Source organism: Phoxinus phoxinus (assembly GCF_949152265.1).
Source record: "Phoxinus phoxinus genome assembly, chromosome: 10".
NCBI lineage: Eukaryota > Metazoa > Chordata > Actinopteri > Cypriniformes > Leuciscidae > Phoxinus > Phoxinus phoxinus.
Genome location: NC_136885.1, coordinates 5,778,916 through 5,851,004, shown reverse-complemented (window position 1 = coordinate 5,851,004; position 72,089 = coordinate 5,778,916). Strand labels below are relative to the sequence as shown.

General features: G+C 38.0%; 1 protein-coding gene across 3 annotated transcripts; it reads right to left on the bottom strand.

Annotated features, from left to right (window-relative positions):
* Positions 1-34,588: 34,588 nt before the first annotated feature.
* ube3d (ubiquitin protein ligase E3D) lies at positions 34,589-64,200 on the bottom strand. 3 transcript variants are annotated; one of them, XM_079626178.1, is made up of 10 exons: positions 64,012-64,200; positions 59,171-59,373; positions 57,378-57,468; positions 57,029-57,242; positions 53,641-53,713; positions 52,068-52,170; positions 51,878-51,986; positions 50,166-50,320; positions 44,456-44,594; positions 34,589-35,821 (listed from the first exon to the last, which is right to left on the bottom strand). In XM_079626178.1, the coding sequence occupies exons 1-10, from the start codon at positions 64,086-64,088 to the stop codon at positions 35,801-35,803; spliced, it is 1,185 nt and encodes a 394-aa protein (XP_079482304.1). In that variant the 5' UTR covers positions 64,089-64,200; the 3' UTR covers positions 34,589-35,800. The 3 variants fall into 3 exon arrangements, with proteins under 3 accessions (XP_079482304.1, XP_079482302.1, XP_079482303.1); XM_079626176.1 differs by having other exon boundaries at positions 34,597-35,821; positions 53,641-53,734; positions 64,012-64,189; XM_079626177.1 differs by having other exon boundaries at positions 34,597-35,821; positions 53,641-53,716; positions 64,012-64,188.
* Positions 64,201-72,089: the final 7,889 nt, after the last annotated feature.

Sequence of the window (72,089 nt, the reverse complement as noted above, 5' to 3'; positions counted from 1 at the left end):
ATAACGTCGCGCTAGGTGGGCGTGGTTTCAGATAGCCAGGCTCCTCAGCTCCGCCTCTTTGCCCATATTCTGTTATCCGGGAGTGACGAGCGGTGACGCGAGGCCAAGATGGCGACGGCCGGCTCCGCCCACTTTAGGCTTCAAAAATGCTCTTCAGAAACCTACGGGTGACGTCACGGACACTACGTCCATATTTTTTTACAGTCTATGGTAAAAACGCACAGTTTTGAGGCCCCGGAAACTAACCAGGACTACTTTCTTGAAAAACTTCCAGCGGCCAGAACTCCAGACCAGGGAGGTGACCACAGAGTGGGTCAGTGTGTATGCACTATAGTGCTGGTAAGGATTGCATACAACTTCATGTCTTAAATGGGCGAACTAACCCATTAAAAACAGTTTTACCCACTCCACAGTACACCAAAATCAAATGTTGATGTAAATGTCTGTCGAGAGAATAATGTTAGAAATCAAACTACCCTTTCATCGCATTGCAATAGTTATACTTTGTTCCCTGTATTTATTAGCACAGTCTTCAGCAGCGGCGGAGTGATATTAAGTTACCTAGGCAACCGAGAGAGCCGGTCCACATGACAATCACGCAAGTGTATTTACCTGCCGCTGACACTCATCACCACAGAAGCAGAGTACTAAGTTAGATAAGCCACGTCTTGACCTTGGCTGAATAAATAAAAAAAGCTATTTTTTTTTGCAGTAAAGTCGAGTAGATTTAATATTTTTACTTTTTGGATATATTATTATTTGTTATATTTTGAATTTATGTTTATAAAAAAGGCTTTGCAGAGTGTGACTTGATCACGACCGTTGCAGTGTCCGTAGAAATTTTGCGTCCTCAAAGTCTATGTGGCTCGGCATTATAAGATGAGGTTCTGGAACCTTAAAGCATTCTGTCAGGCGCTTCATATATGTAGAACCTTTTAGGGGTTTTCCATCATGGGATCATTTTATGGATTTAGTTTGAATTCATATCTTATTTTAATTACATTTTAGGAATTAAATGTTTGCCTTTTAACCTATTTTATCAAAACCTGTTACACAAAGTATTATGCTGACATTTCTCCTTATATGTAACCTTTTTTGTTATAAAGCGTTCTTTAATATAGAGTCAGGAACCCTAGGTGTGCTGTATTAAACCACATTGAACCTTTGCCGTCACCTTCGAAGATCTCATAAACTGAAATTACATTTTGAACATTGCAATGGCGTCATGCTAATAGCAGTCCTCATGTGAAGTGTACTCGACTCAATTGATTTTAAGAGCATGTTGCTAAGCTAATGATGCAGGACTCTAATAAGCATAGAAATACACAAATATAAGGAAAACATGCTGTTTTAATTAGTTGCATTCTGGTATCGCCTTCTGTAAATTATATACATTTGCTGCCTAATGTCCATTGACACACACCGCTTAAAAAAAAATTAATCTTGATGCTTGTCTTTTAACTTGTTACAGAAATTTCTGCTATAATTTTAACTTTTCTATCAGTAAGAAATTTTAAGTAAAGGTTTCAGTATTACTGGGCTAAAATATTTTACACTGTAGACTTTTCTTTGTGTTTGTTTTTTTTTGTTCAAGCTGCTATTCCTTTGGGAACATGTTGGCAGGGGACAGGTCAGGAAAGGAAAGTCTATTTCATGCCTCATTATGCTACAGCATAAACGGCTGATAAACACTGAATATTGCTTTTACCATAAAAGTGGAAATAATTGTACTGAGGAACAGCTCTGTGTGACAGTCCTAAGCCCACACACACACACACACACACACACACACACATTGGGTTTTCATGTTATCTGGAGACATTCTATAGACATAATGGTTTTTATACTGTAACTGTATATTCTCTCCCCTTACACTAAACCTACCCCTAAACACAACCCTCACAGAAAACCTTCTGCATTTTTAGATAAAAAACAACAACAACATCCCATCATATGATTTATAAGCTGGACAAGGACAAGGATTTCTGATATTGCCATCTTTGTTGGGACATTTTGTCCCCATAACGTAGAGTATACCTGCACCTGATTGCTGACAGCCACAGAGAACAGATAAGTCCACAAATAAGTCCATATTTTCCTTTCATGTCCAAACAAGAGCAGGCTCATATTATGTTCTGAAAGTCATAGAAAGCCAAAAGTATCTTTAAGGGCCGTTAAACCTAGTCAAAGTAAACAAATAATGTCAAAACACTACAATATAACTATTCACCAGAAAGCAAATGGTCTCATAGTTATTCATGTACCGTAATTAGTCTTAGTAATTAATAGTATATTTTTATTTTTATTTGTGAATACATAGTGAATTAAGAACATTTACTAGATTCTCACTGGCCCGAGAAATGTAAATGATGTATATTGCTTTCCATTAAAAATATATTTGTATACAATATATAAAAATAGTAGCCATGACAAAGTAATGCTAATGGCATTTGCCTCCCTCAGAAGGTTGGCATCTTTGCTCATGGGCTTGGCATTAAGTAAATGCCATGCAGTCGCTTTGGATCCACAGCTAAATGACTTCCTGACATGCTAACACAAGATTGTCTACATAAGAATGATCCTGCTTGGTAGTGTTTTCCCCTTAGGTTCACTTTTAATCTTAGTCAAACACCTCATAATGTAGAATATGACCATATTCCACCCTCTCTTTGAATTAAAGTCAGCATCAAAAATGACCCTGTTTATTTTCCTAATGCATATTGGTACTACCAGTTAAATAAACGTAGCCACTATGTTAAGAAGTCTAATTTGATCGGATTCATATTAGACCAAACTAGTTTTTTTTTTGTAACCAACTATTAAAAACTAGAACCAGAATAGAAGAAGAAAAAAAACGTGACTAATTTATTTTTAAGACTAGTCTTAGCAGTTTATGCAACTGACCACAGCTGCTGGTCTTATACATAATTATTCTATGCATTTACCTGGTTTTATATAATTTGTTTTGTTTTTCTTTGAAATCTTAAAATGAATGAAATAATTCAAGTCTGGTCCTGTTTGTATCTTTTTCATTAGATGTTTTACTCCATCACGAGTAAAACCCATCACAATATAGTAGGAAAGTCGGTTGCAAAATCCATTTCTTGCATTTAACAGACGCCATGATGGGTTTTGCCTGTTTGACAAATGAAACCGATCCATCATCAAGTGTGTAAGAGAGCACCAATGACCAGCAGCCAATCAGTGCAAGAGGAAAGGTTTTGGGAAATGGGAACAACAACAAAAAGAAAACATCGAACTGCACATCTCCCCAAGCACTGTCTCGTCCACATTTTTCGCCTCTTTTTTTTCTTATGTTTTCCTATTCTGTGCAAAAAAAACATCCGCAAGCCTTTCTTTCCTGTTGTCTGTTGGCATGTTGTGAAGAGTCAGCTCTCACGCTGCCGTTTGTGTGAGAGTGTATTCGGAAACAGTCAGGGAGAGGAATGACTATAATTGAATGCACCAAGTCTGTGATTAGTTGTGTAGTGTCTGCACCAACATGACAGATAACAAGAGATTGTGAGTCTGTATATGTGTGCATTGTCACGGTTCAGGGTGTATCAGCGGCTTCCCCTGTTGTCTGCGTCTAGTCCTGTCATGTTCTGCCACCCGTGGCCTGGGAACTCAACGTTGCCTTAAGCTTCTCTAATGCCTGCTACAGACTGTGCAGTTTCAGCAATCGTATAAGATCATTACAAATCACACTGTACGACATAGATCTAGGTAAGTATGTAGACTGTACGATGATGACAGCTATTGAATCGTAGTCTACGGCGCAATTTAGTATAGAAGAATAAAACGTCATCAGCATTCGCCAGTGGTGAACAAATAAAGCAAGATTAATCGCACTTTGGCAGTTGTTTTTATGTGCGCTGAAAAAAAAGAGGAGAAGCGAAAGAGGAGAATATGGACGCGGTCATGGCTAGGGAAAAGAGGCCAACTTGGCATGCAAATCTTGCAAATGGAGCTTGAGGTAAGAAGTTTTAAGTTTTACCGCCATGTCGTGATGATCAATGCGCCATTTCATGTTGTATTTTTATTGACTAGTCAGTAGAAGTAGTTCGTAGAAGCAAACGCACTGTGTGATCATCATGCTAAAGTTCTGGCACTGTCAGAAAACAGGCTAACAGATCGCAGGCTAACTTTGGTCGCAAGACCGTCTTTGAATCTCAAAGACGATTGCCACAATTGGTCATCGTATGGGACAGCTCAAAATCATACCCGCCCACACGCTGTTCTGATTGGCTGTGGGGTTTGATTGATTTGTACTGATTATTACAAAATTATTTGTCGTATTACTTATCGTATCGTGTCTAGTTAGGACACGGTGTCAGGTGTCAGTCAGGGCCCTATCATACACTCGGTGCAATGCAGCGCCAGGCTAAAGTAAGTGGCAAGTGTTTTTTGCTAGTTGCAGCCCGACGCAGTTTTAATTTTCACGTCCTGCTCCACGTTGTTTAAATAGCAAATGCATTTGCGCCTATTTATGCGCCCATGGGCTGCTGGTCTGAAAACGAGGTGTGTTCAGGCGCATTGTTGTTGGCGTGTTGCTATTTTGAGGCAACAGAAATAGACTGAGCCATTGACCAACTGAAACCTGGTCTAAAGTCAATGGCGCAATATTTTTTTGGGTTATTTAAAGAGCATGTTAGTAATGTGTGCCTATAGGCGGGTCCACAAAGCGCGTACACTGTCCTGTAGATGGTCTGGTTGCGCTTTAACCTCGCGCACGAACAGATCCATTTTCTCGCTAGAGAAGTGTTCAGTCTTTCCGCTTGCAAACTCCGTCATGTAAATAGGGAATCTGCCATGGTGCGAGCGCAACTGGCTTTTAAAGGGAATGGGAGATGAGACTCTCTTGCACGTCACGCCCAAAACACACCCATTAATCATTGAGAGAATAGGGACAACCTTTTTAGACCATGCGTCGGGTGCGCCAACCATTTTTCCCGTCTTTTAAATGGCAAAAGATTCGGACACGCTCTCAGTGCACTTGCGTTTGTGCTTTGGCGCTGGTACTGATCCACCAGCAGCACTTGACACTACTGTGCCTCGTGGTCTTTATTAGGCTAATAGAAGGAGAGAAATTGAGCAAGAGATGGGAAATGTAGCTGGAGCTGTGCCACACATATAAAGAAATTGGTCTCCTCCTCGCTCCAAAAGTGCGGTGCTGCGTCTCGCCATATTAACCTCGACTTGTTTACTTCCGCTATATTGCACGCGGGGGGTTTTTATGCGCCGTCTCTACTCAAAAGACCAAGATTCCTTGCGAATAGAACATGCGCAGAACACACATTTTGATGGGGATATGCCGAAACGTGTTTACAAGACCAAATATTCGGGTTAGAAAAGGGCTACCCCAGGTATAATATCCCGGTTTTTAAAAACCGAGATATGAGCATATCCGGGTTTTTGCCGGTGTTTACATGGACGTGCGCGACCGGGTTATTGCTAATATCCCGGTTTTGAACGGGTTATTGGCTGCATGTAAACGTAGTCCATGTGTTAGATCATTAAAATAGGGCCCTCTGTGTTTTTGGACTGATTTGTGTCTTACCTTTTGTTTGCTGCTGTGCCCAGAACATTAGACGAGGAGTTTCTCAGCAGGTTGTTTACTCGCTGCACTCGGTCTTGTCTTCTTCCCCGTCCCGTTGGGCACTGCATCTTGGATGGTCTCCACAAACTGTGTCCACGGGTTGTTGTTCAGATAGCACTGGACCTCCCATACTATCTTTTATATTCTCGATGAGTGTCTATAAGTGGGGCTACTGTTGTCAACTAATGTTAACAAATGAAACCTTATTGTAAAGTGTTATGCAAAAAGTACTTTTTTGAACTGTGAATTATATTTCTGAAATGTGTTGTTTTCAGGTAAATTTGATTTCTTCATGATATGAGCCCTTAAAACAAGCCATTTATTATAATGCAAGAAATGTTACTGACCCAGTCGTTTACTGCATGTGTTAATGTTGGCTCTGCTTTTAATACTCAGTAACTACTGAGTGTAAAGAACAAATGTTCAGCAATTGAGAAATGAGTGGTGGTTCAGTTCATAAAGAAAGGAGGGCTCTGGAGCGTCACGGCACACATTATTAAGCTTCTGGTAATGAGATGTGCATCAGTGGTGCATGCGAGACAGAATGATTATTGCAGGCGGCCCATACAGACACACACACTCTTATATTACCACTTATATTTCAAGATATGCATTTTCTTCTTATTAAAATACTCAGTGGAGCTTAAAGTGGCAGCGTGACCGAGCTTCCCCAAGATGTGAACAGTGTGTCTCTGTCGTCTCCCTCTGCCCCAGGGACACACACACAGGTTTACACACCCTGACCCTGTCGACAGGGAGATAAAGCAGTGTTCTTTGGGATGCACAATATGTGGGAGATACTTAACGAACCACTTTTAATTACTTAAATGTACCGCTTGTGGTCTGTTCTCAGGAGAAATGAACAATCAAGTTCCACTGTGACTCTTTAAAGAGAAGCTTGTACACACACCTATAAAGCCTACATGTTTATACTATAGTTAAAGAGAAGCTTGTACACACACCTCTATACATGTTTATACTATAGTTAAAGAGAAGCTTGTACACACACCTCTATACATGTTTATACTATAGTGAAAGTACAATTAAATTAACTAACCAGGGGTGCGTTTCCCAAAAGCATTGTAAGTCAACTGTGTATACGCCAAATACTGCAACATACTGTTAACATGATTCAAAAATGACCGACTTTCTGTAGTTTTTGTAAATTAACTAATGTTAAATAATTCAGCATAAATTATTACTCCACCACCTTGTTGTCACATGTATGATCTGTTTTGTTTTGCTTCTGTTTTATAGTTCCTTGAACCCTTATGTGCTGTTGGGGCTGTTTTCAGCCACTATGGGGTATTTTTGAGTCTTATTTTGGCCATAACTTTTTCCGTGTTTCAGCAAATGGAATGATTTTTGGTGACAAAGCTTATTTTTACACATATTTTAGGAAAATGCGTGCGTGCGTGCGTGCGTGCGTGCGTGCGTGCGTGCGTGCGGGCGGGCGGGCGGGCGGGCGTGCGTGCGTGCGGGCGGGCGGGCGGGCGGGCGTGCGTGCGTGTGTGTGTGAGAGAGAACTCACCTTGATGCGTCTGAGAAAATCAAAATATGCACATCAGCTCTCAAAACTACATGGAGTAAACAAAAACAAAAAAGGTGTATTTATGCATCTGCCTTTTGATGGTGAGAAATGCAGACTAAACAAAAACTAAGCAAGTGTATTTAAACACTTGCATGCAAGCCTGCTGGTCATTTGATGGTGAGAAGAGCAGCAAGCAACATGAGAAAGGGCTTGACTTGTAGTGAAGTTTTAGAGATGATTCTGCAGCCGGACCCCTCCAGCGAGCTGCAGGATGTATTGTCTTCTCCCTCTGACACCACAGACTCAGGAGAGGCAGATCCTGATTTGGATGTGGCACCCTCATCATCCTCTCTAGCTTCCACTGAAGGCGAGGAGGATTCGGAGGATCCTGGGTCTGGGTGGATTGGGAGAAACGGCGAAGTGTGGTTTTCCACCAACGCGGAGACAACTCCCTTTCTTCAGCCTGCCAGAGGCGTGACTTCATGGCCGACGAGATGATTGACCTCATTGTCAGCATGACCAACCTCCAAAACGCAGAGCTCTGCTGATTTCTTGAATCTTGAGAGGGACATGGTGGCTCTAAAAATCGCACGACCACTGCGATCATCCCACAGGCAACGTGTGGACTCCCCTCTGGACCTGTAGACACCGGCCATAATCAGTAGCCCCATGTAGGCACGGAGATCTGTGGAGTCCACCCCGGTCCAGTTTCTCATTGTGCGGCGCCCGTAAAAAACAGATTGAACACAGAATCAATGTTCTGGACCCTTGCGATGGCATAGCGCGTCGGCCATGAAGTCACGCCTCTGGCAGGCTGAAGAAAGGGAGTTGTCTCCGCGTTGGTGGAAAACCACACTTCGCCGTTTCTCCCAATCCACCCAGACCCAGGATCCTCCGAATCCTCCTCGCCTTCAGTGGAAGCTAGAGAGGATGATGAGGGTGCCACATCCAAATCAGGATCTGCCTCTCCTGAGTCTGTGGTGTCAGAGGGAGAAGACAATACATCCTGCAGCTCGCTGGAGGGGTCCGGCTGCAGAATCATCTCTAAAACTTCACTACAAGTCAAGCCCTTTCTCATGTTGCTTGCTGCTCTTCTCACCATCAAATGACCAGCAGGCTTGCATGCAAGTGTTTAAATACACTTGCTTAGTTTTTGTTTAGTCTGCATTTCTCACCATCAAAAGGCAGATGCATAAATACACTTACTTTGTTTTTGTTTACTCCATGTAGTTTTGAGAGCTGAGGTGCATATTTTGATTTTCTCAGACGCATCAAGGTGAGGTCTCACACACACACACACACACACACACACACACACACACACACACACACTTTATTATGCTATTATACTCCATATAACTCCATGTAAAAGCCAGAAACTAAGCTTTTTTTTGCACAGGCCTACCTAAAGGGTTAATGGTGCCACCTGGTTATCAACAGTAAAAATGACTAATTTTACCTCTTCCCAACAGGGAAAACCACCAACAATCAAAAATGCATGATTTTATGGTGTCATGGCTTTGCAATCAAAAAATGTGGTTATAATGGAAGTCAATGGGGCAAAAACAGCCACGAACAGTAAATGAGGGAGAAAACGTTAAAATCTGATGCTGCACAAAAACTAACAATGCATCAAAACCAATGTTGTTTCTAATCTTTGACATGTCCAAGACTGTGATAAAAGGTAAAAAAAAATCCAGTCCACAATCACATTTTATATTGAAAATAAGTAATTTTGTGTTTTTTTCCCTCCCAAATCAGTGACATAATTTATGAATTTGGCAATTAAAGAGTTAAAATCTTGATTTTTTTTAAAAACATTTAGTAGTTTTGAACAGGACTGATGTTGATTAATAGATTTATGCAAAAAAAATGGCAAAAAAATATTTATCTGATCAATTTTTACAGCAGTTTAAAGTAGTGGCTGTTTTCAGCCACGAACATAACGAAAGGATGGGAATTTGAACAATGCACAAGGGTTAATCTCCTGGGTTCTTAATTAGTAAACACATGTTTAGAGGCAATTATCCTCTTTATCTTCCTTATCCTCTGTATTTAAGCCCTCGGTTTCCTGCGTTTCATTGTCTGGTATCGTCTAGTGTGTCTTTAGTTAAACGTGGCTAAATGTAATTCTCCTGCTCCTGAGTTTTAGTTAGTCAAAGTTAAAGACATAAGCTGTGTACCAATTCAGAGACGTTATTTGAAGGACTCGGACTCGAGGCTGCATTTTTCAATGGCAGAGAAGGTTGGACTGAGCTTTGTTAAATGGGGCGGTTCTAGTACAGAGGATTGTTGTTGCCTAGCAACTGTGACAGCTTCTGTTGATGAGTGACAGTCACGTTTGTACTGGACTTTTTTGAAAGTTATATTAAACTGTCTAAAAACAAAACAGGGTTTACAAACCATCTAAATATGTTCACCATGGTCCATTTCTGTATATAATAAAGCGCATAAACTATATAATCGCATCTTAGTAAGATTTGAACGGCTTAACGTTTTGTTTTATTTATTTTTTACATTTGTATCATTAGATATTTCAGTAAGCTGGAACCCAATACATGTGTTTAAAAGTGTAATGTGTAATTTCTCCCAAAAAAAATCCTGTTGTCACTGGCGCGCAATGAATTCTGGGGTAGGCAAGGCCACAAAGGATCATCTGTTGTATCCTACATTTCAGGGTCAACGAAGGACGCATTTGAAGGAGCCTTCGAATTGGGACAGCCTTTGTTGCCGAAGTGACGTAATTGTCATGAATGCGCCCTTTGTAGGATGCAGCATCTGGATTGGAAGAAATGCAGCTTATTTTTGTTACTCATCTCCTTCATCAGTACAGCCACACCCTAATGGGACGTCATTACCGACTGTCCCATATTGTTGAAATATCGTGTTTCAAACGACAGAGGTGCAACCGGTTCCGGGAGACTAGTTAGACTGTCAGGGATATTCGGTCATTTGCTCGTTTAGTTTAATTTTCATGGACTTTTAGCTTGCTTCTCATTATTTCCTGTTTTCTTTGTTCATGTTTGATTTTCATTTGATCATCACACCTGTTAGTCTTTTAGCTCATTATCTGTGGATATTTAAGTTCCTCGTTTCTCTGCCTTGATTGTCGGTTGTTTGTTTTAGTGTTTGAACTAGAACACACTGTGACACTACTTGTGAACTATCTAAATTTTGTTTTTTATTAAAAGACCTTTATTTTTTAAATCTTCATCATCTGTGGACTTTATACACAGATAATCATGAGACCAACTAGTTAGTTTCAACGATGCATCATACTATGGTTAAGCAGTGAGTTACATAGTTGAATGGGAAAAGCACCCAAGTTTAGTTCAATCACAAGCAGGCTTGCGGAAAGGCATAGATTAAAAAAAGCAAAAAAAGTAGGGTACCACTTTATATTAGGTGTCTGTAACTACTATGTACTAACATTTATATTAATCCTTTGATACAATTAACTCATTGTGTACATGTTTTTACATTGTAATTGTATTTAAAAAAAATACCTGCATGTAATTACAGCTGTAATTAATTTCTGTAAATACATGTATAATTACACTGTTGGCCTTCCCTTACCTTTTAACCCACACTGACAGAACCCATACTATGCAGATGCCAGCTGCAAGGGAAGGAGCGAGACGCATGCAACACTCTTTTCCCACCTTTGTCTTTTTCTTCCCTAATTCTCTTTTCACCTCCTACGTTGTGAAGTACCATTATCACATAGTAGACACATGCACACACATATTGACACACATTCCTGTTACCCAGTGTTCATTCCTGTTATTAAATTGTATTTTTCAAGTACCATTATCACATATTAAACATATGCATGCACCACGCACACACATTAATGTTACCTAGTGTTTATTCCTGTTATTAAATTGTATTTTTCTTCTACAAAATAAAAGTTAAACCACTGTTTTTATCAGTTTTGTTGTTTGGTCCATAATTTTTGCTAAATCACAGTAATATAGACATTCACAGGTAAATACAGTAATTATACAGCAGCCTACTGCTAAATTACAGTAATAAGAGACACTAACTGTAATTTTACAGTTAAATACAGTAATTCTACAGCAGCTTACTGCTAAATCACAGTAATAAGACATAAATACTGTGAAGTCACAGTATGCAGCGGCCATTTCACAATTATTTACTGTAAAAATATTACAATATTTTACTGTGAAAGTCATGCAACTGGTAACCTGCAATTTATTGTAAATTTACAGTCAAATAATTAACAGTGCACCCTTAAACCTACCCAGACCAATAACCCTAATCTTACCCGTATCCCACCTCCGTAGCAGCACAAGTGTTTTGCAATGCAAATATGAACACTAAGTCAATTAATTTTTTTATTCACCTAACATAAAGTGTGGCCAAAAGTAGTCCATACTTTTATGTTGTTTTATATTTATTTATTTAATTACTTTTATTTTTTGTTTTTTTGGAGGCTGACATTTGTGATCACTACGAAATGTCCTTTTTTGGAAAAGAAATGTTTGAAGCATCTTAAAAAAAAAAAAAAAAAATCTAAATTTCAGTTTTAGCAGAGCAAGTCCTTTAAAATGCTCAGTAAATTCCCATGTCACACTGATCTAAGAGCCGATTAAAACAATGGGGTCTAAAATGGTTTGCAATATAATCTTGTTAGAATGCTTTTAAGCAGGACCCACGCTGACACTGAGGCATGGCACTGTACGCCTTAGCTGTGGCATTACCACTAATGACTTCTCTCAGAATAAATCATGAGCTTGACTCATCCATTACTTTGCACTCGTTCAACATTACTGTGCTGAGAAAATGGATTCCGCTCTCTCAAATCATGAGTCTCGTTCACTAACCAGTGTAAGCACTCGTTTGTGTGTGTGATGTTTGCGTAAGAATGTTAATAACTTCAATAAAAATTGGTGTAGGATTTACTTCAAAAGTATTTTAACTCCAAAATGGCGTGTAAATTTCACACACTGCAAGTAACACAATGAATTAAAAGTGAATTTTCAAGTCGAAAGAACATACTCCTATAATCTAAAGTTTGAAAAATATTTTTTTACAGAGTACAATTTATGAAAAATGCACACCCAAAAATTGCATAATCTTGGTGATAAAACCATACACTTAAGATAAACATATTTTACGTATGTATTTAATCTTAATCTTAATTAATCTTAAATAGATTACAAGTGGCTCATATATGATACTCAAAATTCATTAAGAGTACAACAAGGTTAAGAACAAATTCATGTGCGTAACACGTGTTGTGATGAAAATAATTCAATGAACAAATAGAGTACAATATTGTTATCTTAAACCAGTGTTATTTAATTTTTAATTTCGGTTACACTTTATTTTGATAGTCCACTTTAGACATTCTACTAACTATAAGTAACTTTGTAACTGCATGTCACTAACTCGCCTTAGAGTATTAGTAGACTGTGAGTAGACAATAGACTGTTAGGTTGTGGTTAGGTGTTAGGGTTCGGGTTAGGAGAATAAGTTGACTTGTAGTTGCCAAGTTACTTAGTCAGTATAATGTCTACTGGAGCACCATCAAAATAAAGTGTTAGCAAATATTAAGCAGATAGTCTACTAATACTTAGCCTGGGTGCCAGCCCGAACCCCGCCCACAACATTTTTTGGTCGGGAAGTATAGAATATAAATATGAATAGAGTAGAATATGAGTATGACGAAGTCAGGCTAACTAATACTCTAATGAGCAAAGTTACTTATAGTTAGTAGCATGTCTAAAGTGAAATATCTAGTTTTAGTGTTATTCATTTCCAATTAATAATTTTAGTGCTTCAACCTATTTCAGTTTATTACCAAGGCAAAATTTCTGTTTTTCTTTTAGTTTAAGTTTTTCAACTAATGTTTATATTTTATTCTATTTCAGCTTCATTTAAATTAACTTAAATATTTTATGTTTTTTATTTTTAGTTAACGATAATAACCCAGTTAAAAACAACTAGCAAGTTTTGAAATAAATGAGTCTTCATTAAATCAGTCATTGGATGTTTTCTGTTTAGAGCAAGGCAGCTCACTATAGGTTTGAAAAACAGCTCCTGTCTTTTAAAAATAAAAACCTTGACATAACATCTCTTCAGACGATAAATCCCTGTCTGTAGTTCCCCGACCTGTTTGCACTGCTTGACGGTTGCTCTGTCTTGAAGTGTCTGTGCCTGTAAGTCTCACAAACGTTTGGCATGGGTGAGCGGGTGAGCCGCGCCAGACTGCTCCATGCAACTTGATCATGTTTTGATATATTATCAGCCATGATCTGGTTACAATCACACTCCCCTGCTGTAAAGTGGCGAGTGCTTCTCTTCAACAAGTCTTATAATTTACCTTATAATTAATCTTATAATAGGCTACTGCGTTAGATTGAACTGTGAAGGGTCATAGCACTTACAGTACATACTGTTGTCCTACTGTTAGTTTAATTGCTTCTATCGTTCTCATTTGTAAGTCGCTTTGGATAAAAGCATCTGCTAAATGAATAATTGTAAATGTACCTCCATCTGTGTGGCATAAAACTTCAAAATCAGAACTCAAAACTTCTTCGTAAGTACAAAGACAGCCTTTACTGAAATGTCTCTCTCTGTACTTCTGCAGATTTCCAGTGTTAGAAAACCAAATTCATTGACTATTGTTGTCAACAATTCTACTCTCTGAAATTTGGCCTGAACAGTCATGGTGAGGAGAAGGATATTAAAAGAGGAATTCACTGCTAGCAAGATGAGCTTTTAATAAAAGTTCTATGCATAATAAAATTGGTGCTACATGGTGTCTAGTCATGAAAAAGGGCTGTTCTCTTTTGGCAAAAACCTCAACGCACATCATTTTGCCGCGGCCACTCTGTAAAGTCTATGGATGACGCAAAATAACACACTTTTGCTGACAAACAAGTGAACCAAAAAACACAGACTTGACAACCAAATGTTATTTTGTCCACATCGGAGTCTGATAGCACCTCCCTTTTGGCTACATAAGGAACACACTAAAAACTCCTGGGTCAAAAATAACCCATAATGTGTTATTTTTTACCCAACTCCTGGGTTAAAAAGGGACCAACTCATTTCTATACCCAACTTCTGGGTTAAATACCTGACCCAAATGTTGGGTTAAAAAACAACAACATTGTAGTTAATATAGCCCAACTTCTGGGTCAAAAGAACAACCCCAATATCTGGGTTTAAATAACCCAGAAATTGGGTCAAAATATTAGCCCTATAACCCAGAAAATGGTTACTCTCTGAAAAAATAACCCATAATTTTAACCCAACACAAATAATACTGAAAAGGGGTTGAAGAAATAACCCAGGAGTTTTAGAGTGAAAGCAGCACAATCGACTTTTTAACAACACTGTATTTTTTGGTGGAAAAGCAAGCTCAGCTAAATTAACTATCATTATTTATAACAAAACTTCACTTACGCTTTTTTACTGCAATATCTTCTAACCCATTTTCATACTTTTGTATTATGACCCGAAGTGAAATTATTCATTATTAATGCCTTTACTATCGCTATTCCAGAATATTACTGCATTAAAGTCAGTCTTTCATGTATTCTGTAGATGAATTTGAACCATCAGTATTGGACGGCGCAAAGATAAACTGCATCTCATCTCTGTGTTTGTTAGAAGCACATTATGTGAATAAAAGGGCTGTTTTCTGTAGTCTTTAACACACTAGGCTGAGATTGAAATGGTTATATAATACATATCTCATTAAAATCTAAAACTCTTTGGTTGTGTTAACAAATGAATATTTTGTCAAATGGCTGATTGACTGATTCCCCCAACCACCCGCAAACAAAAACATCTTGGTTCTGCAAGCTAAATGACACATTTTGGCCTCAAATGGCAAAATTCACCAAAAAGCGATAACTTTTGGGCACTTTTGGTAATTTTTTACCTAAAATAATGGTGAAACTTAACTGTCAAATATAAAAATATTTATTTTTTGTTATTTGAAAGTTGCATTTAAAATCTATTTGACTCAAAAATCTGATGGGACATGTGCTGGTTTGAATGGGCATATGACGCCTCTGCATGGCTGGGTGTACATTAAATGGGTCCTCCTATTATGCCCTTTCATGGGGGTACTAGAATATCCTTTTAATGCTTGATTGTTCAAAAAACACATTACTTTTCATATATTTTACATTATTACAGCTACTCTCTCCCCAGTCTGTCTCGAACACATTGTTTAGTTCCGGTTTCTATGAAGCCCCTCCTTCCGAAATACGAAATGGGCTGTGATTGGTTAGTTGGCCCAGTGTGTTGTGATTGGCAGTCGCTTAGTTCGGAAAATGTCCCGCCCCTCCGTAACCGCAAACTCTGCTCTAGTGGAAATATAAAGGAAGCCGGCAATTTCAAACCCGCGATTCAGACCCTGACAATGTTAACCAACAAGAGGATCATCCAGAACGGATTTCACAGGACGTTTCAGAGTGGTATGTTTTTCTTGTACATTATAGGTATGATTTTATCATATAACATTTAATCATTATATCACCTATATATATTTGTCGGAGAACTATGGTACAAATAGTCAGTAGTATATTCCTGCACAACCGGAGGCTGCAGTTTTAGGACCCCAGTTTTAGGACCCTAGTTTTTTGTGACAGCGCCACCTACCGAACTGGATGATATAGTTTTAGGACCCTAGTTTTTTGTGACAGCGCCACCTACCGAACTGGATGATATAGTTTTAGGACCCTAGTTTTTTGTGACAGCGCCACCTACCGAACTGGATGATATAGTTTTAGGACCCTAGTTTTTTGTGACAGCGCCACCTACCGAACTGGATGATATAGTTTTAGGACCCTAGTTTTTTGTGACAGCGCCACCTACCGAACTGGATGATATAGCGGCGGCTGCTGTTTCAGGACCGCAGTTCTAGGATCCAGGTGGTTTAGTTTGTACATAGTATCAAGATCCACCTTGATCCTAAGTCTCATTAGAAAATATATATATGTTTTAACAAATAAGATTATGGAATAGAAAAGCTCCTGCAGCAGGTGGATTAGAGCAAGTAGCATCAAGCTACACAACACAATTAAAAAAATTAATATTAAACTTTTACTTAAAGCTCACTTTAAACCACCATCGAGTAAGATAGGATATTTGTACCATATTCCGGTCGCGGTTTAAAATGGTTTTAAGTCATAAAAAGATGTTGAAATATGGTATAATAAAGCAATTTATATGCAACTAATGGCTACACCTTGCTTGGCAATACTGTAAACATTCCTAATTCATATGAAAATACCCAAAATTGCACGAAAATCACACACAAACCACATATACTCGAAATCGTGCATTTATTAGCTTCTTGTTTAGGTGAAGAGATGTGTCTTAGCTTTGTTATCACGGATAACAGGACCGTGTCATGCAGAAGGGCAGGATTATTGTCACGTTGAACCACGTGAGATGATTGACAGCTGTACAGCGAATGAGACTTGCGTACATTACTGACGCAAATCAGGAAGAGGAGACCCAGATCTCTCTGTGTTCGCTGTTTGAGTTTTATCATAAACACTATCGAGTCTTAAATCTTTCTAATGATGCTCAGTTTGTCCAGATAAAATAAGTAAGAGTGTGATGTTTTAACGAGTAATGAATGTTGAACAACAATCTGTTGTGATTAACAATGTGATCTGTTATCTTTGCCACGAAAGGGGTTAAATTTGTGTTTTTGGTAATCCAGTTCTGTAGGTGGCGCTGTCACAATAAACTAGGGTCCTAAAACTGGGGTCCTGAAACTGCAGCCTCCCGTTGTGCAGGAATACCCTTCTCCAAATAGTAGCCTAATCGATCTCCAAAACATGGTTAATTTTCCTTAGGGGCGGTGAACATAAAGACATACTCGCAAGTCGTGATCCATAAACAACAGATTGTCCCGACAAAGAGGAAACTGCCTTATTTCAGGAGAAGCTTTTGACTGTAAAATGTGCAGCGCACTGAACATCAGGAATGTTGTATTTTACCTATTCTAAGTTCGTCAGCCTTAGGAAGGTCAAACAAATGAGTTGTGGAAATAACAGCGTCTCTTTGGCATAGCAGCAGATCATCCAGGCCTGGTCCGCTTTTCTGCGTATCCCGTGGGCGGAGACTATTTAAATGAGGAACATTATAACTTCATAAGATCTGGAATTTGTTTTGCTGTAGTCCAAACGAGCCGTTCGTTGTAGTTCTTTAAAAGTGAATTTTGTTAAAATATCTCCCTTTGGAGTGGACTTTGAGCTTTGTAACCTTGCAGATCTTTTTTATGCTCAAACAGCAACATTACACACTAACCAAAGATGAATAGGTGAAAAGCATAATAGGACTCCTTTAAACGTAAAATAGTCGTACAAGTCTTAATTATTACGGGCACAAAAACTTTAGGGGACATTTTTTTAAAATGAGAAATACAGACTTATTTGACTCCATTAAAGTTTATACATGGCCAATGTAATTTGTGATAACAGAGACAGGTCCATTCGAAGCTTGCTATAATTAAACAGTATGCTGGCATGTAACAGGAAATGCAATATTGCTAAAGTGCCGTGAAACCTGAGTGGGCAGTATAGATAGCAGATGTGTGGCGCTCGACTGTAACACTTACCTTCATCACGCCGCTGATAGAGCCAATTACTCGTTCTCTGGTTACGCTGGCTTTCTGAGTGGGGGGGAATTCTGATAAGAGCTTATTGATATGTTTACTTAGTGAGTGATCGGACTCAAATTCAAATACATGAGTTGATTTTTATGTCCAAAAAAGTCAAGAAAACCCAATAAAAGCATAAAAAGTCCATATGTATCTTGCAGCATTTCCAAATCTTCTGAAGTCATGAGTGAAGATCAGACCCAAATCTAAGTCATTATTCACTGATGGTCTTCCTCCCTCTTTCAAAGGTCTCAGATAACGCAATGAAAAATGCAAAATTGTCCAACATCATTTTTGGCCTGGCTGTTATAAAAAGAAATTGTGAACAGATGCATAAACAATGGAATATTAAATAACTGGTCATGTTGTAGTCATTTTTTTTTTAGCTTTTTGTTTTTTCTATGATTTTTTTTTTTTTTTTTTTTTCATGAAAAATAAAACCTCTAGCTAAATTTGTCAGATAAATCCCTTAACCAAGTTAAGTGTTTTGTTCTTCCCTTATTTTTAAAATATATTTAAAAAAATTTATCTAAAACATTCTCCTCATACTTCGATGGTTTAATCGAACTTGTATGGCTATTAAAAACAAATACACCCCGCGGACAGCCCTTGTTGGCCACTACTGTATGCCACCTCTAAATAGACTGAAAATTATGTTTATGTAAATAACTCTTTTCAAAAAAAAATTGGGGGGAATTATGCATCATTTAGCAATGAAAATACATTTATTTTATTGATTTCTTAAAAGCACTAAATGAATAATTCCGGTATTTAACACCTTGAGTCTATATTGTAGTTTGTTTTGGATGAACAAGAGTGGTGGACAACATTTTTTTGACAATGGTTCCTCACTCGAGTTTTTGACTATAATAGAATTGGCCATGGACCCATTTAACATTGGAGTCAATGGGCATGTCAGAAAATGTCATTAAAACAGCCAATAATGTTCGTTTAAAAAACTGTTAAACTCACCGAGTGGTTAGTGGTGTTCGTTGATGATTATAAACAATATATCGTCGCAATATATGATTCCAATCCGTTTATTTTGCTATAGTGGAACTATTTTTTCAGACACTTCACAACCGTGTAACTTCCGCTCAATATTTGAATCTGAAGCGTTAGCACACTCCCGACCACTTGATGGCGATAACCGATGTTTATGTCTCGCGGGACACTCACGGTCACAGTCGAGTTCAACTTCATATTGCACTGGTCAGTGGTCACGTCTTTCAATATGGTTAGAATTTGTGCGGTCAAAAACTGCGGTAAAGTTCCTAAAAAAATTATTGTTTATTTGGCTTACTCTCCCGGAGCACAGTTGCTCTGCTCGCTAGCCTTATGAGAAACGGAAGCGAGCAAAAAGACTACATAGACCAAATGTAAACAGCCCCCTTTCCGTTTCCGGTAGCGCATTTATATTAACGAGCACTCAGTCCTTCAACAGAATTCAATGGGATTTTACAAAATGACGAATAAAACACGACAGAAACTGTATTTCACAACACTTTTTGTTTCTGGAACATCAACTAACATCACTAATCACTCGGTGAGTTGCACAGTTTTGAAAACTAATGTTAAAGGTTGTTTTAATGACATTTTCGGACATGCCCATTGACTCCAATGTTAAATGGGTCCATGGCCAATTCTTTTATAGTCAAAAACTCGAGAGAGAGGAACCATTGTCAAAAAAATGTTGTCCACCACTCTTGTTCATCCAAAACAAACTACAATATAGACTCAAGGTGTTAAATACCGGAATTATCCTTTAAAGAACCAGAATCATTACAATTCAAATATATTTAGATGTGAAGGGAAAAATGGGCTGTGTTTCCCAAAAGTATCGTGAGCCCAAGTTGATCGTGAAGACCATTGCCACCAATGTTCTCTATGATCCAGTTAGCTCATGCTTTTGAGAAACACAGCCCTGATAGTTTTAAATGTGGCCTGTCTTCCCTGTTCATGCATCTCCACTATTCTCCATTGTGCCGATTTGCTCTATTCCTACAGCACTTCACTGTGTTAAATGGATCCGGACCATTTTACACAAAGACGAGAGAAACAAAACCTTCCATTGGCAAATGTGGCAGGTGAATGGTGTAATTAGGGAATGCGGCAGAAAGGAAGAGAGAGAAAAGTGCGAGTTATGGAAGCAGGCATGAGTTACAGAAGAATGGAGAGTGGAGAAAGCCACATCTGGTGTGTTAAATCAGATTACATGTTAATTGAACAACATTCAACAACGGCATGCACTCCTGACAATTTCAGGTTGCGACCAGGGTTATTATAGTTAACTAAAACTAAAAACATTTTAAAAATGTATATCGTGAAATAAAATAAACATTAACTGAAATACAATTATTAATATTATTTCAATAAACATTTTTTGTTTTCATTTAGTTTAACTTGATGTAATAAAATAACTAGAACTAAAAGAAAACGACAAATAGAATTGACAAAAATACAACATTTCTAAAACTTTTAACTAAAATGAAAACCAAAAATTAATTAAATTATAGTAATAAACACTAGTATCTCAACAATACTAAAATAGGTTGTGGCAACTGCATTGACATTAAATCTGTTATTAATGCAGTGATGTAGAAGTGTATATGTAACACTAATAATTATAAACAACTAATCATTTATTAAAAGGAATGAAACGGAAGTTGCAATAGTCTTTTCTTCTATATCGTGACGTATATTCGAGTAAAACGGCTGAAAAATGAGAAAAATGGTAGAGCGGGACTAGATTTTGTCCTCGGGATTTGATTGGATTGTGGGAAGTTGGGCGTTGCTAACTAAATAAAGGCAGATCTGAATTTCAGTTTGCAGTGAGTTGTGGAGGATGTGTAGTCCCACTCTCCGAGACACGCGTCATGAAAAGAACAGATGTCGTTTCAAGAGGGAGGGAGGATTACGTGTTTGATTTAAAGATTACCAGTGCATATGAATATGAAAAATAATGATGCACTGCTAAATCATTTATAATAAATAAAGAATTGATTTCATGGGGACTAAGAAACATTTCAGGTGTTTCTTAATTTTTTTCTTTCTCTGATAAAAAAAGAAAAAAAAGTTCAACATTTGAAAATACACTGCGAAAAGCATAATCTCTCAGTAAAGGCTCGGACTGTTAGTGACCAAAGTCAAAGTGAAGCCGAGGAGAAGCAAAGACGACACTTTCGGTGTTCATTCATTCATGACTTTAAATGTGTTGGCCACAGAATCCACGTACAGCCACAGATGCATAAACATTGGGAGAATACGACCCCACGGCCACATCCGCTCGATCTTATTTGATTTCATGCGGAGCTCTCATGAAATAATCAAATGAGTGAGATATTGCTGCTGTGTCCTCAGGCTCTGTGTTCTACACACAAAACAACACTCGTTCATTTCTATAAGAGAAAGAGGAGGGACGATAGAGATAATTCAGTGGTGAACTTATGAGGACGTACTCATTTTTCTGAAGATATTAAATCACACACCGCCGCTCGCAGAAAGCATTCGGGCCCTTAACCATCTCTCTCATTTACTGAATTACAGATCTGCAAGTGAAGCGCTGTGTTCGTGATGTTCGTGTTTCGAAGCAATATAATAAGGCTCATCATTGATTTGTATCTTTTATTTTCTGCTAGAGAACATTTTTAATAACCTCGAATAACTGAAAGACATGGTTGTCATAAGTGCCATTCATTTGATGTTTTGTAGCACCAGAAACTGCGGAAATTACTGCATTTGCTGGCTTTGCAAGCTGTTCAAGTGTGGTTTGCTCAAGGTTGTTTGAATGGACCATTGAGGTATAATGTGTTTGAGAGTCTTAAGAGATGGTGTTTGATTGTGTTATTACTCTCATTTCTTGTCTGCGGTGGTCTTGAGGGCAAAAAGCCACGAGGCAGGAGCACTTGACTGCTTTAAATTGGGCTATTTATCTTGGCCGCGTGGTGGCAAACGGATTGGCTCCTGCCTTACAGTCCATCTATCATTACGAAATTGCAAGTATATTGACCCCTTGAGTTTTGAAGAGAGCAAGATCTTTTTGGAAATTTAGATGCGTATCCTACAGGTTTCCTGTCTTATAGAAAAGACTACATTAATACATGCCCACTAGCAAAGGGTGTACATCTCAAGATAGGTATTTAGTAGGGATGTCAATTAAACGCACACAATTATTTTTTGTATTTTAATATGCTCCTTGAGGTTCACCTATTTTGCGCACAGAAATAAAAAAAATATATATATGTGGAAAAAATAGTTTTTAACCCTCATTCTGGGCCTCGGTCTGAAATGATCAGGTTTTAATATGCGGCTCCTTTAAAGCTTTTTAGTAATAGGTCATATTTACCATTTATTTACTGGTAATGGTTAGCGCGCATAGTCTTTTGCATCGCGTATAAATATGTTTGCCTTGTGTGTGCGAACAGAATCCACATCGGATCACAAACAGAAGCTATTTAAACATGAACTTGAGTTTTGAGCTAAAATGATGTTAAAAGTATTTAATGCTGATCTACGCTGGTACATGGCGCTGGTAAAACGGCGCTGTCGTCTCCGGAAGTCCACCTCTGTTCGTAACCACTCCTCAAGCCCGAGCTGGCCCGCTTTAGACCAAGGTATTTGTCGGGCCAAAAAACCTTGGCCCCGGCGAGGCCCGATCAAGCCCCGGAAGTGACAGTGGAAAGTTGCGACTGGCCCTGGCACGCACTAGCACGCCCGATTTTGGCCCGACAGTGGAAACGCGGCTATTTACTTACAGTTTGTGATGCAGCTGCTGTCAGATTCAATACAGTTGCTGCCTCATCTGTTAACAAATTTTTTTTTTTTTTTTTGTTGCAAACTCTCCATTACACTGTGCCTCGTTTACAAAACAATCTGCAGTCAAATGCTCTGAACAAACATATAATCCTCTGAAGCGATCCAGGACGCCATTAAAACCAAACCATCCACTCGTTCCTGACACTGGGGTTCTTCTGAAGTGTGTACAGAGAGCTGTCAAACGAGCTGTTTTAACAGGACATGTTCCTTTATGCTCCTATTTACTCTTCCACTTGTCCTGTTGCCGTCAGACTCAAGTGTGTGGAGTAAAACAAACGGGCATCTGTAAACTGTATCCAGTGTAGACAGCATCAGTGATTATAATGGGTTCCGTTTGCTTTTGACACGACGCGACGCTCACATCCGCTGTAGGCAAATGTCAGCAGTTAAACGACTGAACGCCAGTGGGCGGGGCCTGTGCTGCGATGATGTGCAACCGTTCCTCAATGTCTTGCTCTAGAGGCAGTCATATGCAAATACATCTGCCCATGTGATGATGACACAGATCCCCCAATATCAAAACAAGTTGTTTTTGGACCTTGATTGACAAGGTCGAAAATAATGAGTAGGATGTTTTTAAGCGATGAAACTTGCAGGATGTTTTAATAGTAAAAATACCTCTTATTTGTCAAAAGATCAACGCAAGAAGTCTCTTCTATTGTACCAAGGCTGACTAATCAAAAATACGGTAAAAACATGATCCTTAAGAAATCATTCTAAAATGCTGATTTGTTGCTCAAGAAATCTTTTGTAACACTATAAATGTATTTACTGTCACTTGTGATTTAGTCCTTGCTGAATAAACGTGTTAATTTCTTTAAAAAAAAAAAAAAAATCTTACTGATCCTAATGTAAATGTTCATTGCAGAATTCATCAAAGGTAAATAAGGCTGGAAATTGACTAAAAATGTGTAAAACGTTGGTCAGATCAATTTGATTGCAAAATGAACTATAGGCTGTGACTGTTTTCAGTGAACATTAAGAATGTACATAAGATTTATGGACTTTTAAATGCAATGTATATTCAATGCATTATGAAATGAATTGTCTTCAGTCTCTATCTAAAGCTAGATCCTTTTTTTAGAATATGTGATTAATTCAATACAATAATTTTAATAATTAATCTGAATAACATTCCAAATAATAATTTTAATCCCGAGTGATGTCCTCAGGAATCATTTTAAAAGCTTAGCTAACTCTTTAAGATCTTAGCTAGGATTTTAAAGCCCTCATGTCATATTCTTTTTCATGAAGTTCATTTGTTTTCTTTTCTTTAATAACATTCAAACAGAGACTGTGAGTCTGCAGGTGGAAATTCATTTGAATTAAGGATGCTATTGGACAGGAATGTTTTATTTTCTACAACAATGTTAACAGCTATGAACATGAATTTTACTGCCACATAATCAAGGTTGCATTTCAATGCAATATAAACTCTTTATACGAGACAGTAATGCGCTACAGAAGTAGGGTGTAGAAATGATCACTTTCAAATAGAGTTTGCCTAAGGACTAATTCTAATGATAGGACTCTTATAATATAACCCGTAATGTAATAATCACTCTTTCTGCAGGACTCTTTTTATACTACTTCAGGGCTAACCGTTTGATGTTTCTTCTTTGACAGCTCTTTCGTTTTCTTTGTTAGCTGGTTTCTCTGGATGCACCGCAGACACCCGAAAGGCCTTTTAGAGACAGTTCATGAAAAATATGAAGCATCCGAGCCAAAAAGTTCTGCAATGCCGATTCGTATTTATTTGCAGAAGTAAGAAAGTGTAAAGTTCTCACTATGTGCTTCTGCGACTCCCCCGATGGCGACACACTGCTTGCACTGCAGGTCTGTTTCATTATGACATCTGTTAAAGAAAAAACTTCCTCAAACCGCTGCATAACAAGGTTGTATTGGCTGGCAGACTTTGCCCGCAGGCTTGGCCTTTCTGTAGGTTCAGAGCTGGCAGTCCTAATGAGACACGAGGGACTCGCGCTTAGAACCAGAAACTTCTCCATCATGAGAGAGAAGGGCTGGAGACATTCGTACAGGATCTGATTGATGAACAGGACAAGATGACAATGCAGCTGGAAAGTGCAATGTAAGAAGTCTAAATCTGAGCTATCTTAACTGGAGAACATTCCCGACTCCAGAAGCACAAACAGGAACACATGAGCTCTGTTCCAAAACCTAGTGAGCTGCCTACAGCATTTAAAGGGCTGGTATAATGCCCCTTTCACAAGATGTAAAATAAGTCTTTGAAGTCCCAGAGTGTGTTTATGAAGTTTTAGCTCAAAATACCCCACAGATATTTTTAGCATGTCAAAATTGTCACTTTTTGAGGGTTTGCAAAAACGCACAGTTTTTGTGTCTGTCCCTTTAAATGCAAATGAGCTGCTGCTCCCTGCACAGGGGGCGGAGCTTCAACAGTTTGTGTCCTTTTACCTCACACAGGCATGCACTGAAAATTTCACAAACGTTCAGCCTTTTATGTTCAAACTGGAGTCAGACAATGATGGAGAGACTCCAGAAGAAGTGACAACATGTAGAATACAACAAGACATTTCTGAATGGTTAGGTGATGAATTTATGTTGCTGATGTGTAGTTATCTTCTAGTCATTGATTAGCATATTAGTCATGATAATCTATAAATCGTGTTCCGGGGGCGGGGTTTATGTAAATATTGGGGTTGGTGATGTCACTAACCCGGGAGGAATGTCGTGTAGTTCCTACCAGCTGTTTGTTGTAGTCCTTAAAAAGCCATTTCTGTACAGGCAAATTTCTCCCTTTGCTTTGAACTTTGAGCTTCATAACTTTGCAGATGTTGTTTATGCTCAAACAGCAACAATACACACTAACTAAAGTTAGAAAAGTGAAATCATAATCAACCACCCCTTTAAAGCATCACAAACAGATCAAACAAAGCTTGTTTAAAGGGTGTGTTCACACTTGTAGTTTGGTTTGCTTGGTTCGCTTGGTCTGGGTTAGGGAAAGAGTTAGGGTTAAGTTATACATTTTTTTTTACATGTCTTTGGTCCGTGTTGTGTTCATATTTCAGTCGAACCGCACCAGAGTTCGTTTGGACTGAGGCCCATCTTTTCAGCGTCTTTTCCGCTTGTTTGGTGGCTCCACGGTTTAAATGGCAGCGTTCACACTTATTCAAATGAACTGCACTAACAGAGCAATCGCACCAGAGTTCGTTTTAATCAAACCAAACATGCCAAGTCTGAACACACTCTAAAAGTTAGATGGAAACCCAGGGACATTCAAAATGTTTACCAATCAAATAGCTTACACTTTATTTCAATGGTCCACTTTATATGTTCTACTAACTATACGTAACTTTGCAACTGCATGTCAACTAACTCTCATTAGAGTATTAATAAACTGTCTGGGTTCAAGTTAGTTACCATGTAGTTGCAAAATTACTTATAGTCAGTAGAATATCTTTTGGGGAGCATCAAAATAAAGTGTTAATAAATAAACAGACAGTCTAATACTCTAATGAGAGTTATTTTACATGCAGTTGCAGAGTTATAGATAGTATAATGTCTAAAGTGGACAAAATAAACTGTAACCCTCACAAAATACCATTCAGAAGTTTTGGGGTCGGTAAGATTGTTTAATGTTTTTCAAAGAAGTCACTGATGCTCCCCAATGCTGCAATTATTTGATAAAAACAAATCAAATATTTTTTTTATTTTTTTTGCAGGATTCTTTGATGAATAGAAAGTTGAAAAGAACAGCATTTCTTTGTTATAGAAATCTTCTATGGCATTATAAATGTCTTTGCTGAATAAAATTATTAATTGTTTCATTTATGCTCTTAAAAGTGCAGTAAGTGATTTTTTTATAAACTGTTGATATTTGAAATCACCGACACAAACACGCCCCTACCCAACAGGATCACAGCCCTATCTTAATAGCTCCGCCCCCAAATTCAAGAACACGCAATACAACACAGGCATCTTCCCCTCATGAGTGAACACGTCCCTTACGCTCGGCCCGGTCACATATTGTAACAGTGCTACAGCTGCGCCCCACTGAGCTCATTGGATGTTTGCATGATTTTCACATCAACCTAATAGGTTAGGGTATCCCCCAAAACAAACTTATTTTGAAAAAACTTATTAATAATCACAACAGGCACAGTTTTTTTTTTCATGATCAACCAAGAACAACAATCTAATCACAACAAAAGTGAAGCAAGACAAGGAAAATCTTCCTACCAAAAAAATCTTCCTCTGAAATCTTTGAAGGAATGTGAACTAGACGATTCAAATGTTCCACGCAGACAGAGGGTGCTGATGTAAATGCATGAGCTGAAAGGAAATATTCAGTGTTACTGTACTCCAATTAGTATAAAAACAGTCATAACACACAAATATTGGATAAAATTGTCATTTTTTAATTATATAAATTATAGGGTATTCATTCATTGCTGGAAAGTATTGATTCAAATATATCAGTATATCAGTCACATACATTTCTCCCTTATTTAACTCATCACTAAACTAAATAAATAAGTCAACACAATCACTTACAATCAGATCACCATCAATATCAATATCAACCCAATGTATCATATTTGATACACTAATTTCTAAGGCCTCTAAATGTTCAACATGATCAAAACTTTTTGTAAAAACGTCCACCTTCAGCGTGTGGCTTTTTCCTGTGAAATATTTACAGATTTTTACCAAGTAAATGGAAGAAGAACTGTTATATTATTAGTAGTATTTCAAGATGAACACTTACTGGACTGAAGCAACTTAGGTTTACACCTAAGAAAAATCATGTCAAAATGTATTGTGCTGGATTTTTATTTATTTATTATTAATCATAATAACTAACATAACTAACCAAAAGTCAACGTGTGTCTGAATCATGTCTGAATATAACAAAAGGGGATATGAAGCTGGACAGATGTCTAAATATATAAAGTAAAGCTTCTACCTAGTAACAGAAGGGTGTGCTGGATTATACCAACGAAGAACCAATCATATTATAGAAAAATGATGTAATGTATCATATTGTGCCTGCTCCTATTCTATAAAAACTGTTTTATTCTGTTTGCTGGTGGGATTCTCTCTGGAATTGGTCTGAGATCTTCCGGCCGGGATTCGCAGGCGTTGTCTGGAGTCCGTCTGGTTATTGCTGTGCAGCAGGTTAGAGGAACACTAGACCTTATTCCCAAGGGAGAGTGTTCAAAAAGCAAGGAGACGTTGTTTGACTCAGTGTGAGACTCTTAGGTGGGGTTAGATACGGTCAGGTAACTATTATTCTTAGGCATTATATGCGGGCAGAGTAGCTAGAGGCGGACAGAGTACACAGCTTCATTACTTGAGTAAAAGTACAGATACCTCTTGCTAAATTTTACTCAAGTAAAAGTACTACAGTCAGATGTCTACTGAAGTACTTGTTTTTAAAAGTACTTAAGTATCAAGAGTACATTTTCAAAATATTGCATTACTACTGCCACAGTGCTTACATATGTACAGAAACGTCCTACATGGAGTTATGAAAAATGTTAATACCTTGGAGAATGTAAAAGGAATTGAAAGTAAAATCAAGTCATTTTCATCTTTTTACCATGTTGCTTTATTTAAAGGGATAGTTCACCCAAAAATTCTGAAAAATTCTGTCATTTTTGTTGATGGACGCCATTGACTTCCACAGTATCTTTTTTTCCTACTATGGAAGTCAATGGGGTCCATCAACTGTCTGGTCACAAACATTCTTCAAAATATCTTCTTTTGTGTTCAACAGAAGAAAGAAACTCATCCAGGTTTGAAACCACTTGAGGGTGAGTAAATGATGACAGAATTTTCATTTTTGGGTGAACTATCCCTTTAACATTAAATAAAGGCAATACAAGGCAATAGCACAATGGCAACGCTCTAACAAACGTCTGCTAGAGTTTTAATGGATTTTTTTTGCACCCACATTTGAACCTGACTGTGTTAAACACATCGCATACTCAAGAACATCACAGCAAATGCTCAGCTTACATTAATGTGTAATATCAGAAAAGAACATTCAGCTAACAATTGTGTGTACATGCGAGTTTCTCTGTTTTGATCAAATCAATAAACCTAAACCAGCAAAGAAGGCAATATAGCAATGTTCTGACACCTCTGAACCACACCTCTGAAAGGTGATTGCTGATAGGCTGTCCCAATCAGTGGCGCCTGCACAATCCAGTCACGCTTGAGAGGGAAACAACAAATTGAGGGTTTCCGAGATTTTTCTTTTTTACTTTTTATTGAAGTAACGGGTACTCAGTCATTACTCACGGTTATGGATAGAAATGTAGTGGAGTAAAGAGTACAATATTTGCCTCTCAAATGTACTTGAGTAAAGTCATGAGTACTCCCCAAAAATGATACTCGAGTAAAGTACAGATACCTCAAAATTGTACTTAAGTACTGTACTCAGTTACTGTCCGGCTCTGAGACGTCATCCAACGGGTCACCTGAGTATAATAGTGTAGGTAACCTGAAGTCTACAGTATCCACAGTATCAAATATGATCATCAGGCTTTTGAGGAAAGTTTATTTGTTCATCTCTCAATCTTCATTTTATTGCATTATATCTTTGAAACTACAGAGCTTTGATGATAAAACTAAGCATTTAAATATCCTCTTACTAAGACATTATTGGGAGATATAGAGTGACAGCTGATATTTATATGATTTTATGTAAAGTAGTTTATAGTGCCGTAAAGATCTCATCTTACATTTTGGTTATATTTTCACTCACTGTGTTTTTATGAGCTCCATATTCTCACTATATCAGATTACATGAGCCATAAAAGGCTGATATATCAAACATGATACTCAATATGCAAACTTTTTTTATTTTTTTATCTAAAGGTTAAATAAACTGTTCCATTTCAAAAAATGTGTTTTGTTTTCTGACTATTATACCACATGTCAGGCTTTCCAGGGTTAATACAGGAGATAAAGGTTTTACACGTCTACATCCATCCTCTTAGAGAGAGAGAGAGAGAGAGAGAGAGAGAGAGAGAGAGACAGATGCACTTCTGAGATCATGTGTGCTGTGTTCACACTGGCTGTCGGATTTTCCTCCAAAAAGTGGTTTTACACATTAAAAAGACACACTTTGTCAGAAGTGTAACATGTGTCGGATGCATGCGAAAACTGGCGGAAACGTGTTTCAGAAGCAAACAAACCTGCTGTAGATGCAGTATTTATAGTTATTTACATTATATTTACATTTATTCATTTAGCAGACGCTTTTATCCAAAGCGACTTACAATAGAAGCAATTAAACTAGCAGTAGACCAAGTGCTATGACCCTTCACAGTACAATCCAACGTACAGTACTTTTTTTTTTTTTTTTTTTTTTTTTTTTTTATAGTTATATTTCCAGTTATATTCAGGAATTTGTGCATTATAGCAACATAAAAGTTTTTAAAGAATCTCATGAAGCTGGTTGACGAGTGATGATGGATTCTAGACCAAGAAGTCAGATTTTGAAATTTGGTCACCACATAATCTCCATACCTCAGACACGTAGAACATATTCACACCAAATGATGGCTATTGTTTAGAGTCGACATTCAGACAATATTCATACTAAACCAGTAGGTGTGTCCAAAGTTTTTTCTGGTATTGAAAAAACAAACAAAACAACATTATGTATAAAATAACACATATGTGACCACAAAACCAGTCACAAGTCGCACGGGTATATTTGTGGCAATAGCCAACAAAACACAGTATGGGTCAAAATTATCGATTTTGCTTTTATGCCAAAAATCATTAGGATATTAAATGAAGATCATGATCCATGAAGATATTTAGTAAATTCCCAACCTTAAAGGAACACTCCACCGTTTTTTTTTTTAAATAGGGCTTATTCACAGTCTTTCCTACATTTAGATAGGTGGGCAAATGCATTTTTGTCTCAGTACATGCATTGTTTTAGTTTGGCAGGGTCGCCGCTAGCTTAGCTTAGCATAATGAATGGAATCCTTTGTTGCCAGCTAGCATGTCCTGAGTAAAAGTGATAAAAAAAACACCTAATTACTTCTTATGGCCTGCGTATTCAAAACGAGTACAAATAGCGATGCAGATTAAGACTAGACGATGTCCTAGGCAGATATTGACTTGGGACTATATAAGGGTGAAGCACAGGCGATGCTATTTGGGCGCAGAGATATCACGCAGCACCTGTTATAGTATATATATAAATTGACGCATAAGACTGGTTTTGTGGTCCACGGTCACATATTGCAAACTAGTTCCCAAAGCATTTTGCAGGCGTCTGTTGGAAGTGCTGTCTTCGTCTCTGGGCTGTTATTTGTCAGAGAAACAGTGCAGTGAGTTTGCTGCCCTAACTCTATTCCTCAGTGGAGCTGAACACCCGTGTGACTGATGAGCTCTCGATGCAGTTCAGCCTGCTGGCAAATTCGGTTTCCTCTAAATTAGTCTCTGAGTGAAGCGGGCGCAGGCATTACAACAGCGCAGAGGTGGCAGTGCTCAACCAAAAATAATGCAAACAGGACTATAAATAAGTTTGAGCATCTTTGTGCCATTCTTCAATTAAAAAGAAACCTTCATAATGTACATTAGAGTGGAAGTCTTTTGGGCATGTTTGAATGATGCACTTAGGAAAGGTTAATTTCCTGTTTTGTGTTAGCTTCATGCTGATTTAGTTATTTGTGGAGCCTGATGTAAATATATGCATCTGTGGTCATTAGATGGAAAAAAGAAGCAGTTCAGACATTCTGGAAAAATATACATCATATAAACCTGTGAAATAAAAATAAACCTGTGAAATTTAGAAAAACATGGCAGCAACGTTTTAAGTTTTATGGATTGAACTTAAATGTAAAAGTACAAAACTGCATATTTTATCTTAAGTAATAACTTCTGTTTTGTACATGTGTAATATACTGATAACCACTATAAGTGGTTAAAGACACATGATGATTTATAGTTTATCACAATTAGCTTTTCCATAAGCTGAAGTTAACACTCGTATATCAATGGTGCACACAGTGACATAAACAAATGCAAAACACTATCATGGTAACGTGTGACGCTAATATAATGCAAAAAAAAACATGAATTTAAAGTGTAAATCCAGCTTTTAATGTTGTTTATATGTCTATAGTGTTTTTAATTTGCTTTAAGACACACCATGTGTAAATTCATAAGTCAACACCATTGCGGAGTATTTTCTCCTTCAAACTGCAGTGAACCAAAGACAGTCTCAAACACACGGTTTGAAATCGGTGGTGTTTCTGACGTCACAAACTACCTTGTAACAACCAGTGGATCTCTGAGCTGAGTGAGTGAGTGGAGGCCGGGCTCATTTGCATATTCATAGAACCACGTATACTAAATGAGGCAAGGGTGTCGAGTTACATTCAAGCTGTTTTAAGGCATGAGTCGCATGACAGTTTTTTTTTAACATGTCATTCTGGTGATCAAAGATGAGTTTTAAGGGATACAATGATTGACAGGGGGACTTTGACAACATCAGATGGAACATTAAAAGAACATAAAAAGATCCTAAATCTGTACTTTTAACAGTATTTTACTGTAATATTACATAAGATCTGATCTATTAATTAGTTTTTCACCATGTAGAAAGGGAACTTGCTGTTAACCAATTAACAGTTTTTTACCATTATTTTTTTTTTTAAATTGACACAATTTCCATTTAAACCCTCTATCTATCTATCTATCCATCCATCCATCCATCCATCCATCCATCCATCCATCCATCCATCCATCCATCCATCCATCCATCCATCTATCTATCTCAGTATCTATCTATCCATCCATCCATCCATCCATCCATCCATCCATCCATCCATCTATCTCAGTATCTATCTATCCATCCATCCATCCATCCATCCATCCATCCATCCATCCATCCATCCATCCATCCATCCATCCATCCATCTATCTATCTATCTATCTATCTATCTATCTATCTATCTATCTATCTATCTATCTATCTATCTATCTATCTATCTCAGTATCTATCTCAGTATCTATCTCAGTATCTATCTCAGTATCTATCTATCTATCTATCTATCTATCTATCTATCTATCTATCTATCTATCTATCTCAGTATCTATCTATCTATCTATCTATCTATCTATCTATCTATCTCAGTATCTATCTATCTATCTATCTATCTATCTATCTATCTATCTATCTATCTATCTATCTATATATCTATCTATCTATCTCAGTATCTATCTATCTATCTATCTATCTATCTATCTATCTCAGTATCTATCTATCTATCTATCATCTATCTATCTATCTATCTATCTATCTATCTATCTATCTATCTCAGTATCTATCTATCTATCTATCTATCTATCTATCTATCTATCTATCTATCTATCTATCTATCTATCTATCTATCTATCTATCTCAGTATCTATCTATCTATCTATCTATCTATCTATCTATCTATCTATCTATCTATCTATCTCAGTATCTATCTATCTATCTCAGTATCTATCTATCTATCTCAGTATCTATCTATCTATCTCAGTATCTATCTATCTATCTATCTATCTATCTATCTATCTATCTATCTATCTCAGTATCTATCTATCTATCTCAGTATCTATCTATCTATCTCAGTATCTATCTATCTATCTATCTATCTATCTATCTATCTCAGTATCTATCTATCTATCTCAGTATCTATCTATCTATCTCAGTATCTATCTATCTATCTCAGTATCTATCTATCTCAGTATCTATCTATCTATCTCAGTATCTATCTATCTATCTCAGTATCTATCTATCTATCTATCTATCTAATCTCAGTATCTATCTATCTATCTATCTATCTATCTATCTATCTATCTATCTATCTATCTCAGTATCTATCTATCTATCTCAGTATCTATCTATCTATCTCAGTATCTATCTATCTCAGTATCTATCTATCTATCTCAGTATCTATCTATCTATCTCAGTATCTATCTATCTATCTATCTATCTAATCTCAGTATCTATCTATCTATCTATCTATCTATCTATCTATCTATCTATCTCAGTATCTATCTATCTCAGTATCTATCTATCTCAGTATCTATCTATCTCAGTATCTATCTATCTATCTATGGTGTTAACTTTGTTCACAGTTATGCTAGCGGTACTAATAAAATGTCAAAGATCAGATAGTGCCATTTTTCCTACAATTAGTGAAGTGTTGCTATTGCTTATTCCCCCTTCAGTGCCCACACCAGCTCTATGCAAAATATCACCTCCACTGTATATACGACACACATACAGTACCTCACACAGCACCCGTTCATCCGGCAGCGTCTTTTATTGGTCCTGGAACAACATTCCCATGAAACACAACAACCTGCACCTCCTCTTATTGAGATGAGGGAGTTCAGATGATCAGAGGGAAATTTATAAATCTTCAACCAGCCAATCAGCAAAAAATGCTGTTTTTAACCTGATTTTGCAATGCAGTAATAAGCTATTTTCTATGAATGTGTATGAACTGCAAAAAATGCATTTCTTAGTGTTTTTTATCTTGTTTCCAGTCCAAATATTTAAACATTCTTACATCAAGATGCATTTACTTAAGTACAATTACATAAGATATTGTTTTTGCTTAAAACAAACAAAATTATCTGCCATTTGGGTAAGAAAAATATTTACCACATTGGCAGTTCATTTAGCTTGTTTTAAGCAAAAACTGAATTTAGATTTTTTTTTTCATTTGATTTAAATGCATCTTGATTAAAGAATTTGTACATATTTGGTATTAGATATTTATTCAGCATCATTCCTCCAGTCTTCAGTGTCACAGTCCTTCAGGAATCATTCTAATATGATGATCTGATGCTCAAGAATAATGTATCATTATTAATGTTGAATACAGTTGCACTGCTTCATATTTTTGTAGATAAATTTTTTCATGATTTTTGATGAATAGAAAGTTGAAAAGAACAGCATTTGAAACTGAAATATTTTGTAAAAATGTAAACTTTTTATTGCCACCTTTAATCAATTTAATATGTTATTACTAAATAAGTAGTATTAATTACAAAATAATAGCATTAATTTATTTAATAAACGAAAAAATCAAAATTGACCATATTTACTTTGTTTGCCTAAATTGATCGTTTTGTGGTGAACAATTTATCCATGCAAGTCAAAAATTTTTGGCTTCGTAATCTTTAATCAAAATCTGAAAATGCCCCCCCAACCCCCCCCCCCCCTTTACTCTTTACTCTTTACTCTTTAAAGTGACCTTCAAACTATTGTAAACTTGGCTTTTTCAATTCAACAGTCAAAGTTTATCCTGTTCAACGTTCCTTTTCTAGACCAGATTACACAATTTGCATTATCCTCACATTTACATGCAACTACATACAGAAAGATTGTGGTCAGATTAACCTTGTCCACATATCTTATGGTTGTTTTTATGGCCTGTGGCAAAACTGTTTTGATTATTAATATGCATATAGTCAATTTGTACCTCTCAGTGAGAGCAACATGAAGGTTTGTGAATTCCAGAGCGTGAGCATTCAGATCAGGGCTCAAGCTCTTCAGACTGCTTTAAAAATAGTCAATAAATTACATTTTCTGTTTGCCAGTACAAAACTCAGTGTTGTGAGAGGTTTCTAGGGTGTTGCTATGCATATGCCAGATAAAGTCATGTGCATTCCACACAAAGCAAAGCACCCTGATGACATTCAGGCGTTTTTAAAGGAAAAGTCACGATGCGATATTAAGCGCAGTGAACTCGAAGCTTATTCAGGACGCTCTATGAATACATTTACTCGGTCACGTCTGGGAACGCAGTGTTTCCAGTCACTCGCTGGACCGCACACTCAAGAACTCTGACACCATTCCTAAGATAGACAGCGAGTCAAAGTACCAGTAACATGTTTTAAGAGTGCATGGAATGATGTTCAATGTCCTTGTAATGAAGCATGATGGGTATTCACACTGGTACAAATTGCAAGATACAATCCCAATTAAAAATACACACAGGCCACTTCCTTCTCATATGCAGAACATTCGACCGTAGAACAAAACAACTTCAAAGGGTTTTATTTATATATAAAAAAAAAAAACACGTTTTAATATTTAGCATTTCCAGACTATAAGACATGACACTGCGCTGATAAACTGGTCCGCTGTGTGTGTGTTTGGAGATGTGAACTGGAGCTCAGTACATCACATCCGCATGTAGGCCACCTGACGAGAGAGGAGGAACAGACGAGCTTTAGAATGGTTACAATACAGAATCCACACAGTGCAAAAATCTAAACTCACAGAGTATTTGGATGTCATACTACATACTAAAATGTGCATTATAACTGGCATACTGTATCCCACAATGCAATGCACTCAACTAGACCTTACAACTGAAATGGAGTAAATATTAGCCATGTTTTTTTTTTTAAATCCTTTTCTTAATTCATTATCTGAATTGACTACAAACTGCACTAAATTTCATTAAAAATGCAAAATGTTCCACTCACTGAAGGTTGCAACGCATTGCATAGTTCCACACAAAGAAACTGGTTCACATTTACAACCATACAAAAGTCTGATGTCGGTACAATGTTTTTTGTAATGTTTTTGAAATAAGGCTGCAAAATGCAGAATACAATAATATAGTGAAATATTATTATGATTTCAAATGACTGTTTAATATATTTTAAAAGTAAAGCTGAATTTTCAGCATCATTACTCCAGTCTTCAGTGTCACATGATCCTTCAGAAATCAGTATAATATGATGTTTTGCAGCTCAAGAAACATTTCTGAATATTATCAATGTTGAAAACAGTTGTGCTGCTTCATATTTATGTAGAAAATGTGATGCATTTTATTTTTCAGTATTATTTGATGAATGTAAAGTGCAAAAGAACAGGATTTATTTGAAATAGAAATCTTTTTTTTTTAGCTTAAATAAAGTATTTACTGTCCCTTTTGATCAATTTAATGTTAAAAGTACTGAATTAAAGTAGATTTCTTAAATAAATAAAAAACTCACTGAGCTGAAACGGTTTTGACCGGTAGGGTATAAGCCAAAAAGTCCTCTATGACTTCTATGACTCATAAGCAGTGATCCACAGCTAGGCTGCTAGTTTAATCACTTCAAAAACGACATGACACAATCTGGGATCTTTCATTTACATAAAAAATATGAAAACTAAATAGGTGACAAAAATGGGCATAATGTAAAACACGTGCCAAACAGAGAGGAGCAGCTTCAGCCGGCCTCGAGTCCTGTGACGGACGATGTTGAACTCTCGCTCATGGCCATCAGTGCTTCACACTGCACATCATAAAACATGCGGTCACTGAGATACATCACAGCTAGAGCTGAGTGGATGACCACACGCTTACGTCATAGTAACTCACACACACTACCATTCATACATTTGTGGTCAGTAAACAGTAAAGACATTCATAATGCAACATAACATTTCTATTTCTAATAAATGTTGTTCTTTTGGACTTTCTATTCATAAAATAATCTTGAAAAAAAAAATGCATTTAGTTTGCACAAAAATATGAAGCAGCACAACTGCATGGATAATAATGAGAAATGTTTCTTGAGCATCAAATCAGAATATTATAGTGATTTCTGAAGGATCATGTGACACTGAAGACTGGAGTAATGATGCTGGAAATTCAGCTTTGATCACAGGAATAAATTACTCTTTAAATTGAAAACAGTTATTTTAAATGGTTTATAAATTATAATATTTCACAATATTACTGTTTTTACGATCAAATAAATTATTAAAAAAACGAACAAAAAAAATGTACCGACCCCAAACTTGTAGTTGGTTTAGTTTGAAATAAAATGACATTAATTTAAATGGGATGCAAATCATAACATAACTCTTTCTGATATTCGCTGGATTAACTTCCCTCTGAACACTGGGAGACATCTCTTCATGCAAACTGGCTCCACTCAGAGCTTTTTTATCTATATAGGTCAGGTGTTGGTGTGTGAGCTGAACTGTACACAGCATTCCCAGAGGCACATATGCTCGACGATGTCTGTCTGCCACTTTATCATCACAGCACTACAGAAATTGGCAAGATGAGTGATAGTTTTCCACTTGATGGAGAAAGTTCAATGTCTCCAACAGCTACAGCAGAGAAAACACGTTTGCTAGCCAGAGAAACAAGTTGATTATCTGAATTCAGATTAAACCATAATCCCACAAAGTAGCTTGTTTAATGTAACGCTAAGCTTTAAATCACTCTGCAAATGATCTGAGCTCAACATGCTGACACTGAGTTTTCCCAAATCTCCACTTATTAGCTACTATTTCAGTCAGAATGAGAAGATGCTGCCTATATAGACAACAGATTCTCACTGCCAACCAGTGTTGGGGAAAGTTACTTTTAAAAGTAATGCATTACAATATTGTGTTACTCCCTTAAAAAGTAACTAATTGCATTACTTAGTTTACTTTTTTAGAAAAGTAATGCGTTACGTTTGCGTTACTTTTTTCCCCACCTGGGCTGGGCTTGTTTTTTTATAACACAAAAGTTCTATTTTTGGGCAAATGTAAAGACCCTTTCACACCAAAAGTGAAATAATAATAACAAACCTTTCTATCTATCTAAAGTCATTTTTGCTTATTTAACTGAATCATCGAAGGTCAGAAGCAAGTACATTGGTCAATAAAGTGAGATTAAATGCATAAAAATTATGTTTTATTTAACATATTTAGTTATTTTGGAGGTTTGCATAGTATTCTGATTCTGCATTTCACTGATTTTATTCATTTTGAGGAATATTGAATTATTTTTTTGTGCAAGTGAGACAAGTAAATGCTCATATTTAATCTAGAACCACAATAAACATCATGTTCTCACACACACAATAAATGGGAAAACAAAGTAACTTGCGTTACTTATTTGAAAAAGTAACTCAGATATTTTGTTGTAAATTTTAGAAGTAATGCGTTACTTTACTAGTTACTTGAAAAAGTAATCTGATTACAACTCAAGTTACTTGTAATGCATTTCCCCCAACACTGCTGCCAACGCATCAAAAGCTGAAGTATGGTCAAGCGTGTTTGTTTAGCTATTAAGACGCTGAAGGTCGCCACTATAATCGACACAAAGGGCATGGGAATTTTATTGTCATGAAATTATATAAATTTAATTGCATTTACATTACACTATTTAGACATTTTGGTAACACTTTACTTGAAGAGGTGTGCATAAGACTGACATGACACCTTCATAATCACGACATAACACACATCATGAATATGAAGGAGGTTTTATGCATGGTTATGACAACTGTCTTTAAGTGTCATTCACTCAATTATGACATTTTAAATGCAAATATGATTTTTTTTTAATGTTTTTATGACAACTTGATATAAACCAATACATCATAACCTGTCACTGTATTTGTCATGACAACTTGACATTACCAAGACAACATAACCTGTCATAAATATGTCAAACATGACATAGCAGATTAATGATCAAACTTAAGAAACTACTTAGCTTTATGGGTTAACATTACATTAAACTGTCACGTGGTTGGTTTTGATATTGGCTGTCATGAGGCCATTATAACACTGTTATGAATATTTTTCTGGACCTCAACTACAGGGGAGCAAATTGAGTTTGTCATTAAAATGTTATAATGTCCTCATGACAGCCAATGTCAAAACCAACCACCTGACAGTTTAATGTAATGATAACCCATAAAGCTAAGTAGTTTCTTAAGTTTGATCATTAATCTGCTATGTCATGTTTATGACAGGTTATGTTGTCATGGTAATATCAAGTTGTCATGACAAAGACACTGACCGGTTATGATGTATTTGTTTATGTCAAGTTATCTCAATGTCATATTTGCATTAAAAATTTCATAATTGAGCGAATGACACTTAATGACAGTTGTCATAAACATGCATAAAACCTTCATATCCATGACGTGTGTCATGTCAGTCTTATGCACACCTCTTCAAGTAAAGTGTTACCCTTATATTGCAAACATTCAGATATTGCCGTATGATGAAGCATTACGTCAGCTTGGCATTGGTGTGTCTAATGAATGATTGTGCTAAAGTGTGGATTTATCTATTGAATGAGATATGACTGTGATCATTTTCAGTGAGTAAAACCAAGATATTGTATGGCTTTAGAAGACTTAGAATGCAACAGAAGTATTTAGTAATACTTTGATTCTGCTCTTTGGTCAGTTTTTGCAATAAATGCATGTGTCATCTGCCAGAAGTGGTTAAGTGTGGGGTAGGGATTAGGTGCTCAATTACATCTATAGGTGTAAATATACATATAAAACAAAATAATTTCTACTTTTACAAATGCATGCAAAGAATTAAATGAGTCAAGCTATTTTTTTTGTCAATAAAGAGACACCTAAGGGTACCGAAGCGTCTTAATAGTGACGTTAAAGGTGCTTGACCATGCTTCAGCTTTAGACACCTTAGTAAGAATGGGTTTAGCCAAAAAAAAAAAGTCAAAATCTTCACATGCCCCACATAATTAATAGTATTTCTCATTAAAAATTGGTAGAAGACCGTTCCCTCACACCTCAAGAGTTACAGATCCTTCAAAAACACCGCATTTCCCAGGAATTCCTGAACACTGCTTGTAAAATTCTCCTCTTTATCTTCTTTTTTTCAGTCAAAAATATAGACTGTATAGACGGGGACTCTCAAAAGACGGATGTTTTGTCTCCTTACTTTGGAGCAAATATGCTGAGGAAACAACAATAACTGAGGCAAGCATTTCAACCAGGATATGTGCATGATTCAAATGCACGTCTGCTTCAAAGAGGTGCCATATTTTGTTTTTATTCATTAGTATTCTTCTTTTCCACTGAAAGGCATTTCAGCTTAAGCAATGCGGACGTGAGGTACTAGCGTCAGCTTAGCCAAAGATGGGCAATTAAAAATGACATCAACTGAGGTGACCGGTAACTAAACTTTCACTTATTAGCTGCAAAGATTAAAGAAAAAAAAGATATGAACAGTCACATGTAGAAGGGAGTAAGAAGAGCCGTGCTATTGTCACTGAAACTCATCCATTATTATTCTGCTGGATCTGTCGGCTTCCTTTAACTCTGTAAATCACCAGCTGCTGTTGTCTACAGTTGTGGTCAGAATTATGGGCACCCCTTGTAAATCTGATCAAAGATGGCTGTAAAAATCAATCTGCATTGTTTATCCTTTTGATCTTTCATTAATTTTTTGTGTGCAAAAATCTAACCTTTCATTGAAGTAGAAGGGGGGGGGGGGGGCAAAATCACATTATTGGTGCTTTTCCACTGCATGGTACTTGCTTTTCCACTGCAGTTTAGTTATATATTTAGGGCCCAAGCCTTGAAAAGGCGAAGGCCCTATTGTTTTCCAAAGGATTATTCTTTATTCTTTATAATTATTATTTTACTACCTTTTGGGCACTTTTGGGGGCCTTAACGTGCTCAAAAACTCTTGAAACTTTGCACAAATGTCAGAACCTGCGGCCATTAGAGCCGGACTGAAGCTGGTACCCGGGCGTGGCAGGGGGGCTCGACAGCGCCCCCTGGAACACGGTCCGAAAACTTGGTCCATAAATCAAACACGCTTGCATGAAATAATATGAAACTCGGTACACTTATAGATCTCATCGGTTCATATATCCTTCATGCTCTGACTTTTTACCCCAGCCCAACAGGAAGTCGGCTATTTGGGGTAGTCTGAAAAACACATGCAATGGAATTTAAAATACTCCTCCTAGAAAATTCAACCAATCTCCACGAAACTCGGTGTGCATGAAGTCAAGACATGGAGGATGAAAAATTGCCAGGGGATTTTTGATATCTCGAACGGTTTGGCCGTGGCGAGGAAACGAATTTATGGCGAATATTGGAAACAGGAAGTGTGTTATAACATCCTCATACATTAACTGATCTTGATGAAACTTCAGCAGTGTGTTCGCTGTAAGAGGCCGATCACATGGATGTGACTATTGTGAGTCAACGTTATAGCGCCACCAACTGGCAGCAGGAAGTGTGTCACTTTCAAAATGCTTTAAAATCACCCTCTTATTTTTACCCGATTTGCTTCAAACTTCATCTGTATAATGTAAACACACGACAGATGTAGACCTGTGAAAGGATTATTGATATCTTAAATACTGTTGCCATGGCAACGCATCAAACTTTAAAATTATTTTTTAAAGTTTTTGAGACTCTTAACATGCTTGAAATTGCATGAAACTCGACAGACACTTTACATTTATTGCCTAGTACACTTGTGCAAAGTTTCAGAAACGGGCGTGGTAAGGGGCTCAGTAGCGCCACCTTTAGTCAAAAATGGGGTATTAGTTTTACCTACAGTAACAAAAATCGGTATTTATATTTATCTCCCCAAGCCGGACAACTTTCTAATTTACAGTCATTAGCTCCGACCAACAGGAAGTCAGATATTTTGGTTTGAATGTGATTTGATGGGAATTTTGCCAGTCTCTCTCAGTGTCTGTGTGTGTGAGAGAGGAGGGGGGGCTTTATTTTAACCCTTTCTCTGCTGTGTGGGACTTCTCGGGCACTTTTGGGGCCCTTAACGTGCTCGAAAACTCTTGAAACTTTGCACACAGGTCAGAACCTGCGGCCATCAGGGCCGGCCTGAAGCTGGTACCCGGGCGTGGCAGGGGGGCTCAACAGCGCCCCCTTTAACGGGGTCCGAAAACTTGGTCCATATATCAAACTGAATATTGCATGAATTAGTATGAAACTCGGTACACATATAGATCTCATCGGGCCGAACAACTTTCGTGCTCTAAGTTTTATGCCAGCCCAACAGGAAGTCGGCTATTATGGGTTGTATGAAAACGCATGAAAATTTTATATACTCCTCCAAGAAATTTAATTTGATCTTCACCAAACTCGGTCAGCATGAAGTCAAGACATTGAGGATGCTAAATTGCGGATGGCTTTTTGATATCTCGAACGGTTTGGCCGTGGCGAGGAAACAAATTTATGGCGAGAAAAGAGAAACACGATGTGTTATAACGTCTTCATACATTAATTGATCTTGATGAAACTTCAGCAGTGTGTTCGCTGTAAGAGGCCCATCACATGGATGTAACTAATGTGAGTCAAAGTTATAGCGCCACCAACTGGCAGCAAGAAGTGTGTTACTTTCAAGATGCTTTTGACAAAAGTGGGGGGTTAGTTTTACCTACAGTAACAAAACTTGGTATGTATTTTGTGCACATCGAGCCGGACAACTTTCTAATTCACAGTCATTAGCTCTGACCAACAGGAAGTCAGATATTTTGGTTTGAATGTGGTTTTGTCTCTCTCTGCCAGAGTTCCCCCTGCCATTCTGTGTGTGTGTGTGTGTGTGTGTGGAGAGGGGAGGGCACACACACAGACAGCCCCCCCCCCCCCCCCCCCCCCCCAACTTTAGTTGCCTTTACCGGGGTGGCGGTGCCACCGGCTTGGGCCCGTAATCGCTGCTTGCAGCTATATTATATTTTGTTCTTATGTCAATAATCTATTATCTATATTTTGTTCTAATGTCAATTATCTATATTGATATGAGAACAAAGGTATAACTAACTAAAACAAAAATCTCTTAAAAAATGTCTAATTTCATTAAACATTAAGGTCTTGCGCACTCAACGAAACTGCTAACATTTCGATGATGCAATTTTTGCTGCACGCAAATTCACACTCTTGCGGAGAGTATAAACCAGGTATACAACTGCGTAAACAGCGTATACCGCTGCAACGGTATTTTCAAAGGTATTTTAAAACGTCTTTTTACCCCTAAGCAAAGAATGAAAAAGAACTTTGTGACTGAGTATATTACAAAATTACTTTTTGTCACTCCCTTTCAAAATCGTCGTCTCCTCCTTCGCTCTTAACTTTGATGTTTACAGTGCATTTACTAATATGTAAAGGTTCATAACTTCATTATGACAATATTTGCACTCCATAACGTTAGACCTATTGCTTATTTCACATTCTCGAACTAGCATATCACAAAAGGTAGGAAGAAGTGTCTAAGTCACATAAATTAACCACTGGAGTACCTCAGGGTTCGGTGTTTGGCCCTTTCCTTTTCTAGATATGCACTACATTAATGCAATTTAACAATTTAACCAGAAGTCCTTTACCCAAATCATTTAACAACAAATACGCAACATCACTAAACCCTCTTTATAGAGTGCTGCTGGGATGATGTTTCTAGGTTTTGGCCTACAAAAATCCAAGTTATCATTAGCACTTCCAGGTCCATCCCTGAAATAAGGTCTGTGGTTAACACAAGCTCAAGATATTTTCAGGTTTTATTCTACGAAAAAAAAACAAAAAACTCAGCAATGCCCCCTTGTGATTTTTACGTCTTGAAAAAAGGCATGAGAGGTTGTTAGACATTAAACGTCATCACGTCGGACATCTACACAATAGTTGCTTGAACAGTTACAATCACACTCTTGCAAACTATTCTAACTCAAACTTTCAGGGAAATTATTTTTTAAATAAAATTAAGCTCTGCGACCTATAAGCCAAAGGAAAAATCCTATTGTTTTTTCTTCTTCCAGAGAACCAGGGCTATGTGAACTTACAGACTACAAAATACATCATCACTGCAGAGCTCTACTTCATTTATTGTGTCACACACCTACGCTTGTCTGTACTTTTCTAGGCAATTTGGGGACTTTGTATTGTGTTTCTCATTACTGTCTCTTTAGGATGAATAGCTTTTTAGATAGTCCTCTTTTTGATGTCGCTTTGGATAAAAGCATCTGCTAAATGTAATGTAAAGGAGGAGTCAGAGATAATGAACTATAATGACTAAGCAGTTCAGTATGACTAAGTATGTGACCTGATATGAGTTCATGCAGCGCAGGAATGCTGGCAGCCTGAAGGTGCTGGACATCAGAAGCTTCTGGAGGTCCTCACATGAGCTCTGAGGGAGGGGGAGAGGGTGCACGCTAATGTCCTTCTCCCAGACATCCACAACACTAGAACAAGAGAAAGAAAAACAGAAGATATATGAGAGAAAGAAAAACAGAAGATGAGGGAGAGAGAGAGAGAATTAAGACACACACGTCTCGTATCGCTTCTGCCAGAAAAAAAGAGGCAATAATAATTATACACTGGAGTTCACTCAGAACGTAACGAAATAAAAAGTCTCTCACCTCAGAAAAACTAACTTTCCTGTCCTGGCGTTGTGCTCGCAACGCGCAATCAATTGTCCGTGCAAATGCAGTGGTGTGCGCTGTGTATCACTTTCACTATATAAAAATCTATTTTTATTTTCATTTATTTTGTTATTTTCTATATTGTTGATCACTGTAGTGGCTCATACCAATGACCATAATACCAAAAACTAGTTTGGGACTACTATTTAATAGCCGTACCTTATACTGTTATTAATCACTGTTAGTGATATTCTTACAATTTATGTGTATTTTAAGAGGGACAGTACTTGTATGTCGACTAATTAAAAAAAAAAAACTAAAAACTTGGTTCAAATTCCTAAAATGTTTTGAGAATCCTCCGTTTAGTGATCTAGAAAGAGGATTCACGCCCGGGGTGCAGTGTAAAAATCCTTTATAGCCTACACATTTTAGCAATTTAAAAACGTTTGCAGCATTTAACAATCTCCAATCTGCACTGCTCTTGGTAGATTGCACTGGTCATAATGGAGATGAGCTCTTTAATTTGCACATTGTCAGTAGATCACCCATATACATTTTTATGGGATTGCGGTCTCAAATTGGCCCCGTTTAGTAAATCAGGCCCTTAGTTTAAAAATTTTCTTTGTCAAATGGCTCACAGCATGGGTCTGGTGCATTGAGTGTTTCTGCTCAGCCTGCTGAAGACCGACCAATAAAAATAGGTCTTGCTCAGCTATACAGAAAATGAGGAGGAACATTAACTGAAGGTGAGAACAGAAACCGTTACTACCTCTGCGCAATATCTCTGCGCCCGCAGAAGCAGCTGGACTTTAAATTATATTAATCTGACGGCTTGAATTTTTAATCATGTCACAGCAATCGGTCAATACGCAGCACTGAAGACAGCAGAGAAGCGGAGAGACTTATGTCCTGACACACATTATGGTGATGATCTATGCAGGACATTTCATTGACATTTACCCATCTGTGCTGTAGCTCCACAGAAAGCGCACACGCAGCTCTTAAAGTGGAAATGCTGGAGAGGCCCAGAGAGAGACGTGTCATGCAAAACCTCAACCAGGGAACCAAACATGCTTTTGGTGGAAGTTGCTCAATTACATAACCGTGTCAATTGCACTAATTGCATTTCATGTTACAAGAGGGTACTTATGTATTTTTTGATATCTGAGAATTTTTTAATTGAAAGACATTATCTACTGAGCATTGGGAAGTCTGAGCTAGGTCTGTGCTTCGAAGTCAATGTTTCTTTCCTACTCTAGAACAGATATTGTTTTAATTTCCTCAGGGCCTTAATCGTTTTAGTCATCTCTTAAAATATCCGAAGGCAAACAAGCCTAAGTTTTCTCCTCAATAGCAGAACAGTGTTTACTCAAAAGAACAAACCAAGAGCTTGGATTATAATTGATCTCAGTCTCAGGTCTGTTAGTTGTAAAAAATAAAAAGTTTCTGAATAGGTTTAGGCTACTATAACTAAATTGCAACATTTTCAACAGAAAAAAGTAGACAGTTCCCTAAACAGATCATTAAAATTTCTGTCAAAATGCCAGTTGATGTTTCTGATGGCACAATGTTTTCTCCTCTTTTCTTCATCAGTGCCATTTCAAATGTCACGGCTGTCTTGTCGTTTGACATTTAACATCCTATAGAGCGCTTTAAAGTTTCAGCTGGAATCGAACACACAGACCAGCTTACAGACTTTCTGATATTCAGGGTGTGCAGGTCGTGATGAAACGGAAGAAGACACAGATCTTTTCTTCTGTATTGTGATGTACATCTGAATGAAATGGATTTTCGAAAAAGATGATCAGACGGAGTTGATTGTAAGAAAGGTTTAAGTGGACTAAACGATTGGAGAAGTCCTGCATATGAGAAGAGAAGTCTGTAGTTTCATTGAAAGATCCAGTAATGAAATTGATAAAATAGGTTGAAAGAAAGAAAGAAACATGCTCATGAGTTCATGCATTTAGAAAATAGATGAATTTTCATTCATGCCAACTTTATGTTCCCAGGCTGATACAGCGAACAACTGAGCAACTAGTCACTGAATTTGCCAAAGTTTGCAAGTTTCATAGCATTGAATCTTTGATGAATATTCAAGAGTTTAAGAAACTTAAAGGTAAATTAAATATTCCACCAGTGTTTGTCAACCTGTAGAAATTCTGCTGTACGGTTTATACTTGCATCTACGGTTAAATCTTTTATATCTAACACAATTTAAAAAATCTGACACCATTTAGAAAACGTACTCTACAAACTGTCATAGACAATGAGTGGAGACGGCTCTGTTGATTATAACGGGAATAATTCAGTTTTGTTGAGTGTGTTTGAGTAGAGACAATGTGACTGAAGTTTGTTTGTGTCTGCTGTCCAATGTTTCAACTTGCTTCTCAAATGTATAATTCATCTGATGTCCTGCCACACGTATATATTATATTATAACACATTTCTAAATAAGAAATAAAATCAAATGAAATAAAGTACCATTCATTTGTAAAATATATAATTTACTGAATTATCAAAAACATTTAAATATGGGATTATATATTGGATCATAGGCAAGTAAACAAGACATGAAAGTAAGCGTTTGCGTATTTATTAATAGTGTGATCTGCCACTGACTGAAGCCAGCAAATTTAATATAAAAAAACAAAGAGAAGGATGTGAGAAAAAAAAGAAGCAGTTTTTTAAAACATTTATGACACGAGTCTTTATGTTTTGCTTGTATCTGTCACTGTAATACTTATTAGTGATGGGTCATTCATGAACATTGCGTGTATCACATGACAAATGAACCCCAGACTCGGAAAGTAAATGAAATATTTATGTTCTCTGTAAATTATCTTTGGCTGCATTATAATGATTTCTTAATTCAAAATATGATCAAGATTGTATAGGTGGATGTTTTCAGGGAATTTGGCTGTTAAAAGTATAACATTTAAAGCCACTTAAATTAACGAAATGACTCGAATAAAGATTCGTTCATTTTGATGAACGAGAGAGTCAGTAAAATGATCCGAACTTCCCATCACTAATACTTGTGAGTTGTGACACATCACTGTCTTTAATGACAACCCTTTGTAACTCTTGATAACTTGTATGTCAAATATTTGAAGTGACTCTCATGAGAGAAGGATTTTGACGAATGTCGATCTAGTGTGACGTAAAAGTCGCATGAATTCTGATATGACTGTTCAGACTGAGGTCGCATTGCAAAACATCTGACCGGTGTCGGATTTAGCACGTCTGCATGGACCGAAGTGAGCAGTTGAGATGTGGGCCAGACATTATGTGGACAGTGGAAAGTCTGCTTCCTGAGAGAGTTTCCTCCGATTAGCATAACGGCTCAGGGCCTGTATACGAGCTCCGTGAATCATGTTTGATCCCACACCACCTCTACACACTCAAACGCATCTCTTAGCGCCGGGTAGGGAAAGAGGCAGAGTTAATGTACACTTGGAAATAAAAGGAGAGCGAGACGAGGTAAGGGTGTAAAGAGTCGTGACGACCTTCTGGTGTCAGAGAGACAATATAGTGCAGAACGCCCACCCACAATCCCTCAGTGATTCACTCGCTGATTCCAGCACATCTTTGGCTCCTCAAGCTCTTACAAAGGGAACATTTAACGTTTTGAAGGATGAGAGTAACTGTGCCGACACTTCTCTGAGCTTGTGGATTTACAGTATATTTATGGCTACTAGCGGTCACATCATTTTTACAGTGGCATTTCCTTCAATGTATTACCAATTATTTTTTAAATGATCAATTGACTACTTCTGATATTTAAATCACAATTATTAATGTTAATAAATACTGCCCTGCAAAGGCAAAACGCAGTAACTGCATATTGTTAAAAGTTTATGACAGAAATAGTCTCTTTTTATATTAGAATATTTTAGTATTTACGTGTGCAAATTTACTTTGTAATAATAATACATTTATTAACATTCATTGGTCAAAGACCATCCAAAATGTTTAAAAAATACATCCAAAATGTTTACTAAAACACTACAAAAATATTGTCTCATATTATCAATCTAGTTAACAAGTCTGACGTTTCAAAACTGTTTCTCTGATGCTGAAACTGAGAGGTGTGTGTGAAAAGTTAATTTAAAGCTTTATTAGCATGAGTGTATCACATTGTTGCAAAAAACAAAACAAAAAAAACATTATGTATAGTCAGATCATGTTGTGTTTCTGTGAATGTAATTTAAACAAGTATTGGTTGTCTGTTGGTAAACACTGCCAGATCTGTTTCTTAACCCTTATAAAGCCCATTGTCTTTAAATGATCATGAACGTTGTCGAGAAACCTCTTGCACATAATCTACCACATGCCTTCTGTCGTCTGGTTGATAGTCTATACTTCTTTAGCAAGCTAAAGGCCTTTTAGTATCCTTGTAAAAATGTCCACCTTCAGCTTGTGTCTTTTTGCAGTGAAATATTTACAGATTTTTTTTTTTTTTTTTTTTTTTTTAAGTAAATGAAAATAAGTTTCAAGATGACTGAAGCAACTTAGATCATCTTTTTTTTTTTTTTTTTTAAGTCATGTTAAACCGTGAGTTTCAAATATAATCCATTAGGGTCTCAATCATACTTGTATTGTTTTATATGCTTTAAAACTACAGAGCTTTGATCATAAAACTAAGAATTGAAATATCATCTTACTAAGACATATTATTGGGAGATAAAGTGACAGCTGATATTTATATGATTTTTATGTAATGTACACAGATCTTATTGATTTACATTACAAGCATTACATTGTTTGGTCGTATAAATATCAGCATCGGCACCAAATTGCATATTTTTGCTCAGTTAAGTAAAATTGATGTTTTTTTCCTCGAGTATGAGCTCTAGAAAGCCTGATGATGTATCAAATATGATACGCAAAAAAAAGACATGCAATATTTTTTTTTTATGAAAAAAATAAAACTTGTCTAAAGGTTCCATTTTGAAACATTAGATTTTTCTCAATATTTTTTTTGCATTTCAAGCTTTACAAATTTAATCAGTATTTTGGATTCCCAATAAAAAAAATATATCTAAACATTTTCACAAGATAAATTCATGCGAGAATTGTGTACGATTCACAGAATATATCTCGTCTATTTTTCTATGCATTTATCAGTTTTTATTTCTTGTTTTAGCATAAATGTAACAAACTAGCAATGTTTAATTTTATATCATGCTAATGTTGTTTACCAGGGTTTAAAAGTGCCCTCAACATTGGGTCTAAAAAAAGATCCCAGAGTTAACAGGGTGCATCTTTTTAAATGACTCCACAAAACACCATATGTCTTTTGATCTACATCCGAGATGAGGAGGAATCTGATTAGATTGCGACATTAATATGAGTAAAATGAACAGATGTCAGGGTGAACTGATGGCTTACTCTTTGAGTTTGCTGTCAGAGCAGAGGACGTAGAGCACTTTGACTGCCTGAACAGCCTGGCATGACTGATGCTCTCTGTGATGAACGTCACCTGTGGAGATGAAGCTTTCGCCAGGAAATGAGGCGACCAAAGTGTCCGTGTTCAGAAGCCACAGCTGATAATTAAAACAGAAAGTAATTACCTGAAGGTCGGATATAACGGGGACATATCATGTCAAAACGTACTATGCAGACATTTGAAGGAAACTCCAGTAAGTTGGAGATGTTTTTGTCGCAAGAAACCCTGAATAACATTGTAAGTTGACTTTAGAGAAATCTTTACACATGGACCAAAATGAACAGTTTTGTACATATGTGACCCTGGACCACAAAACCAGTCACAAGGGTCAATTTTTATGAAATTGAGATTTAAACATCACATGAAAGCTGAATAAATAAGCTGTACATTGATGTATGGTTTGTTAGGATAGGACAATATTAGGTCGAGATACAACAATGCAAAAAAATTAAAACATTGAGAAAATCTCCTTTAAAGTTGTGCATTTATGTTTGAGATTGTGCTGCATTCACTCACAAAAATATTTTTTATATATATTTACGGTAGGAAATTTACAAAATATCTTCATGAAACATGATCTTTGCTTAAAGGGTTAGTTCACCCAAAAATGAAAATAATGTCATTAATGACTCACCCTCATGTCGTTCTAAGCCCGTAAGACCTCCGTTCATCTTCGGGACACAGTTTAAGATATTTTAGATTTAGTCCGAGAGCATTCTGTCCCTCCATTGAAGCTGTATATACAGTATACTGTCCATGTCCATAAAGGTAATAAAAATATCATCAAAGTAGTCCATGTGACATCAGTGGGTTAGTTAGAAGTTTTTGAAGCATCGAAAATACTTTTTGGTCCAAAAATAACACAAAATAAGACTTTATTCAGCATTAAATTCTCTCCCGGGTCTGTTGTCAATCCTTTACAGTTACGCTGATGGCGTAAGACGCTGATGACGTGTTATCTGGTGCGCCCGAGCTTCATTTATAGTCTGAGGGAGACGCACGCTATATTCAAGCTATTCTACATTGTTTGCGTGGATATCATTTTTTTAATGGTGCGTAAATGTGAATGTCGCGGATGAGACACTTTTACAGCGTGCGTCTCCCTCAGACTGTAAACGAAGCTCGGGCGCACCAGATAACACGTCATCAGCGTCTTACGCCATCAGCGTAACTGTGAAGGATTGACAACAGACCCGGGAGAGAATACAATGCTGAATAAAGTCTTATTTTGTGTTATTTTTGGACCAAAAAGTATTTTCGATGCTTCAAAAACTTCTAACTAACCCACTGATGTCACATGGACTACTGTGATGATGTTTATATTACCTTTATGGACATGGACAGTATACTGTATATACAGCTTCAATGGAGGGACAGAAAGCTCTCGGACTAAATCTAAAATATCTTAAACTGTGTTCCGAAGATGAACGGAGGTCTTACGGGCTTGGAACGACATGAGGGTGAGTCATTAATGACATTATTTTCATTTTTGGGTGAACCAACCCTTTAATATCCAATTGAATTTTGGCATAAAAGAAAAATCTATCATTTTGACCCATACAGTGTTTTGTTGGCCATTGCCACAAATATACCCGTGCAACATGTGACTGGTTTTGTGGTCCAGGGTCACATATATGGGATGTAATGTTCATACCAAAATCACAGCTGTACTATCTGGCGTTTGGATGGAGAAGCGAAATATACTCTGTGCGGATGACAGCTCGACCAGCCTTGATGCTAAGGTTTGCTCCAAGAATCGCTGCCTGTAGGAGACACAATAAAAGAAGCTGCAAAAACATGATCTACACGACAACAACATGAATAAATGCAATTAACTCACTAACCTTATTGAATCGGACTTGGGCTCCAAACTGAGCCGTGATATATCACACCCTCCATCTTCTCCTGGCTTCACTAATATTTCAGTTATGTAAAGCTTCAGCACCTCTGAAACACCAAAACAGTTAAATATATTAAACACAGAATATTACACATCATCAACAGCTGGAGGTGTAAGATTAGAAGAGATTACCTCTCATATAACATCTGCACCTTCAACATGCCATTGAAACAACTAGAGTTTTCTTGTCATGAAGAACAAAGTTAAAGTATAATTCTGAGCTCAAGTATTGTTTTCCAGGCCAAATATTAAAAAAAAAACTATTTTCTGAAAGCTGCTCTTGGTAGATTCATTGCGTTGGTCATTATGGAAATGTTCATTCATTTGTGCGTCATTAGTAGATCAAGCACAACAATTTCTGTACAAGTTTGGCACCGTAATGCAGAGTTAAAGGGATAGTTCACCAAAAAACTGAACATTTCAATCATCTTCAGAACACAAATGAAGATATTTTTGATGAAATCTGAGAGATTTCTGCTCCTCCATTGACAGGCTACGCAACTACCACTTCAAAAAGTTCATAAAGAGATCGTAAAACTGGTCCACATGAATTGAGCAGTTTAGTCCAAATTTTCTAAAGAGACTCGATTGCTTTATATGATGAACAGATTGAATTTAGTCTTTTATTCACATTCAGTAAATTACAAGTGTGGAACGCGTATACAGAACAAATATTTTTCATAATGTACTTTAAATATCATTAACAAATAATGTGAGAAGGATATCAGTTCTGCTCTGGTTCATAATCATCAGTAGTGATGTTGTACAATGAGGACTTTGTGACGAGTCCCAAATTTGTTCACAATATACGTACAGATTCATGACCTAAAAAGCTAGAGAGCTGATTGAGACGCACCGATTATCGTTATTAATAACCTACATACTCTTTTCTCTTCATTACCTCTTATTCTCTCCACATTCACTCTTGTCTTGTCTAGACACAAGCATCAATGTGCAATTAATCTACAATGCTAAAATCAATGAACCTGGCTTAAAATACCAGATGTGGGCATAACTCACATAATCTCTAGTATGTGAACAGACATCAAATCTGGATATGCATAAGAGCGATTTCTCATAGAAAGATATAGCATGATATCAGAGGGCTACATGGACATCTGCACCAGCTTTTGTGTCCCACAGTCATTCGGGTTTGTAAAAACATGAGGGTGAGTATGTTTGTTGAACTATCCCTTTAAAATAGTAGCAAAAAAACACAATCAACAAAAAAACAAACACAAAAAACTTACAATCACTAAAAATAGACCTTTGCAATCGGACTATTTTTGCTTCAAAAGCACAGCACTTTTATAAATACCCAAGAGTCTGAAAACATTTCAAAGCATCTTAAGAGTGTCTGAGGCTGGTGTTGCTAACAGGAAATATTAATGGCCCGTATGCATCAGGGGTTATACATGACATCATGCGGTTATAAATATAAAAAAGCACTGGTTTTATTGATTTGCAGTCATGTAAACTGCACAACTGGTGTGTTAGCACTGCGGAGCGTAGCATACCTGCAGAGACGTCCTCGCCCAGCACAGCAGAGCAGCTCGAGCAGGACAGCATCACACGCTTGCTGACGCGCTTCTGCTGCGGGACACACACATACTGAGGTGAGAGGCACATGTGCTAGGCTGCATTATATGGCACTGGTTATATGGTTATACATATTACAGGTTCAGTCAGTTCACTCGGCGGCCATATTCATATTCATAACACCCCCAGCTGGAAACAGCAGCCATATCCAGCCATGCAACTTAAGTATAAACCTTTCCATTTCCAGCTTCATGAATATGAAAGGTCGGTCATCATCAAAATAAATTTTTAACACATTTTGTCAGTGTTGACTGGATTTGTCATTTTCAATCATTTACGGTAACTATTATTAGAGTTATAGTTAAAAATGATCAAATCAATATATGTCCTTAATTTACAGAAAATATAAACTACTGTTCAAATGTCTGGGATTGGTAAAAAAAAAATATTTAAACAAAATTAATACTTTTCTTCAGCAGGGGTGTGTTAAATTGATCAAAAGTCACAGTAAAGACATAAAACAGTGTTACAAAATATTTCTATTCCACATTTTCAGAACGTTCCATTCATAAATTAATCCTGAAAAAATATATATATCAGTTTCAACAAAAATATGAAGCAGGACCACGGTTTAACATTGATAATTTTGAGCATATTATAATGATTTCTTAAAGATCATGTGACACTGAAGACTGGAGTAATGACGCTGAAAATTCAGCTTTAATCAAATATATTACAATAGAAAATATTACAGTTTTTAGTCTATTTTTGATCAAATAAATGCAACCTTGGTGAGAAACAGCTTTCAAAAACATTTAAAAAAATTACAGACCCCTAAACTTTTCAAGTAGGGATGCACGATAAATAGCCCATCATATCGGTATCGGACGATATAGGATCACTTTTAATGTCACCGGTACCGGGCCGATAAGAAGATTTGGCCAATATCTTAAAGCCGATAAATAATGGATTATTTCCTTCAGCTTCATATGCGCACTGTTTGCTATGATGCTTTTAAATTGCTTGGGGGGAGTTGGCCATAGGAATGTAAAATTAATTTTAAAACTTATACTGGTTCAAACTAGGCTACTGTACTTCTTTGTTTGATTTATGTTGAAGTGCTTGGGACGTGGCTTTTAATGGTGAGACTTTTGTTTTTGTAATCAGACTCTCAAAAATTATAAAAAAAATTTGGATTTAGATTTATTCTCTAAATCGTCTTTCAAACAAAGAATTATCAGTATCGGCAAAATACTCATATCTGTGCATCTCTATTTTCGACTGTAGTGCAAGTTTATAAATAACTTCAAACCAACATTTTTTGGTGACAAAATAGTTAGCCTGGCTTGTTTTAGGCTAAATCTGCAACTTTGGTAACAGGACTAGAGAATTGCAAACCTCATGTAGCATGAACAGAAAATAAAAGAGCTCATGTAATATTAATTTGACCTTTTCACTAAGCATTTGTTTAAAAGGTGTTTCATACCCCTATTATTGACACAAATGAAATGAAAACTGCCAGTAATTCTTAAACTTGTTTCTAAACTTGTGCCTCAACTTTATACTGAAAAGATCTATAAAATACTAAAAAAAAAGAAATAAATCATATAAGGAAACCAATAAGAAAACAGACTGTGTGCTGAAGTCATTTAGGATTGAAAAAGTGTGGCTGTAACTGCTCGGCATGGCCACGGGCTACACACAGATTGAGGCTGAGAAGGAGAATCAATCCCTCGTAAAGACATGATGGGCTCTTCTCCACAGCCCGGCCGCCCCTAATGTTCCTGAGAGTGGATTTCCTCTCCGCCTCTTCAGCCTTTATTGTGATGAAAGGAAACCATCCGCCTCCTCTGTCAACCCTGAGGCTGTGAGAACCGAGTTACGTCCCAGCACTACTTAGGGTGAAAATATCACAACTGCGCTGTCTTTGTGTGAGCTCAGCTTTTAGAAGAGAGCTTCACCGTTTCAGCTCGGAGAAATCAGACTTTCAGCACTTTGTTGCGTTAGTAAGAGTGCTAAAGAACTTCATTATAATGCCCTATTATGCCATTTTAAAGGTTTCTAATTATGGTTTGGAAGTCTCCTACAATAGGTTTACATGCATCCAAGGTCAAAAAACATATTTACATATATTTTTTACTCCTAATAAACATTGCAGCATCACCTCTTTTCTCAGTGTCTGGTCTACACTGCTCTGATTGGTCAGATGGCCCAGTCTGTTGTGATTGGTCTACTCTGCTCTGATTGGTCAGATGGCCCAGTCTGTTGTGATTGGTCAACTCTGCTCTGATTGGTCAGATGGCCCAGTCTGTTGTGATTGGTCTACTCTGCTCTGATTGGTCAGATGGCCCAGTCTGTTGTGATTGGTCAACTCTGCTCTGATTGGTCAGATGGCCCAGTCTGTTGTGATTGGTCAACTCTGCTCTGATTGGTCAGATGGCCCAGTCTGTTGTGATTGGCCTACTCTGCTCTGATTGGTCAGATGGCCCAGTCTGTTGTGATTGGTCTCCTCTGCTCTGATTGGTCAGATGGCCCAGTCTGTTGTGATTGGCCTACTCTGCTCTGATTGGTCAGATGGCTCAGTCTGTTGTGATTGGTCAACTCTGCTCTGATTGGTCAGATGGCCCAGTCTGTTGTGATTGGCCTACTCTGCTCTGATTGGTCAGACGGCCCAGTCTGTTGTGATTGGTCAACTCTGCTCTGATTGGTCAGATGGCCCAGTCTGTTGTGATTGGTCTACTCTGCTCTGATTGGTCAGATGGCCCAGTCTGTTGTGATTGGCCTGCTCTGCTCTGATTGGTCAGATGGCCCAGTCTGTTGTGATTGGCCTACTCTGATTGGTCAGATGGCTCAGTCTGTTGTGATTGGTCAACTCTGCTCTGATTGGTCAGATGGCTCAGTCTGTTGTGATTGGTCAACTCTGCTCTGATTGGTCAGATGGCCCAGTCTGTTGTGATTGGCCTACTCTGCTCTGATTGGTCAGATGGCCCAGTCTGTTGTGATTGGTCTACTCTGCTCTGATTGGTCAGATGGCTCAGTCTGTTGTGATTGGTCAACTCTGCTCTGATTGGTCAGATGGCCCAGTCTGTTGTGATTGGTCTACTCTGCTCTGATTGGTCAGATGGGCTGGCATTATGCAAATTTGTAACAAACCTATGTATGTTCGTGCAAGGAAGTAGGACTGGAATTACTGACGACTCGTTTCAGCCAGTTCAGAATCGTTTTTTACTTTTGGGAGAAAATAACAAAAAACTTGATTTTATCTTTAAACATATCAGAACTTTTACATTCACAAACAGCTACTGTATATTACACACTGCAGGAAATGTAAAGCGTAATAGGGACACTTTAATCAGAAGTCTTTACCTCTGCAGAGGCTTTCTGAGACGAGCTCTCTTCCCGTGTGAGGGTCTGTTCACAGCTGCTGTCCCGTGCCAACAGAATAAACGTGTCACCGAGCAGACAGTCTCCATCTCGTGGGAGCAGCTTCCTGTTTGCGAAGGGATCGGGGTGGCAGCACCAGTCGTCCACTAATGCATTCCAGTTTCCATTGGGCAAAGGAAGAACTCGCCCAAAAGCCCTTTAAGAAGGAGGAGACAGTCTCACTTTCAACACTTTGAAATAAATGTGTCTGGTTGAACTTATAACTATTATTTGGTGCAGTACTTGACCAAATCAGTCAAACCAGAGGTAATAAAAAATAAACACTCCTAACCGGTCTTGAAGCACCATGGACCCACAAGACTGGCACTGGAAGAAATACGTCACATTGACCCGCAGTCGTCCAATTACACTGCAAGGAGCTTCTGGAGTAAGAAACACAAAATAACCAAAATCATTTTGGGCATAAAGATAATCGTGGTTCATTCATTGTGTGTACATGGTGTATTTATTGTACTATTCAGTGTCAATTGTGTGTAGTGTAGGCACACATCATGGATCCAACTAACCAACCGTCCATCCATCCGTCTGTCTGGCTATCATCTATATATCCTACCATGATCCATCCATCTATCCATTAAAGCTGCACGATTAATCGTTAAAAGATCGCGATCTCGATTCAAACTCCCATGCAGTCTTTTCAACCACAGAGTCAGTAGCGTTATACTATGGGGAATACTATGGAAGTCAATGGGCCATCAACTGTTTGGTTACTCATTCATCAAAATATTATTTGATAATATATAAAAATTATGTAAAAATTATGACAATCAAAATTTTTGGGTAAACTATACCGTTAAATTTATTTTAAACAACTAATCACTGCTCAAAAACAGTCAGTTTATGGTGCGTTTAAACTCAAAGATGAGGGGGGAAAACTTGACATATTTTTAAGTTAGGTTCCCATACTAAAACAGTTTCTCAGAAATCTCTCTTGGGTCAAAACTCCTGAATGCTTTAAGGGGTAAATTAGGTTGTGCTGAGTCAGCTGACTCGGAGTTGTTCTGACATCAAGTTGAGCTCAGGCTCAGAGCAGCACGTCACATGACTGGAGCTTTCTTTGTTCTTCATTAATCTCTCTCTCTCTCTCTCTCTCTCTCTCTCTGTGTGTGTAGCTCACACACTTCTTACTCAAATTCCTCAAGGAAATCCAATCAGAATCAATCTGAGAATCAAATGAGAATCACTCTTTAAAGACTCCCTGACCTCCAGATGTTGGTCAGGGTTTGGTGAGAAAGTGCTCATGGGTAATAATCTAAAAGAGCCAGAGATTGACCGATAATCGCTTTTACCAATATTTTTCACGATAATCAGAATGATTCTTACATGCTATATTCATTACCTGTTTGTTTACCTGATCTAAAGTGCACTATATAAATAAAATATATAATATATTTTACATGCTTTCAGACACTCTTTCATTTATTGATTTAGAGGGTGTTTTGTTTTGTATATAAGGAGGAGGGAGTGAAATTTCAGAAATGACAGTAATTCAAGTTTTTAATGTTTTAATGTTGTTTATATGTCTATGTGGTGTTTTTAATATGCTTTAAGACACACCATGTGCAAATTCACAAGTCGTCAGCATTGCTGAGTATGTTCTCCTTTAAACTGCAGTGAACCAAAGACAGTCGCAAAATGTTTCTGACGTCACAAACTACCTTGTAACCAATCAGATCAACGTGTGATCGTCAACGAGTGGATCTCTGAGCTGAGTGAGTGGAGGCGGGGCTCATTTGCATATTCATAGAACCACGTATACTAAATGAAGCAAGGGTGTAGAGTTACATTCAAGCTAGTTTAAGGCATGAATTAATTTTTTTCAAGGAAAACCTTTTTAAATATGTAATTTTGGTGATCAAAGATGAGTTTTAAAGGATAAAATTATTGACTACAGGGGGACTTTAAAAAGTGTTAAATAAAACAGTTTGCTCAGTTCAGTACTGTTATAATTGTCAAAAACAGAAGTAAACCAATTAATAAATATCGGTTCGGTTTTCGGGCACATTAACGTGCAAATAATTAAACTCAATACCGGTGGACCTCTAGTAAGAGCGGATGGTGTACCTGACTCCTGCGCCACTCGTAGACGGAGCCTGAAGTGAGATCCGTGTTCAGAGGATCCTGGGCTTGTCTGGCATGACGTCTCCACTAGACTCACTCCAGGTGTTAAGTTCACCTGATAGGACCCGTCCGCTGTCTGGATGTTCAGGAGGGAATCATGTTTGGACTCGACTTTCACATCTGCAGCATCCCTGGCAATATCACTGCTGTGAGGGGGAAGTACAGACAGCGGTAATGATAACCATTTCAAATGCGTTTTTCCTGTGTAGTTGCTTACTGAAGTTTGAGTTTATTTGACATAAAAAGTAGCAATACAACATGTTACAACTTCTTTGTCAATAACACGATAAAGTTACATTAACTTATTTCCATTGTGGGCTCTGATTTTTTTTTTACGAAACATTTTCATGACAAACCATACACACAAAAAATACACATATACATCCATATCCATTAAGCCATCCTATCTAAAAACAATCTCTTCACACTTATATTAAAACCAACATCATCCGTTAAAACCTCGTCTCCAATGGCAACTTATTCCACTCCTGCATATTTGAATGTCCAGGTTGAAAGAGTTGAAAAGTTTTTCATATTCTGATCTCTAGACATGACCGTTGTCAGTGTAAGTCAATAGATTTTGTTTTTGCCTGTTTTATAATCCACCATTACCCAGCAGCACACCTCTCTCTCGTCAATAGGACACATAATTCAGCTGTGTTCATGTCTGTAGAAAAACTGTAGTGGGACGGAGGACAAGTATTTGATACACTGCCGATTTTGCAGGTTTTCCCACTTACAAAGCATATAGAAGTCTGTAATTTTTATCATAGGTACTCTTCAACTGCGAGAGACGAATCTAAAACAAAAATCCAGAAAATCACATTGTAGGATTTTTAAATAATGAATTTGCATTTGTATTGCATGACATAAGTATTTGATACATCTGAAAAGCAGAACTTAATATTTGGTACAGAAACCTTTGTTTGCAATACAGAGATCATACGTTTCCTGTAGTTCTTGACCAGGTTTGCACACACTGCAGGATTCTGGTCCACTCCTCCATACACACCGTCTCCAGATCCTTCAGGTTTCGGGGCTGTCGCTCCCTCCAAAGATCTTCTATTGGGTTCAGGTCTGGACACTGGCTAGGCCACTCCAGGACCTTGAGATGCTTCTGACGGAGCGACTCCTCAGTTGCCCTGGCTGTGTGTTTCGGGTCGTTGTCCTGCTGGGAGACCCAGCCACGACCCGTCTTCAATGCTCTTACTGAGGGAAGGAGGTCGTTGGCCAAGATCTCGTGATACATGCCCCATTCGTCCTCCCCTCGATACGGTGCATTCGTCCTGTCCCCTCTGCAGAAAAGCATCCCCAAAGAATGATGTTTCCACCTCCATGCTTCACGGTCGGGATTGTGTTCTTGCAAAGCATTTACGGCTTCATAAATTCGAATAGCATTTTATTTTCAAATAATAATTACAGATTGAATATTCGTGCACGTCCCATTGTGGAGAGGTTGGAGTCTGTTTGATTGAGTGTGTGGACAGGTGTCTTTTATACAGGTAACTGTTCAAACAGGTGCAGTTAGTACAGGTAATGGGTCTCATTCATGAAACATTCGTAAATATACGAGTAAATATGTGAGTGATTTGCGCGTAAAGAGACCTTCCCGAAAACTCTTCTCCTGATTCACAAATACTTCGTAAACGTCAGATGTGATAGTGAAACGTGTGTGTGTGTTAATGAATTCCAATCAGTCGTAAATGGGACGCGCGTGCACGCTCATTCTCAATTACCATAAATCCCGCCCATTTAATCCGACTGACAACCATATATGGGCATCATATTATGACACCAAACGAAGGATTTCAACATGTCTTCTCAAAAGCGAATGAAAAAGAACAATTTCTCAGATGCAGAAATTTAAGTTTTATTATCAGAAGTTCATTCAAAACACCACATTTTATTTTCAAGCGTATATAGTGGCGTATTAGGTCCTAAAAAAAGGAAGCTTGGCAGCATACAGATGCAGTTAAGGCGGGCGTACACGGTGCGAGTTCGGACACTCGGGAGGTCGTGAGATATTGCACACATTACGAGTCAGTTAAACTGATAATCGCGTCAAAGCAGCTGGTACACGGCACGACTGTCCTGCACAAATTTTATCCCCAGCCGGCGGCAATCACGTGAGCATTCGCGCTAAACACAAAGACCGGAGCTTTCAATGTTGCAGGCAATAGCTTCAGATAGAAAAATGACAGAAATGTGCGTGCAAATGATTTGTTGAAAAGCAGATAACAGTAGCCATTCCGTTCAACATAAAAACGAGAGAGAGAGAGAGAGAGAGAGAGAGAGAGAGAGAGAGTCTGTGTGTGTATGTGTGTGTGTGTGTGTGTGTGTGACAGTGTATAATGCGCACGCTGTGTGGTTGCTGCCACTGAGGTATATAGCCCCATCGGTCTGTGACGTGGTTGTGTATGATTTGGCAATAGGGACAGCCTATACGCTGGGGAAAATCGGGCCGACTCCCCGAATTTTTTTAACATGTTTAAAAATGATCGGGAGGTCGAGAGGTGCTCGTAACGTGCTCGGCTCGGCTCGTAATTCCTCTCAAACGCTGCGAGCTGCGATCCCCGATTTCCACTCGATTTCTCCCGAGTGAAAAAATTATCTGCGAGCTCGTAAAAACAGCAAAAATCGCACCGTGTACGCCCGCCTTTAATGGAGTTTCATCTGTTAATCGAACAGTCCCAGAAGTGAAAAGAAAATGGTTTGACATGAAGCTCGACTGCAAAAAAAAATGAATTAGTTCACTTCGAAAAATTATAGCCCAGCCCTATTGAAAGCAATTAATTATTTGATTAAAGTGTACCGTTTGCAGATGCTATCACTGGCTCTCATAATAAAAGTAAAAAGAAAAAACATATATATATGTAATTACTATATATAATATTTTTTCAAAATGCTGTGTGTAAATATGTCCCCGATTAAGGTGAATTAAAATGCACCCTTATTAATGAGCAAAACGTTCGGATGTTAAACGCACTATTTACGCGTGGCCGGGAGCAGGTGTAGATTTCTTTCGTACCAACTAACATTTGGAAAATACAAACATTTTAATGAATCCGAAAATTTACGCCAGAACCACTTTACACACGATTTACACAAGAATTGGTTCTGCTCGTGTTTCATGAATGAGACCCAATGAGTGGAGAACAGGAGGGCTTCTTAAAGAAAAACTAACAGGTCTGTGAGAGCCGGAGTTCTTACTGGTTGGTAGGAGATCAAATACTTATGTCATGCAATAAAATGCAAATTAATTATTTAAAAATCATACAATGTGATTTTCTGGATTTTTGTTTTAGATTCCCTCACTTACAGTAGAAGAGTACCAATGATAAAAATTACAGACCTCCACATGCTTTATAAGTGGGAAAACCTGCAAAATCGGCAGTGTACCAAATACTTGTTCTCCTCACTGAAGAACTTGCTGAATTCAATACAAATAACATTTCTGGAGGTTTTTGTTTTGCGTCGTCTTTCATTTCTGGAATGATAGTGAGTCACATTTTCTCCTAACCTTATATTGAGTCATGCATTTATGTCAGATTCTCACATTTAGACACTATAGCGCTGGAGACTGTAAGTCATAGAGACTTTCCAAATCCAAAATAACTTTTTCCTCTCAATCCTCGAGTCAAGCTCTACAAGAATTCACCGGTTTTACATTTTAACTCGGGCCTGAAAAAAGAAAAGAAAAGAAGAAAAAAAATCCTAGGCTATCTGATGACATTGCGGATCATCTTTAAACTCTCATGACAAAAATGAACAGTGTCGCCCATCTTCACTAATTGACCAACATCTGTTCATGCAAAGTCCACACTCAACAAAACTTGATGCATGTCGTTCTGAGGATGCACGGCACGGTTACATCAAAATCTCCTCATGCAACTGGAAACCAGGGAATTTTTACAGTCTATGGTCATAACAGTTAGATCAAAGAAAATTACATTTAATGTGTGTGTGTGTAAACTTATTTTAACAAAATAAAAGGGTTGAGCTTTGTTATAGTTTCTGGTCTGTTAGGAGCATCTCTCTCTCTCTCACACACACACTCTCACTCTCTCTCTCTCACACACACACACACACACACACACACACACACACACACACACACACACACACAGACACTTATTACTGTGACCAATACTGCCATCTAGTGTTAAATGACTGCACTACAGAGAGCTTGAGAAGCTACAGTGTCACTAGCCCTGTCAGAAATCATTTACTGTACTGTACAGAATTTCTTATTACATGTATAGTATTATCTTGTGTTGTAACGCGATCCATCGTAACTTGCATTCTGAAAATATACAAAAACTAAAGGGAGAAAGTATTCAAACTGCTGAATAACAGGTGTTCTGACAATGCTACGGTACCTATCATGATGTGTTACCATTACCAGCGGTATATTAGCATGGTTTAGGGTTTGGAGCTGGTAACACAATCTGATGCGTTTCTGACACACACACACACACACACACTCTCTCTCTCTCTCACACACACACACACACACACACACACACACACACACACACACACACACACACACACACACACACACACACACACACACACACACACACACACACACACACACACACACACACACACACACACACACACACACACACACACACACACACTTCGTGCCCTACGAAGCATGTTACCCTAGATTTGGACAGTTTTGACAGCTTCTGCTCCTTCACTCACATCCAATGATAAACTAATGACTGCAGTTCAATAAACGAGCATCCGTACAGAAAGATAAAAACACACTTTACCTAATGAACAAAAGGCCACTTTGCAGCTTTCGTCTGAGCTCAAGAAAGACGAGGTCTTGTTTCGCAGTCTCTTCCATTTATATTCTTTCACAGAACCGATGAATCCCACGCGGCACACAAAAACAACGTGACAACATATCTCCGCGACACACCCGTGACATCGGGAAATAAATATCTTCAAATTAAAAGTCCCCAGTAGGCAGTTTTCCTCGAGACTCTGATAACTGAAAATTATCAGATTCACATTAAAATAACAAATGATTAGGACAACCCGCTGACCTGTATATTATATAATATGTTAGTATTTACAATGTCCCTTTGGTATTTATCAGAAGGGCAGATAACTGGAATACTTTGATCTGGCAGAAGGACTTTCGCGGCAGTGCAAACAGGCTATGAATGTATGTGTGTGTGAAATATTGCCTATATTTTTATAATATATTATAAAAACTGTAATAATAATAATATAATATAAAAACTGCGCATGTATATAGGCTACTAATAAAGATTAATATTAATTTATTTTTAGATGCAACTCCAAACGTTCTTGGCAGCAGATAAAGACAAAATATAAAAATATAATTCAAAGTAGTAAGTATTTACACACAACCTTTTATTATTTTTGTAAACATTTGATCACAAAGACTGGTTTGAGGCAAACCGGGGGGAAAAAGGGTGAAATTCAGAAAACCGGTGGAGGGCCACATACTCCTCCAGAATACACTGAGTTGGCTCTGATTATGGATGGGATTACAGGTGCTGTACAATCTGACCCTGTGCTGGCTCCTCTAAGCAAGTAACACTGGTACGTGTGCGATTACTATTACTATATACATTACTATTTTAAGTTTGAAATATGGCTGACTATGTTCTGCAGTCGAGGGAAATGCAGTGTCCCTGTTGAAGCCAACACACACACACACACACACACACACACACACACACACACACACACACACACACACACACAAAGATTAAACTGATCTCAGTATGTGAACTTATTTAACCAAGTAACACTTTAGCATGAATATTTATTAATGCAACTTTCTCTTGCTCCCCCCCCATCCCACAAAACCAATTAAACAGTTTGAGACCTATCTGCAGTTTCAATGTGCTTTTATTAAGTGTAATATTGTATGGTGATTGCAGCTACATCTGCACCAGCTGGGTGGTCAAGTGTGATCGGGTCAGTTTCATCGGGGAGAAGCTGGTTTTATGGTGGTTCTCGCTCCTTTCTATGGTGGCTATATTGTGCAGAATGGCACATGCTGTGATGCCCGCTCTGGTAACTCTTAAGCGCCGAAGACAGTTGAAACGTAAGCTCATCTCTAACTTCACTCTGGTTTTACTGAGGGCCACATTGAAGCGGTCCTGTGGCCCTGTCTGAGGGTCATGATAGGGGGTTATTGTGTAGGTTGCAAAGTAACAGTGTTTTGTACTGTACCAAATTTAACTTGCTTTCCTCAAAGTGCTGACACAACACAGACTCACAGAAAGTAGATCACAGTTTTATCTGTTATTGTTACTATTAATTTAAAGATTCATCTCACAGAAAATAATAATTTCACATGATAACATCATCTCTACCTGAACATTAAGGCTGTGAAAGGACTTTCTATTAACATAATCTGCCTCATGTTCTCCTAGAGAAGTGGAGATTGCAACATGTGTGCAGGCTATTGCTCCAATGACTCTAGGGAATCATATCATAAAATTAACCGAATAATAATAAAAAATATTTAAAATAATTCTTAAAGGAACACTCAGACTTTTTGGGACTTTAGCCTATTCACCTTATCCCCCAGAGTTAGATAAGTCCATACATACCTTTTTCATCTCCGTGCGTGCTATAAGTCTGTTTGACGCACCCACCGCTAGCCTAGCTTAGCACAAAGACTGGATGTGAATGGTTGCAGCTAGCATACTAATCCAAATAAGTGACAAAATAACGCAAACATTTTCCTATTTACATGTTGTGAATGTGATTTGTATAGTAGCACTGCTACTTGGGCGGAGTGATAACCGCAGCACCTGAGACGCGCTCTGAACGAACTCTCTGCTCCTCACCACGGCGCGTCTCAGGTGCTGCGGTTATCACTCCGCCCAAGTAGCAGTGCTTCGCCTTCAGAGAATATAGTTCCCAGTATTTATATGGTTAAAATATGTCTGTGTCTCATATCTGAGTTTGTTTTTTGTACACTCTGTGACTATACAAATCACAACATGTAAAATATGAAAATGTTTGCGTTATTTTGTCACTTATTTGGATTAGTATGCTAGCAGCAACCATTTACATCCAGTCTTTGTGCTAAGCTAGGCTAGCGGTGGGTGCGTCAAACAGACTTATAGCACGCACGGAGATGAAAAAGGTATGTATGGACTTATCTAACTCTGGGGGATAAGGTGAATAGGCTAAAGTCCCAAAAAGTCGGAGTGTTCCTGTGATGTCACCCTATCAATATAGGCTATCTTAGCGGCAATTTTATAAAAGCCCTCTTTTATGGACATGGTCGATATATGTCCGGGGAACATTAAAAATGAAACTATACTCCTGCAGAGCGAGGACCACCTTGCGAATAGTTCGACAAACCCCTAGATTCTGTGCATCACCGATCGTGCAAGTATGCCACTTGCAAAAAAACGCAACACAATACCATTTGCGGTACAGTAATTAATTCGACGTGTTAAATTCTTTATGTGCGGCTCAAGAAGTTCGCAAAGATAAGATATTCCTTCTGCAGAAAATCTGTATCTTTCATACAAACTATCAGGAAAGGCAAGGGGATTTTGTCCGGCTAAAAACTCTTTCTCTACGATGTGCTCGTCTAACAATTTAAAGAAAATGTAAAGCCATTGCAACAAACACTGGGAATTAGTTACGTCACCTATATGTTTCTTTGCTCACAGCTGATTGGTCAAACTTCAGTCTGAGATCTCGAATCCAGAACTTAACCTGCCCCGGAGCAGGTTAGCCGTGCAGCGTAAGATACCATGGCAACGAACACCGATTAAAGCCGAGCTACTTTCATAGTACCTAAAACCCAGGGTTGGCGGAAACTAAGCTGAAACATAGCTGGCTAGCCCACCTAAACCGGCTTCATGGTACAGGCCCCTGGCTTGATAACCCGCTAATCTGAGGTCCGAAAGCTCAGTTAACAGTGTGATGTAAGTTAGTCATGTTTATCGTCAGGCATTGGTCACTGAGAGGATGTTGTTATTTTCACACATGCACCAGTCTTGATAGAAACAGAATATAAGTGTGTATTTCTGCAGGTAAATATGGTGAGGCCAGTATGGTCGGATACACACAGTCTCCAGGAGGATTTGGATCCCCAGCCGCTTCTCAGGGAGGAGGAGACAAGAAAGGGGTTAGTGTGACTCAACCTGACAATAATGTCTAAATATATGTGTATACAGCATATATATTTTTATCATATATATATACACAATATGGTTAACTAACAATGAGCAATATATGCGTTACAGTGTTGATTAATCTTTGATTCATGAAAATACAACGGTTCATATTTAAGTTAGTTAATGTTATCCCAGGTCCATCAAATCATATGAACATATAACGTTACAACTTTTGATTTTAATAATGGAAAATGCTGAAATGAGCTTTAACCAATGATTTAGAAGAACTTTCGTTGTCATTTCTTGTTAACTAATGTAGTCAGCTGAAGTTAACAAATGGAACATTATTGTAAAGTGATACTATATATATATTAGGGCTGTCAAAAGATTAATCATGATTAATCACATCCAAAATAAAAGTTTGTGTTTACATAATATATGTGTGTATACTGTGTATAATTATTATGTATAAATACACACACATTCATGTATATATTTAAGGAATAATTGCATTTATATACTCTATATACATTTATATAATTTATATTATACATAAATATTTTATATATAATTATAACCATTTTTTCTTAAATGTATACATGATTGTGTGTGTTTTTATATATATAAATAATTATACACAGTATATATTATGTAAACACAAACTTTTATTTTGGATGCGATTAATCTTTTGACAGCCCTAATATATATATATATATATATATATATATATATATACACACAGAGAAATATACATAATATAAAAAAAATAAGAAAGTAAATGTTGTCTAAAATAGGCTATTTAGGAATAAAGTCATTACATATATAACAGTTTAGCACATTAAAAATCCTCAAATCTCGTTACTGTAATGTGAAAAAAAATGTTTAATACATTTTTAAGGGAAAACTATTTATTGCAGTGTGGCATTTGCTTTACTTTAAAATGAAAGTCTTTCAGAGTCATCTGAACTATCAGATGTATTAATTATTTCCAGTCTTGTCTCTTGAGAAAATAGACCAAAAATATTGATGACTCCTCCTCTTTCTCAGAAGCGTCTATCAATTTTGCTCACTGGAATGAGAATGTTAAATAATATATAGCCAATTCAATGGTTTCAGGGACATGATAGAGGCGGTTGTGAGGTTCCGCCGCGGGGCGGCAGGTAGCCAGTCAACGCCATCTTCACAAGACTATCGGGATGCGGAGATAGACATATTGAGACGAGTCCAAGTAGACTGCTTCGAGGAGGACTTTCAACTCCTCTCAGAAAGAAAACCTGTCCCTTCCACCAGCCGTTTGATCACATTAGCCCCTGAATATGATGACGAACTGAAGCTGATCCGGGTTGGAGGCAGATTGCGTCGCAGTGACTTGCTGGTACAGAAGCCATTCATCCCATAGTTCTGGACCCAGCTCACCAGGTGACTAAACTCATCATTCAGGATACTGACCGAGACCTCCGTCATCCAGGCTCAGAGCGACTCTTTGCAGAACTTCGCCGACGGTACTGGATCATTCGTGGAAGAGAAGCTGTAAATCGGCACCCGCGCTCCTGCCCTGATTGTCAGAGATGGAGAGCAAAGCCTGCAGTGCCACAAATGGCAGAGTTACCTCTCGCTCGCCTGCGGTTGATGAAACCACCTTTCTTCTCTACAGGAACGGATTGTTTCGGGCCCTTCATGGTCAAAATCGGACGGCGTAATGAGAAGCGTTGGGGTATACTCTCTAAGTGCCTTACTACCCGAGCTGTCTACATAGACGTCCTGACTAGTCTAGACCAGGATTCCTTTCTGATGGCCCTCCGCAGATTCATCTCACGCAGGGGAAAACCAGCTGAGCTTCTGTCGGATCAGGGCACAAATTTCAGAGGAGGTGAGAGGGAAATCCATGAGTCTTTCAAGGCACTGCACCCCACTCTACAGGCAGAACTGGCCAAACATCAGATCAAGTTCAGATTCAACCCTCCAAGTGCGCCTCACTTTGGTGGTTCCTGGGAGAGGGAAATTAAATCTATCAAAGCTGCCCTGTATGCTACGATCCAAATGCAGACTGTGACAGAAGAAGTCCTGCGCACGGTCCTGATCGAGATAGAGGGCATCCTAAAATCTAAGCCCTTGGGGTATGTATCCAGTGACGTCGCGGACCCTGACCCAGTAACCCCCAATCTGCTTGTGATGGGGCGACCCCAGGTGTTGTTGTTTCTGCACCAAGTGGCAGAAAGAAGTGGCTCCCTTACAAACTGGTACTGTCGCCATGATCGTAGATCCACAGCTCCCGAGGGCGCTCTGGCCTATTGGTCGCATCACAAAGGTTATCCCAGGTGCGGATGGGAGGATAAGGGCAGCGGAGATCCAGGTCAACAACAGAAACTACACCCGGCCAGTTGCCCGTCTTGTCCCACTTCCTGCCATACCTGAGACAGCACCTGAGAACACCGGTCCTTCTATGGGACAGCAAATTTGACAGAGCAAATTTGGGGGCGGCTGTAAAGAAGGACGCGCTATTCATGTTCAGGGTAACGGGGATCAGCCAATCAGCGCCTTTGTTTGGGGTCACGGAGAGGACGCATGTTTGCGCTAACTGATAAGTTTCGTTTTTGAGTTAGCAGTGAGAGTGTCAGTGAAGTATATCGTAGATATTTCTGAAGTGAATAATTGCCATCTGTGTTGCTATCGGTGCATGTGCGCGTTCAGAGACATAACCACACACACATACTGTACACGTATGAAGATAGACAATCATCTGTTGGCTGTCAATAAATCCTTTGAAGAGAAGAAGAGCATTCAGATGCATTCTTACCGATGCACCACAGTGGTCACCTATCCCAACTAGTTACAATTACAGTCCTAGCTATCAAGTCTTCATTACAAGTACAGTGTATTTTTTAGTCAGGACCACTTTTGAGAATAATACAATTTCTTGACAATTCTTGGATTTGGCGAAAGGCTTAGGCTACAAGGGGCTCAGCTGCCATATTAGACAGTTTGAGATACATTTGTGTGACATAAATCACCCTACACAATAACGTAGTTCAAAGTCAATGAGTCAGGATTAACCCCTTAAAATCAACAGAGGCAGCGTACCTCAAGAGGGTAGGGAACGCGGTTAAGTACAGGGACTGTACTTAAATACGTAGGTTAACTCTGAAATGTATAATCAATCCCCCAAAGAACTGAGTAAGTGGTACATTAGGATGGTTTCGCGAGTTCTGTTCATAACAGAGGTTGAGTCTATAAAGTGTGGTGGCTCATGGTTTTCTGGGCTTGCAATATGTCGTTAGTTCATGGGCGAATGTAGCATTGGAAAGCAGATGTCCATCGTCCCATTCTTTTGAGCATAGGAGAAGGGATGATAGAAGATGCTGTTCTGGCTGCTCCGATGCGGAAGGAGTGCGCCGTGTAGAAGTTAGAGGTTAGCGAGACCACAATATTGGCAAAGGAGATGTAGGCGATGTGTGCATCTTGTCATGATGTCTTCTCAACAGTGGCTTGTTGGAATGTGAATAGTTCAGAGCGTGGTAGTTCAGGTGCTGGACCATGGAAGAGAGAGGACCAAATTCTGAATTAGTACGAGATATGGTTACAAACACCTTATTTTGACTTTCAAACTTTACTATTAGCCTCTTGCCGCATAGCCCCAGGTAATGGTTCAGGGTGAAGGGTTCCCACTGCGTATACCTATGCAATACGAAGTGAACGTTCTCTAAAGGGAACGCACTCGGTTACTGACGTAACCTCGGTTCCCTGAGAGTAAGGAACAAGTATTGTGTAGCCTGCCGTGCTATTATGCTTGGCTCAGGTGCTGTCGATTTAACCTGATTCAATGGCGAAATGGTCTGCTTATATAGGCATAACCCACGGCCATTCTGGCGGGCTCTGACGCGCTATGGGTGCCAAGCGACCTGATTGCGTCTCAGCCGCTTCGCTATAGGTTTGTGCAGTTGCCGCAGCACAGCCAATGCTAAGGCTCTTTGTGCTCGCTGTGCAGCTGTGATCGTGGTATTCATGTGATCGATTTAAATATTGGGGGGGTTATCTCCCCCCCCCCACACACACACAAACTACGCCCCTGTACGCAATACTCGTTCCCTACTCTCAGGGAACCAAGGTTATGTTAGTAACGACCTTGTTTTCTTCAATGCGTTTTATCATTGTTGGGAACATATAGTAGCTTGAGGTTTTGAGTCGCAGCTGCCAGAGTTTGTAAGGTTGGAAATAATCCAAGATTATTTCAATGCAACAAAGACACTTTCTTTTCATTAAGACATTTCCAGCATAGCAGTGATTGGGACAATGGATGAAATTGTGATGGTCTGATTGGTCAGTTTGAATGTCTCACACCTGGGTGCTGGGGACACGGTGGGGGGAGAAATGACAAAACTGGAGGGCAAAGGTGCTTCACTCTCTTGTCTTTGGATGCCAAGCTGGGGAGAGGGCTCTCTCCCTCTCGCTCTCTCTCTTTCTCTCTCTCTTTCTCTCTCTCTCTCTCTCTCTCTCTCTCTCTCTCTCTCAGGTAATATTTATGCTGGTTACAAATGGTTTAAATTCTCATTACATCATGTTGTAACTATTTAAGTGTAAACATAACCTTATTGCACATTGAACTTTTATTTAATTCATGGAGTCAGATTAAAACGAGATAATTGCATATGAGAACCTGTGTCTTATTTAACCAAAATTCCTTTAAAACGCTGGAGAGACTTGAACACGCGCTTCCTTCCCCG

Bases quoted from the DNA above. Each gene is read 5' to 3' on its own strand.
- ube3d (XM_079626176.1), bottom strand. From the start codon at position 64,088: ATGGAAGAGACTGCGAAACAAGACCTCGTCTTTCTTGAGCTCAGACGA. The intron at 52,171-53,640 runs GTATGCTACGCT...TTGGTGTTTCAG, and splicing joins GGGCGAGGACGTCTCTGCAG to AGGTGCTGAAGCTTTACATA. The intron at 44,595-50,165 runs GTAAGCCATCAG...CTCTTGTTCTAG, and splicing joins TCTGACAGCAAACTCAAAGA to TGTTGTGGATGTCTGGGAGA.